Below are 72,089 nucleotides of genomic sequence, written 5' to 3'. Positions count from 1 at the left end.
AACTGATTGTCTTCTTTTGCTGGTAGATAACCTTTTCTACATTCTTGCAAAGTGGGACTCTTTCTGGAATATCTTGAAAGATTTGTTTTTAGAAGAAAAGGTCATTATGCATAAACCAAGGAGATATCTTTTGCAGAAATAATGTTCTCCAAAGATTTATTCTAATTGTTTGCTTTAACTTTAAAAAAAAAAAAAGTCAGATATCTGCAATATATTTTCAACCTCAAATTCAATAACTACATCATTTTCTATTAAAAAACCCAAACAAACCACAAATTCCAGCAACCAAAAAACATTTTGTAACAGACACATTTTGTAATATGTGATCACTGTCAAAAAAAGAAGTCAAACCACAAAGCCCTACACTGATATTGAGGGGAAAAAAGTGGTAAAGAATGCATTTTCCATTTTATAAAGGGTTGATGAACAAGGCATTATAATCTGGAAGATCTGATGTTCTTCAGTGACACAAAATAAGAAAGTTCTTGGGAATTTCTTCAGTTGTCCTAAAAATCCTTTTTAGACAAACAGACACACATATTTATGTCTGTATTTGCATGTGTATATGTACATATATGTGCATGTCTATTTGTGCACACATAACATTTTGATTTATTTAACTGCTAAGGCTGTATTAATGTAAAAATACTTGTAACCATCTGTTAAAAAAAAATCAATGAAAAAGAAGGAAATTTTCTCATGGCTTGACCACAGCAGGTGTTACAATATTCTTGAGTGTGGGTACACGCAGAGCATCTCCCACTGTCTGCAAGCTCACGTAGGACTTATTCAGCACCACCAATGCCACTCAAACCACTCAAAAATAAGCCAAGTCCAGTCTTTATAATATTCTGGCTTATACTGAGCTGGGTCATCTCCAAAGAACGCATGCAGAATTAATGATTCACTGATGGCTATTTTATGTCCGTAGTTTCAATTACCTGATAAAAGTTTTTCTTCCCAGGTGAATCTATGACTTATAAGGGAAAGCACCTGTGTAAGCATGTGGAGGTGCAAAAGGAAACCAATTAGGGCCGTTCTTGTCTTAAAACTAGTCGCACAGCAGAACTGGTGTGTGAGCCAGGAGGAAAGGCAAGAAGGACACCAGGACTCAGGATTGCTCCCTCTGACATTTCCTCTCTCTGACATGCAGCTGCCACTTATAAGTATTAACCTGGCAAAGTCAGCATCTGTAAACCAGTCCCAAGTCAGAAACAGATTTCTCAGTCGGCATTATCTAGCCTCTGACTGATGCAGGTTTTTATTGGCATAAAAGTGGCTGCTCTCCTCCCTGGCGACAGCACATGTTTTGCAGGTGGTTGGGTTTCTGCCCATGGACATGGTTCTTTCAGATGTCACTTCTAGTCTCTTCACCTCAAGATATCATGAAATGGATCCGGTTATACGTAAATAAGATTCTCACATAGATGCCACATATCAGTTTCTTCTAGTCTCCACAGATCTGATATGCCTGTCATTTTCACACATTAAAAAATCAGTTTGGAAAAGGAAGCACAGGCTGACTTCTAAGGAACTCAAATGAAAACTGATTTACTTCTTCCTGCTCAGCTTTAAATCTTAAGTCTGTGTACAATACTACTGGAGACCAAATTGAGCTAGACATAGTCCCTTAAGAAAATATAAGTTCCAAGAAGACATGCAGATTTCATATAGCCATTTTGAATCTGTGGTGTTCTTTTAATATATTTATATGAATATATTAATATATTTTAATTATTAAATAACTCGTGTTTATTTCTTACAGTTTTCTTTACAATGAAATGCATGCTACCTTCCAGTGAGCTGTATAGTCTTCTCTATTGGCTGAGATGCTGTGGAGTGGAGATGAACCCATCTCTGAGAAATGACAATACCTAGCAAAACCCACAGTCTTTAACTGTGGATTCAAGGATCCAAGAATTAAATTAAGGATCCAACTTCCCTACTAAGCCAGCATGTTAATCTGTCTCACTCACCAACAGAATGTGTCAAAAAAAGCTGATGAGGCTTTTTCTGGCATTTTGTGGAAGATATCAAATGAAACATTAAAATATGGTTCATTAAAAAAAAATGTGTATTTATCAGGTTTTATCAAATCCAAGACAAGCTTCATAAAAAATAAGATAGTATGAAATGAAGATATTGTTTCCATCCTTTTGCTTCCCCCCTCCCCTCCTGGCTCCCCTTGAGAATTTTATTAGGAGTCAGGGAAGAGCAGGGTGTATACATGTAAATTCAGTAGCTGTTTAAGACATTGTGTAAGATCAACAGTATATAGGGAAGATGCTAAAAGCATTAGCAACCCTGAGTATCACTTTGTTCTGCATGTAACGCCAGTAAGGACAGAGGATGGAGAAGACTGTGTTGTTGAGACATGATTATGTTGATCTAAGAGCTTGCACGTGCCCGATGCCATCAGGCAGGTTTCCCCGCACCAGGCAAAGCAGGCTTATCTCCCACTGAAACCTCCAGCCCCTGGCATACCAAAAAGGGTGCTCCCATTTTCCACCTGCAGGGTAGGGATAACACTGCTGATTTTTTTATGTTGTATTTTAGAAAGCCCTCTTGGCTGGTTGCAGTCTTTTTTCTATATACGTGTGCAATGCCCAGTGACGCAGGGCCATGAAGTGCTACTGCAATGCAAATAAAGCAGGAAGGCAGCATTAAATATCAGCACTGTTGAACGAGCACACAAGCATCAGAGTGAATCTCTGTTATTATCTAGCATGTACTTACTGCGTTATAATGATGTACTGAAATAAAAATGACAGTAAGGCATTGCTGTAACAATAACAGTATTTCAGGTTAATTTTGGTCTGTGAAAAAAATGCTGGTAATTAGATATTCATAGTGGCAACTATTAGAATTATCAACTTGAAACTTGAATGACAGCATCAAGTGTCAGTCTCTTTTACACAGAGCAATACAGCCTTGTCATTTAGCTCTTTTATATATAAAAGAAACACAGACTGGTACAATTGTCTTAATGTTTGAACCGACTTCATCCTACAAAGTGATCATGATCAAATGTTTCCAGACAACAGGAATATTTTGTGTTCATTTTTTTCCATTAGCAGACATTTTCACATTTTCTCAGTCAAACAAATCTCAGTTCTCCGTTCTAACATCTACCTTTACATGTTGTAAAGCTAATGAAAATGATACTAAGGATACCGTAGTCTATACATCCCTTCTTTCTTTTATGTACTTCAGCAAGGTATTTTAAAAACCATCTGCTGTTGCCAGCATGGGATGGGATGTCCTTTAATGGCATCTCCAGAAGATTAATGGCTTCCTGAGACTCTGATGTCAAGCCAAACAAATCCTCATGTACATCCCCATCAGTCAGAAATACTTTGGGGTGTCTCATCTTCTGAAATTAATTTAGCCCCACAATTTCGATTTCAGAAGGGAGCTGAATTCCCTGCCTTGTTGCAGACCTTGAAAATATACTTACCTTTTCCTGTGACTCAGCTCTTTGTCTGTAAAATGGCATTTTTACAATTTAAGTGAAGAGTAGGAGCCTATGGACAAATGGAAGAGAATTCATCTACACTGACTTATTCGAGTGAGAACCACAGTGAACTGGGGTGTTTTTACAGAGATATAGCACAACAGGGAGCTGTGAAGTGCATGAGATCCTGCTTTAAGATTTTCAAAAATTTTACGTGCGCAACCCAGTATAACGATTTCTAATGCTGTTAAATCTTAACAAGTTTTAAGTGATCAATTTTTTTTTTTTTTTTTTTTTAAACTAGAAGAGTAATAACTTCTGGCATATACTAAAGTTCATAAAGAAACACTAAGGATGGAGAGTCAGTCTACGGTTTGACAGTTACTTCAAAGTTTTGCTGCTGAAGGTGGGAGTGAAAGCAGCCAGAATGTAATTAGGGTGTTGTAGACTAAAATTGTCTCTCCCCTGTCCAGTGATAAATGGCCATGTATTAGAAATGGCCTTTCAGATAAGTTGAAGGCAGTGTCAGTCGGGTGAATACTGTGAGGCAAGACCACAGTCCTGCTGAAGGTCTGGTGTCTCAAATTTGGTACTTTAAAAATTGAAACATTCATTTGCTGATCAGCATTGAAGAAGGTCACATGTGCTACATTTCTGGATGATGAGAGATGGAATTACTTTAAAAAATTCCTAAGGGAAACAAATTTTATTGGAAATAATGGAATCTCCTTAGTTACTCAGGTTCAGTGCCCAAAAATTGCTTGACAACTAATCTTATTGAAATCAAAGGGACCTGGTATCTCCATATCTTTGAGGAAATTTTGTTGTCTATGAAATTCTGCATATAAGTTAAATATTTTGTGATTACTATTTCGTAGTAACATTGACTTTAATCCCACTGTTATCATATTCAGACTGATCTGTTAATTTATAGCCAGTCTTGCAAAGTGAAAATGTGATTGTTGTTGCTGTTATTTATTTTAATAAGTAAAAAAAGTGGAAAAATTATGTAAAATGGTATTTCAGGGAAAAAACCTGAACAACTAATCAATATCTTTATTTGTCCAATTATTCCCGCTGAGATAGTAATCCTTCTCACAACAGAAATCTCTTTGAGGCAACGCAGCCTTTTAGATGTTTTCCTGTGTTGTTGTGATGGGAATTGATCAGTAATTCCAAAAGAACACCTTTATTTAAAAATCACTTAGAATAAAGGAATCTGTGGGGAGCTGGATTCATCAGCCCCCATGAGCCTTTGAGATCCAGTGAGGGAATGTAGACTTGCATGCTTGGATTATTTCCTATCCTTCTTAAGATAGATTAGTGTTTTGGGAGAAAAATATGCAAATGCATACTTGCATATGTGAATGCAAATCTTAACATGTATCTAGTTAAACTTAGCCACCACTAGACAAAATCCAATTGCCACCAATAGACTCTGACTGTGTTTAAAAAGATTTGGCCATGCCTTTAAAAAGAAGCAATTTCTAGAACTCTCTTATAGCTTGAGCAGATGTTGCTTAGGGCAACAATGCCTAAGTAAAGGGCAATGTTTGATTTTTTTCTGTAATGAAGAATGTCAGACCAGATTATTGGTATTGTCCCTTCCAGCTCTCACACCTCAGAAATGACACATTTGCATGACCAGACACTGAAACATGTGCCCTGTTTCTTTGCTGCTCACTGGGGGCATCCAGTTACTGATGCAGCTCCAGCTGAGTAGTTGTATGAGCAAGGAAGCGTGCAAAGAGTAAGCATGTAAATGATGCTCATTCCTGAGGGTTTGGTGTTAACGGAAGATAATAAGCTCCCACCATGACCTTCTTTGTACCATTTTGGTCCTGACACAGCTTCTAGGGCAGGGAAAATGGAAAAAGGTGGTTTGGATTCTTAGTTTTGCTGGATAATTGGTGGGATGTAGAATAAATCATACATGCCAGGTGTGCAATTATTTTTTAATCCTCCTAAATTGACTTGAACACATAATTTAAAGGTACGCTTATACTAATAAATACAGGTCAAGGAAGAGGGTTGAACACTCTCTGAAAGCCATCCATCCTGTTTGATTGCAAACAAACCTGCAGCATGGTATTGACTCAAGGCAACTTTCATTTTATCCCAAAACTAGCCAAAATCTTGCCCAGTTTGGAGAAGAGCACAATTCAGGCACTGTTTTCAACAGATAGCCTGGACTTTTTTCTGGGAGAAAGACTGTTTAGGTACTTGGATGCTACTCCTGCAATGTCAATTCGCCCTGAGGCCATGGAAAACTCACAGGCCTGTTTAGTTTAGTAGCATAGACATACCATATGAGTATCATGGATGAGGGGATCTGGATGAGGGGATTGAGTGCACCCTCAGTAAGTTTGCAGACGATACCAAGTTGGGTGGGAGTGTTGATGTGCTTGAGGGTAGGAAGGCTCCACAGAGGGATCTGGACAAGCTGGATTGATGGGCTGAGGACAACTCTATGAGGTTCAAGAAGGCTCAGTGCTGGGTCCCGCACCAGGGTCACAACAACCCCATACAACACTACAGGCTTGGGGAAGAGTGGCTGGAAAACTCTGAAAAGGAGCTGGGGGTGATGGTCAACAGCTGGCTGAACATGAGCCAACAGTGTGCCCAGGTAGCCAAGAAGGCCAAGAGCATCCTGGCTTGTGTCAGAAACAGTGTGGCCAGCAGGACCAGGGCAGTGATCGTCCCCCTGTACTCAGCTCTGGTGAGGCTGCACCTCGAGTTCTGTGTTCAGTTTTGGGCCCCTCACTACAAGAAAGACATTGAGGTGCTGGAGCGTGTCCAGAGAAGGGCAACGAAGCTGGTGAAGGGTCTGGAGCACAAGTCTGATGAGGAGCGGCTGAGGGAACTGGGGGTGTTTAGTCTGGAGAACAGGAGGCTGAGGGGAGACCTGATGGCTCTCTACAACTACCTGAAAGGAGGGTGTAGCCAGGTGGGTGTTGGTCTCTTCTCCCAAGTAACAAGTGATAGGGCAAGAGGAAATGGCCTCAAGTTGTGCCAGGGAAGGTTTATATTGGATATTGGGAAAAATTTCCTCACCAAAAGGGTTGTCAATCACTGGAACAGGCTGCCCAGAGAAGTGGTTGAGTGACCATCCCTGGAGGTATTTAAAAGAGGTGTAGATGTGGTGCTTAGGGACATGGTTTAGTGGTGGCCTTGGCAGTGCTAAGTTAACGGTTGGACTCAATGATCTTAAAGGTCCCTTCCAACCTAAATGATTCTATGATTCTATGATCATCCTAGCAGTGAGTGGAAAGTTAAGTGTATGTAAGACCATGGGCTTCCTTGGTTGATTGGTCTCTGCACTAGTTATCCTCTTTGCTAACATGTTCTGCAATAAAATGAACTTGATATTGTGGTAAGCACTGGTGCATACCAGATGCTCTGGTACTGTTGATATTCTCATCGTCATTGTTTTGTCCCATATTCTCTTTCAATTGGGAAACAGTATCATTCTTTGAGGTATGTCAGCTGGCAACTTTAGCTCTCGCATGTTCCGCCTGGTCACTCAGCAGGGAGCTGGAAGGTTGCTGTCTGCTCCAGCCAGGTCAAGTTGCCAGAAGGTGTTGCGAAGGGATAAGTGTCCATCTGGACTAATATTAAGCTGAAAAAACGTGTGAAGTTTCATAAAAAAAATTAAGGAAAAGAGAATGGATCCCGCAGGTTTTCCCAAATTATATATGCATGTGGATTTCCTATAAACTTGTGCACTAAGACAAAGAGATTCCTCTCTAGTAGTTGTCAATAAAACAGTAAAGGAGATAAAAGTAGTTAAAAAAATCACTTCCTCAAGGGCAAAATTGATTTTGAAGATGGTCTTCCCACTCTTCTGAAAGAAGACTACCAAAAAAATGAATGCATGTAATTCAGCTTGAAAACCACGTTATGACCTTTGAGATGTCACATTCCAGAAGGAGTTATCATTCTGGAATCCCAGGCTGCAAAAAGGATGATATAGGAGAAACTGCTAGATTGTATTCTTTTCCTAAACACTATTAGATACATTGTACAAAATTCTAGTTCAATTTGGTGTGTTTGTATCTGATTTTTGAATTTAACCACAGTGTTACTTCACAATATCTTGGCATTTTGGTAAAGCCTGCTGAAGGATTTTTAAGTCTTTGACTTAGTTTACCTTCTGACCTTTTTCTGGTGGGGGTCAAAAAATAAGTGGATTTAAAATAATCATAATCATCATCATCATCATCATCATCATCATCATCATCTATCTGATGGAATTTTAGACCCTCCATGTGTTTACAGAACTGATGTCACACACTGCAGACCTCTCTCTCTGTATGTACATACAGATACAGTTGTAGATGTAGACATAGATATTGTCCAAGCTACAGAGGCTGTCACGTTTTCAGGAGGAGAGTGACAAGATCTTTAGCAGTTGGAGGGCAGGAAGAATCAGGGTCCCTGTGCTGTGGTCTTTTATTGCATGACTGTACACATCTGTGCAATTTGCTTAACCTTACAGAGATCTGCTTTAGCTGTTTGTATTTTGTTTTCCATAACCACAGTTTTTACAGCACTGGAAGGTTTAAACGATATTTGTGAAGGAAACCATTGAGAGTGTGTAACATTATATCAGAACTCATGGTTATTTTCAGAGCTGTTAGTTGCAAGGTGGGGATGAGATGATGTCCCAGAAGGACTCTTTAGGTGTATGTGGCATGTATTAAATTCTTTTGATTTGCTGGAGGAGCATCACTGATTTCTCACATCTGCAGAGGTAGTTGGCTACAAGAATTTAGTCTTAAGTCAGATCAAAAGCCTGCAAATGTTTGGACATATATATTGTATGAGTGTTTTAATTTATCTTGTCCTTTAGCATTCTATGTGACATGTTTTGCACTTCTTTAGGTTTTGGTTTTGGGTTTTGTTTGTTGGTTGGTTGGTTTTGGGTTTTTTGTTGTTGGTGGTGGTTTTGGGTTTTGGGGTTTTGTTTTTGTTTTTGTTTTTGTTTTTTCATTTATACATTTCTTTTGCTTTTACTCTCTCCTTATTCATGACCCAAGAATTTTTCTGTTATTTGGGAGAATTCAGAAGGCAACAAACAACTTAGATTATCATTGGCAGAAATCTTTAACCCTGAATTTCAGATGCTCATAAAACACAGCAGCAAAACAGCATAATAGGAACCTAGAGAGAAACCTAATGTGACACTAGGTGGCTGTTTTTAAAGCATGAATGCAGAAGTGGAAACATGTCCCACTGAAAGCAATAGCACAGATATTTTCATGATGAAAAACAGCAGCTGCAGTAACACTAGCTGCAATGAAAAATTACCATGATTGTCAATTCTCATATTTCAGATAATGACCTGATCGTCAGCTGAAGTCAGTTAGAAATTTCCCCCCATAGTGTATTATTGTCCAATTAGATGTATTATAGTGTTTTATATGCCCTCTTGAAGCATTTGGTGTTGGGATTATGAGGATGCACTGGATGGACCATTGCTCTGTTCTGAAATGGCAATTCTGTGTTCTTGTGTTCAAAGGAGGGAAATCATGGGTAATGCTTAATGAGGCAGAAGGAAAGAATTTGTGCCCTTGAAAATTATTTGTTCAGGGTCATACTTTCCTCCTTGTCGTCCATCTCCTGCCTGCCTGAAATTCTCAATGATTGGTTTCTGGTAGAGCAAAGTGAGGTCTTGTTATGTCTAGGCAGAGTGGAGGGAAGAGCCACTCTAGACTAAATGCAGACCACATTAAAAAAGCCCATCTGTTTAAAAGTGGACTATCTTCCTCTGGCAAGAGAGACATCAGAAGAGTGACAAGACTGCTGAACAACTAGATAATACTAAGCCTTCACTGTCTTTCATTATTAGTTATAGGAAAGGGATGTTTAGATGGCTGAAACATAAAATTTGAGAGCATGTCAGTGTAGCACATACCCTTCCATTCTCTCAGCTGAATGACTGATGAAATGAGTAGTCTGGCTGATCTGGAGGAGCAAAACATGAAGCTCATGATGCCAGCCAAGTCTGAGTTACCTGGAACTGCTCCCTACTGTTTACAAATCTTTCTTTGACGTAATTATATCAAAGTTTGCAGACAGTGAGCCAAATCTGCTCCAGTGAAGTCAAGGAGCATATATGGATGCCAAGTATTACAACTATGATGTCACTGCTGTTGTTTCTATGCCTCATCTGTGGAGATGCTCAACACCTCCCAGAAAAGAAAAGCTCATCTCAGATAGTCCTATTGTCAGCAGTCCATAACATGACCACTAAGAAAAGGGCAGGCTTATTTTAACAAAGGGAAATCAAGCTAGTATTTTCATAGTTACTCAGAGTTTGCTTGGGCTGTCATCCAAACCACTTAGATGTGAGCCAGCTCTGGAACAGCTCAATAGTTAGTGTGACACAGAGCCCAAGCCAATAAATTGGACATGCAGAGAGGAACTTATGTTTAACACTGAATCTGCAGTGCACCTTGATTTTCACCACAACTGCTTTGCTACTCATCCCAGACCAGTGGAGATCTCATAGTCTTAGAACAGGACAGGACAGAATAGAATATTTCAGTTGGAAGGGACCTACAATGATCACCTAGTCCTGATAACTTCAGAATGGACCAAAAGTTAAAGCATGTTATTAAGGACATCATCCAAACGCCTCTTAATCACTGACAGGCTAGGGGCATCAACCACCTCACTAGGAAGCCTATTCCAGTGTTTGACCACCCTCTTGGTAAAGAAATGTTTCCTAATGTCCAGCCTAAACATCCCCTGGCGCAGCTTTGAAGCACTCCCACACATCCTATCACCGGATACCAGGGGGAAGAGATCAGCACCTCCCTCTCCACTTCTGCTCCTCCTCAGGAAGCTGTAGAGAGAAATGAGGTCACCCCTCAGCCTCCTTTTCTCCAAATTAGACAAACAGTTCCAGCTGTGGAACTGGGTCATGCTTCCTTCCTTTTCCTGCAACCAGCAGCACTGCTCACCATCCTCAGCTATATGTTGAGGCATATAAAATCTGCTGCAGGTGTGAGATAATGTGTCCTGTGAGATTAAATCAGTGAGGGCAATGTGCAGCTGAAGGGGACTGTAAGAGGAAAAAAGATGATCAGTAGCCTCAGTGCCACCTTCCGATACAGCTTTTTTCACAGGAGTGAATTCCATTTGGAAAGACCAAATCAGTTGGAGAGGGGGAAATCAGTGACAGCAGAGAACATCCTTTCATAACCCCAACCCCTTCTGAAACCTCACTGACCCTTATATGAAAAGTTTAGCAGCATTACAATACTTGGTAGTCTCATATCACTACTTTTGGCATGAAAAATTCCAGTAACACCTCTCTACAGTAGCATAGGTGGACTCAAAGTTTATCCTGTGGCAACCAGCATTTTGCAGGTGCAACCTAAAGCTGAGCGTCTCAGTTTGTACTGATCTCCCTATCTACTTGGTGAAAATAAGTGTACCATAGGTAGATGAAAAAAAAAAAAAAGGAAAAAAAAAACCAAAACAACAAAACCCCAAAAAGTTGGTTAGAAATTGAGAGTTGCACTGAGGTTTTTGTCCTCTTAAGATCATTTTCTGGTCATTTTGGTTGGAAGGATCTTGAAGAATGACTTGGGGGAAAAAAAAAAATGCAACAGGAACAGATGGTGTAGGTTTTGTTCCATACCAAACCTGAGTCCATACTGAGGGTAGAGGTGAGGGGCTGTGTCATGATTGCCTCTGGGACTGACGTACAGACTGATATTAGTTTTTATAAGCCCTATGGTTTATTATTAAATCCAACTCCTGTATTTAAATGAGAGAGCAAAACGTAGTGCATGGTGAGGGAGGATTGCATCTCCACTAAAAAGCTTTGGTGCAAGATTATTTTGAAAAAGGTAGAAGGAATTTCCTTTTGTTTTGTAAGAAACCTGGAACTGAACAAATCTGTTAGTCTTTTACATTGCCTGCAGTAATGAGACTATCTGTCTAAAATAAGGTCCAGTTCTGTTTCTCATGAAATAATTGTTCCTGATTTCCATCTTCTGTATACTTAAATGCTAAGTATATATTTATGGCACACTGACATATTTAGCTGTTTTGAGTAAAATAGATGCTATTGTCAGCAATGCCTTATTTCAGCTTCTTTATTGCATGCCCCTCTTTTTAGCAAATAGGTGGTATAATAAAGTTCTGATCCTACATAATCAGTGTGGTTTTTAATATGATCCACTTGTATCTCCAGGGAAAACTAGCTTCTCCTCAACAAACAATGTCACCACTATGCAGAAGGACTGAAACGTTTGGAACGAAAAAGAAATTTTGCAATTCAGATTGGGTGGTGGTAAGGGAAGGTAATTTTGTTGATTTTCATCAGGGAACAGAAGAACCTCAAACAGTGAAGACTGGGTTGTTAAATTAGTTCTGAAAATCATCAGCAGCTTTGTTTCGTTCTTTCCAGAAGTACTCATTTCACTCTATTATAGCACAGTCCCAGACACATGCATCAGGTGGTTCAGAAAAAGACAAAAAACTTTGCTCTACAAATATTTGTAATCCATAATTACATATAAATTATGGGAAGTAGGAGCATTTTGCAGCTCCTTTGTCCGAGCTTCTTCAGATGGAAAATCTGCTTATATGCCTGTATCTTGGTGCCCATGAGAAGAAATAAAAGACTATGGGTCAGAAGGGAGTTAAATCACATCTCTCACTTCTAAGCCCATCATCAGCCAGATCTGGGGACTTGCCAAAGTTCAGGAATCTGGAATGTAACTCATTTCACCTAAAAATACTTGATGTGATCTTACACCTAGTGCAGTGCTAGTTTGGGGTACTGGCTGCTACTGAAAGGAGTAGCTTCATTTTCTTTTAGCTATTCTTACAGCTGTATGGTTGTTGTTTTTTCTTGTATGGGACCTTGCGATTGAGCCATCTGCATCAAACTTAGCTGTCGCATTGCTGCAGAATGCAGTAAATTTTCAGGACTGCGAGCTGCGCTTTAGTGAGGCCATCTCATGAGGGAAAAACTATTTTGGGGGGAATGGTTTAATTTTCCATTGCACGAGCTTCCTGAGTTGATTCATCCCGAGGCTCTATGACCCTTAATTTCAATGCAAGGGAAGTAACCGGGACAGGTAGAAGAGAGACTAGAACATTTCTTTTGAGCAGCAACCTGAAATCGTACCGTATTGGGACTCTAGCCAACTTGGTCAGCAGTGGACATCTATACTTTACACATCTGAAATAAATTAACTACCCCTGCCTCTCTGGATTAGGTGACTTGATGGACTAAGCACCTTAAATTCAGCTCAGTCTGAAGACTATATTAAGTCTTCAGGAAGCCATGCTATCCTGTGAATAAATTGTTAGTGTAGTGACTAAGATACTGGTTTAATTGTTGCAAACCTGGAAATTCATCCTGGCTTTATTGTTAACACTGCTGTATGGTTTTTGCAAGCTTCTCTCATGAGAACTAGTTCTGTGTATCAGTAAAAGTTTTGGGGTAATATAGTTTTGTGCACACTTGCTGGTCATTTAATTATTTTATTTTTACCTTGCAGCTAAAAGATGGAAAAATGACCATTTGAAAAAATTAATTACTTTGTTACTCTAATGAACAGTATCATGATCCTATGTAATTTTATGCATATCTCTGTACAGATATGCAGATCTACTGAAGACATTGGCTGCTTTGTTTTCTTTCAGTTAGAATTGCTGGATATTACGGTAACTTAAAGTTCAAGATAAATTAATAAAACCTAAGTAGTTTTCTGTCTATTAGCAAATACTGACTTGAACTTACCTGTGCAAGCACTTCTTTTATTCCAGCAGCTTGTCCGTGACCCCTTAAGAATTACTCAGATGGCATGGATCTTGAGGAAATAAAAAAAAAAACCCACACAGAAAAAGAGCCTCATAGGTATTTTTATTTAATAAAAATAGATGTTCTTCTCCACTTTATTTAATTCAGATACATTCTCTGTTTCATAGTCCTAAGAGTATATTACAAAGATGAACAGATGTACTAGTGGATTCTTATATAGAAGAGTAAAAAGTCTAGGATGCAAATGGGACATCTTAGTCTTTATAGAAACTTAGGCAGTCTCATATCACCTGGCATTTTCCATTCGGTTCAGCTTGCCTGGCCAGAAGAGTTTGTGGATTGATTATACAAGTCCTCTGGCTTGCAAAATAACAGCTGCAATATCCAGAGGTTCTTCCCTGATTAATTTATTAATGTTAGAAACGGTGCCCCACAGAGGCTTCCTAAATACTGCTGGTTTGATCGACAAGTCTGGGGAACTCTAAAACACTAAGGGTACTTTTCTGTGGACTCCAGTGTGTCGTGGTTTTGGGAGGGGGTGTCTCTGACATCGACTTAACTTTCAGCTATGATTGGGAAAGAGTGAAAAAGCTTTCAGAGTATGTTGCACACTTTTTTTGCAGGCTTTTCTCCTATACCTTTAATTTCTGTAGAATCAAGTCGTTAGTTACCCACTTTCTCATCAAAACAGATCAGGCTGTTGGGACTGTTGTCTCCTGTTGCTATGTTCCATCAGTTCCTACAAAGAATGCACCCCCTCTGCTCCATCCTGAAGAAACATACAAAGAGAAATAGCCAAATAGCAGTGTAACCATGGCTCTCATTTTCTAACTTTCCTTTTCCTGCTACGAAACAAATTATTTGAGTGTAATATTTTGGTTTCCATCAGTAAATTAAACTGCACCTGCAAATTCTATGTATTTTGTCTTGTAAATTCCATGGATTTTGTGTGGCTCTTCACTCAACTCTTTATAAGCTAAATATGAACAATAACCATTATATCCCCCAAAGGAGAGTGCTACATATTTTTTGTTTGCACAAGTGTCTGCATCCTATGAGGCAATTTCCAAAGAATTAAAAGATGTAGATCTGTCTAGGGGTGGTCAGGAATGGTCTGAGTCTGGAGACAGAGGAAAGGTATCATTTTACAGTTTATACCTCCACTAAAGCAGAGTGTGATAAAAAGACCTTTGAACTGATATTTCACTATCTACTGCCATCATGCATTACAGCAAAGCACTGTGCAGAAGTAGCAACATCATGTTAAATGCGCTGTAGATGCATGACCACATAACTGCCTCAGCTAAGAAATCATGGAAATCATCACGGAATCTTAGAGATGCTGGTTGGAAGAGACTTTCAGAGGTCATTTAGTCCAGCTTCCTGCCTGAAGCAGGACCAGCACCACCAGCAGATCGGGTCAGCCATGGCTTTGTCTGAATTAGTCCAGAAATCTCCAAGAATGGAGATGAACGGCCTCTCCGGGAAAACTGTTCAGTGCTGCAACACCCACCTGGTAGAAAGGCTTTTCCCAAAATCCAAGCTGAATTTCACAAAATTCAGCCTGGAGCCATTGCCAGTGCTAGTAATGAGAAAAGTTTGGGTTTTTTTTCTTTGCCACTACCCTCCAGCTTAGGTTGATATTAGATCACCTCCTTAGTATCCTCTTCACCAGATGACAAGGACCCAGCTTATCCACCCTCTCCAGGTAGGTCATATGCACAAGCCCCCTCACCAGCTGCTTGAACCTCCCCCTCCACATCCCTCTTGAACTGATGAGGCCAAAACTGGATCTGTATTTCAGGTGCACTTTCACTGGCATCAATAGGCATAAAAAATACCCCTGATCTGAAGGCCCTACTCCTCCTAAGGTAGATGAGGGTGCAGTTTGCCTTATTCACCATAAGACCACTCTGGAAAACTGACTGCTGATAGCACTGTAAAGTAGAAGTTTAAATCTAAAATTCTATGTACTCCAGCATACATTTTTTCCTGCAAATCTTTGTGGCACTTCACCTGTACAACCTTGCCAAGGTAAGGTTTATTGTGCACTTACAAAAATGATTTGTAGACTTGCTGCTTGCCTAATATATGCAATATTTATTTATTAGTCTTCTGATTTATAATACTTGTATAAGAAAGTACATTTTTCAAGCTCTAGGAGATTTTGCTGTAAATTAAAAATATAGTCACGTAAAAATAGACAAGTTATTGCTCCTCCCAGAAAAAAAAAAAAAAAGAAAGAAGACACCCAAAATTGCATGAAAGTTTGATTAATGTGTCTCACTTTACATAAAATACAATTAGGATGTTCAGTATCTCCCACAATTGTGGGAAATAGATAAGCCATTCTGCAAACTGCTCTGACTATTGCAAAATTGAGGTTGCAGTGGGTAATGAGAAAAGCGCAAATTTTAATGACGCATGACTTTTATGGAATGTCTTGTCTAGGAAGGGGCTAAGGTTTAGCTGGTCTTGCTGAATACAGCTATGGAAGTGAGGTACAGGGGCAGGGAACAGGTCCAAAGCCACCTTTGTATTTCTGACTGACACCTCCAGTTCCTGGCACGGATGTAGGTCTCATCAGTCACAACTTGGTTGGTTGGGTTGACTCTAAAGGCTAAACCCTGGCTTCTCAACGGAAAGGCATAAACTATAACTGCAGTGACCTGAAAGTCATGGGTAGTTAACACAGGTTTCTGCAGCCACTTCACAAGCTACTACATGTGTGGTACTACGTGTGTGAAGGAAGCTGGGAACATGGGTTGAACATCAAGAAAAAGAGGAGAGTTAACAAAGGCCACCTGAAGTGGTAGAGAAGCTGCTTCTGCACATGACGTGATTACTGTGGAAGTCTCTGTCACAAAATGCTATGCATAATAATAACGTCTGTGTGTCTAGAGATGATTGGACAATTTAATGGAAGAAAAATAGCTAAGGGATATTTCCATAATAAAAAAAGTGATTTTATAGTTAATGATTACAAAGAACTACACTAGTTGCTCAGGGTGTTCCTAAAAGGAGGACGGCTGGACGCTAAGAGGGTGTTTTGGGGAAGCAATCTTGTGCACACACCCAATAGTTAGTTTTTGCCTAGGCATTTGCTACAGGTCCCTGCTGGAAAGAGGTTTTTGGGATGCACAGACCTTGCTCTGATCCAGTGTGCCTTTCCCTGTGCCCCATTTCTGGTGCTGCCTCTGGAGTCAAGGCAGAGTGCAAAGCTCCTCTGGAATAGGATCCAGAGCAAGTCTGGGAATTACCCTTTAAAGGATCTTCTAGAGTCTGGGCACCAAAAGCTGAAGGGATGTTGGACTACCTAAAGCAAACGTTTGTGAATGTCTCCTTACATACTGGATGATGAACGGACTGTTACGATCATCTGCTCTCACCACATGGCAATACCAGATAGACCACACTATCTTGATTTTTAAATTCTGACTTTTTAAAGCAGTCAGCTACTGAAGATGACAGCTGACTTTTAAAATTCAGTAGCTCAAGTATGGTGCTTTTCTCTGTAATTTAATAGTTTGCTTTTTAAATAAATTTCAGATTGATTTAAAAGTGCTCACAGACAGAAATGCATCAAAAGAATGGAGAAAGTCAGAAAAGGTAATGCAAAAACTTCACTTCAGAGTTTTATAAGTTCTAGGGCCTGAAACATCATTCAGCCTATTCTGGAAGAAGGGATCTTTTAAATTTTCTCTATGACAAACTGTTTTTTTCAATCCCCAACTGTTCTGCATATAGAGCTCTTCAGAACAAGTTCTAATGACTTTATTTTTAGACAGGAAAGATTTCCCTCTTTCACTTCTTCTTCCTCAAGGAGAGAGGAATAATTTTGTTTGCTCAAAAATTATAAGAAAAACCTAAGGCAGAGAGTGAACTTGGAAAAATTTAGAAAAGTGAATGTTTCAGAAAGAACCTGGTGACACCAACCTAAAGATTATTATTAGAAACCTTTATGAATTCTTAACAATTGCACTTCACAACCTATAACCTCAGTGGGATGAACACATCCTCCAGAGCACAGAGAAGAGGTTCAGGTAACATCTTGCCTGAAATGCCTTAGGAAAACATAAGTAAATAAAGACATGTCAGGTGCAAAAAGAAGTGTCACTCAGCTTTTGTGACACTGGTATTGGTAAATCCTACCAGTTAAATAATTTAAAAACAAACAAACAAACAAAAAACCACAAACCCAAAAGCTAAAAACGTGGAAAGGATTCAAGGAAGAAGGGCAGAATTTGGAAAAATCACCAAAAATGGAATATATATATATATATATACACACACATACATGCCCCCCCCCTTTTTTTTCCTTTCTTTTCCTTCTATTTCATTAAATTCAATATATATATATCATTTATCTAAGAGAAGATAAAGAGGTGATCAATTCATGGTCTATCAGTGGCTCCATCACGAAGAGAGATTTTTAATCTAGCAAAACAACCCAGCACATAAAATAGAATAAACCGATCATTACATCAAGTAACTGGAAGCAAAAGCTACAGATACGTATTAGAAATATGGGACAAAGGCTAAATGGAGATAAAAATTCACCAGGGAAACAGTTTGCCTTTGAATATGGTGAATTTTTAAAATGAAGATAGACTGATTTTCTAGAAGGGATGAGTTGGCCTTTTTTAGACAAACAGAAGTCTAGAAAATGGATCTGCTAAGACAACTGGCCCCACTGGGTGAGTACCCAGTGAAACCTCCTGAGGGTTTGGAGACCTTTATGTGCAGCTTAGCGGCTGTAAGCCAGGACTAACCTGAAGTGACACAGTAATGTGACTGATGGATAAAAGCAAAGCTCTGTGAAGGCTTGACAGAAAAACAAAACAAAAGAAAAAAAAATCTCCAGGGAAGGGGTGGGTTTAATTATCACTCAAAACACAAAGATAGGAAGCTCATGATATTAAATGCTGGCTGCCTGTGTGAGATGTAACACATGAAGAGTGTAAGGCTGACCCACTTACATAATTTGGTACAAGCATCTCTGACCTTGAGAGTCTACCAGACCTAATGCGTGGGGCAAGATGGTGTGACAAGTGTGTGGTTAAAATGTACCACCACTTAGGGGGTGTTTAATAAATACATGATGAAAATCAAATGATGAACCAAACCAGGCCATAAGAACAGATTTATTGTATATGAGGAGAATCATTACTTACCATAGATGACTGTTGGGTGCGGGAAGGTGGAGACTCGTGTGGCGGGATCACCAACAGACCACCATTTCACCTGTTACTTTCTGTGTTTCCAAAGACATGAGTATTTGAGCTACTTGAATAAGATTGTCCAGAGATGTTTGTGACTGCTGGGGGGAAGTGGACCTTAGAGGAGCAGGCAGCATGGGTTTGTTCAGGACCACAGGATCACAGAGCAGTGCAGCCAAAAGGCATGGGATCGGGGGAGAAGTTTCTGGGAGAGCTTCCTCTGTCTTTAAGATCAATTAATTTGTCAGACAACTGTGAAGACTTTAATTGTTAGTTGCCACAGAACTTCCAGTTCATGGAGACAAGAGAGAAGTGACACTAGATGAAATCTGTCCAGGATGGAAATTAAGTCATAACATTAATGATAATAAAATACTAATTATACCTGGAGCAGCATTTTAATAATGATAATTCAGATTATGTTAATGTACCATTCTCTTTAAACATGCTAACTACCTGTTCAAAGTGTAGAAAGTCAATGCCATGTAAGGCTGGCTCTCATTAATTTTTTCCTTATATGCTGGAATTCTTCACTTTTTTGGCTGAAGTCCATTTTCCTTTTTCAATCAGCAGTTTACATTTTAAATTCATTCATTAGGTAGTAAAAAATCTTTAATTAAAAAAGTAATTTATTCTTAATGGCTTCAGGTCCTGTCAACTGACAAAAAGTATTGCTTTAACCCATTTATTAAAGTCTGAGTGACACATTATCTCCCAAGAATGTTGAAGACGATATGATCGTTATCAGATTTGTTTACTCAGCGCACACAGAGGATTCATGGCTGCGTGGTGATGCTGGTGTCTTTTATTACTTAAACACTGATTAAGAGACCTGCTTGGTGACTGTAAAATTATATTTCATAGCACTTTGATTAACACCCTTTTCAGCTCTGATAAGAAATGGCCAGGGTAAGAGTTAATACTTTAAAGAGCTTCTTTTGGTGCATTAGCTGAGTTTCAAGATGCTGTTTGACAGGAGCTGAGGGAAAGGGGAGAGCAAGAGAAGGTGCTTTGGCTACACGGGTCTGTCTTTTGCCAGATCTAAAGGAAGAAAGAATTGCCGTGAAAGATGTACTGTAAGTATACTAAAATTAGCTGGATTTTTATACAGCATGGTCTTGTCTTATTCCTTTCATGCCCAGGGTTAATGCTTTCAGTGCCAAGTGAATAATGCACTAGTCTTGCATAGCAGGGTGGGGAGGAGATGGGGAAGGGAAAGGAGGAAATAAATTTGGTTTACAGCCATATTTTCCCCATGGGCTTGATCCAAAGGTCAGTCAATGGAAGATGTTCTATTAGTTTGGCAGGACATTGCATTGGGCCCTATATCATCCTGGGATACAGTGTTTTGTGAAATGCAGAATAGATATTCTATGGATTCTGCTGAATTAGGCTTTATTTCTACTTGAATAGACCACAAACTAGCTGGGCAGAATTGCTAATTCTACATTCAGAGAATGAATTCTTGTACTGGTGTCTCAGGAGTGGAAACAAGAAAGTAAACAGAGAAACCCTACACACAGCTTTGTCTAGCTCTGTGGTCTGTAAGAGGTAATAAGTATTTTCAGATTTTCTTGCAACTGAAATGAACCAGGCATATGTGTACACAACTTATATTCTGAAGAAAAGGTAGACACTTAACTGGTCTGTCTTGGAAGGAAATTAAGGTGTGAACGTCTGAATCTTGCTCTATAAGAGGACAAGAACCCCTTCCTCAGTGCTGTCTGTAAAGGTACAACCAATCCAAATTTAGTATTTTTGCTGATATTCTTCTCTGAGAAGGGGAAAATTGATCATTTTTGATGGTTGCTGTTGATTTTAAATTCCCAATCACTCTTTGAAAGTGTGATTTGTCTATTTTCAGGTTTAGAGAAAGGATTCCAATGACACTCACAGAAGTTCGCATTTATAGAAAATCAGTGGGTATGTAGATCACATCACAAGTGAATACTTAGGAAACAGCAGTTCATGATGAATGTAAAAAATCAGAGATCAGCTCTAGAACTGCTCGTCTGAATTCAAAAGTAAAATGTTGTAAATAACCATTACAACTGCCATGCATTTAGCAAAGCTTCAACAATTATCTATTTCATGAATTGGGCCTTGTCAGCGTTTAGAAGAAAAAGAGATGGAGAAAAAGAGAGAGAGCGAGCGGGGAAGCGCAATAGTGATTTGCCAGGAATTTTCCTTCATTGACAGAGGGCTGAAAAATATAGAGGAAGTTATGAGCAAGTGTAATGATAATTTGTGATGCCATAAAATCAACTTCATCGCCTGTTGTGTTTTGAAGATCAAGATTTTGCACTGTCTGTCCAGGTTGTCCTGGTTGAAATATCCCAGCAAGTTCTGGGACTGGCGTGCTTCAAGTGATGTAGGATGGAACACTAGAAACCTGGTAACAAAATGTTCTGCACAATTACCTAATTGCTGTGGAAACTGCTTTCTGAATTTAAAATGTCCTTTTCCCTGCACAGTTTGTACATTATCAAATAGTTGCACTTTCAGGGAATATTTACAGGACCTCGCTCAGAGGAGGGCTTCCCAAGGGAAAGGTTTTTCTGACATAGTAGTTTGTATGAAATTAATCTGACTCTCAAGATCTGGTCAAAAATGAATAAGCACTAAGCAGAGAAAAGAGAATTTTTCTAATGTATTTTAACTCTATATTCATTGGGTTTCATGCCTTTCTTGAAATTAAATTTACATATAAAAGAACTTCATTCCCTTAGTATATAGGAAACTGAGATGTGTAAATATACAGCTTCATTTTCAATAGACCTGACCCAAAATCTCTCAGTTCAAAAAAGGAACAATTTCAGCTGAAAACTGGAAATGGAAGCTGCTTCTTGAACAATGAATGTCTGATTTTCTGTAACATTCCTCCCACTCTTATCTCATGGTGTCTCTTGCAGCACCTTAGGACGCAGCTGCATCTGTCCCTCTGGCAGTTGGCCCTGACACCTTAATTCAGCATTAGTTTTTTATAAAAGATGTTTTTTCTAGTTCTTACCCCACCTTCTCTTCCCTCTTACATATTTCAAAACTTCAAGAGCATAACTGACTTTTCAGTATACATGCATGCTATCTGGTTTTGATGGTGATGTTACCAAAGATACCATGGTATGTTTTACTGAAGATGTTAAAAACATTTATTTTTTTCTTTTCTGGACCAAAATATTTTTTTTGCTTTCCTATCAAGAGCTGATCAAATGATAGTACAACTTCAAGTTGCTATGGAAACCAGCCTACCAGAAAGTAAAGCTACTTTAGAGATTAAATTTTCAATTTTTAGGTTTATGATGTCTATATATGCCTTCATAGTTTCAAACCCTGGATAACATACTTAATGCCCACTGATTGCAAAACATGCTTAATGCGTACAGGCATACTTAGCTCAAAGAGTCAGTTGTCAGTGAGGTCTATAAAGATAAAAATACAATATTTATTATTATCATTTGAAATTTAAAAAATATTTTATTTGCAAAAGAATATTTATGCTCTATATGCATTCTCTCAAAATGATATCTTAAGCAGGTATCATCAGTTCATAAACTGAATCCAATACTAACTGTAGCAAAATATATAAGGAGAAATAAAACACTTTTATTACAATAACCCCCAAAGACTTCACATGGTCATCAAATAGTAAAATTTAATATATAAATAGTAAAGAAAACAGTTACTTTCTTCTCTGCCAGTGTTTGAAATCCATTTTACAAAGAACTTTATGGAATATTGTCTTAGAAGAACTGCAACTGTTTTTGCAATCATGCCTTTTCAGATGAAATACTTTTCCAATTGGTCCTGCAACCACCAGAAATGATCATAGAGGAAAAAAAACCAAAAACAACAACTCACAAAAATCACATACTGGACATTACTTTTAAGGGCAAATTACAGAAAAATACTGGATATAAAGGTTTCTCAGACAACAAGCAAATTTTCCACACAGGTCCTGAGGTCTGCCATTGTGAATTAGTTCAGCGCAGCAATTTGCACACATCATTTGGACTGGACAAGAAGACTTCCTCTTTCTGCACATCAAGCAGGGGAAAAAGCTGATTATACTTAGGGTTACATCTGTGATTGTCTACCTATGTCCAGTTAAATTATGTTGAAGTCTTTCTTTTGTGTTTGTTTTTTGTTTTCTGAAACGTGCAATACAGTCAAAGCTTGTTGGCAGGAGAAGGTGACAAGAGAGAAACCCCTTAGCAGAGAGATTACTCTGAGCTACTGTTCTCCTTTGAACTTCTCAGCTCCATTGACTTGAGCATGGTTTCACGGAGATGAACAACGGGAATATTTTGTCACATAGATATGAAATAGCCCGCCTAACTTTTGCCATCTACAGGCTGAGTGTTCAGACTATGCCAGTAATCAAGTGCTAGTTAACTGAGACAAAAATCTGCAGAGATTGACTTATCACATCCCCAAAATAATGTCCAAGATAGGTGAGCTTAACCATGTCCTGAATAGCTCTCTATTAAATGCAGAGGGAACCCAGGCAATAACTAAAATGAGATGCTAGCTTTTAGGCACACAAATTTGCTGAGATGAATCCCATTTCTTCTAGCAGACAAATCCCAACCAATCTCAAGCAAATGGAGAGAAGAGCATCCCAGAGACTGTGGGATGTGCAGAAAACTTGTGCTGTCACAGGAGCTGGATCCCAAATATGCATCTGGCAAGCAGAGACACCTAAGCATACAGGTGGAGGCTCTGGGATGCTTCAGGAAAGGGGACACACAAATTCAAATCAGTTAGAGGCAACATTTAGGGAGATGATGCTCCTTGGCTGCTCCTGATTCCTGTGCTTGAACACGTAGCTCAGTGGAGGAAGATTTACCGTCTCAGACCATGCTGTGTGCCAGGCTGAACACTAAGCAGTGGCATACACGCTGCCTAGTTTAAAACCAGCGGGAGTGCCTTTACACAGCAGTGTACTCTGCAGGGTAGGTGTACTCTGTGGCACTCCATGCATTAATGTTCTTCAAGGAAACAGGATCATCAGACTTCCCTGCTGAGGAGCAATCAAGCATACAACAGTCAAGGTGGGACCAAAAGGGGAAATATGTAAGATCTGCAGCTATTTCACTGGTTGAATCTGGTAATACACCTCTCATCTATCCCACAGGAGGTAAACCAGCAATGTTTTGCTGGGGTATGAAAATAAAACAAATATTTCAGAGCTGGAATTGGTTTTAAGGTTATCAGCAAAGCTATTCAGGTTTACAGTGTCGTGGAGCTTGAATCCTTGTTCACTTACTTCCCTTCCTAAACTTAGTGGCACTGTCTTTCCACAGGGTGAGATCTCTAGTGTGATGCAAGTGTCCCACTGATTCAAACCATATAACTCCAGGCAGATCTTCATCCTGCCAAAATTAGATTTCTGCTTCTTCTCTCCCTATCACAACTCTGTGATTGCCTTTTTCTTCCCACAGCATTTACCTCCTAACCTCATGGCCTGTTCTATATTTTCCTTTGTGAGGTTTCATCTTCCTTCTCTTCATGGATAGCTTTTGCGCTCGTTATGTGCAAAGACTAGGGACTGCCTTGGGGTGAGATAAGAGGCGACACTCTTTATTGCAAGCACTGAATCCAACAAAAGGTAAATTACCAAAACATGACAGATTCACCAGTGTATCTAAGATGAATTCTGAACAATTATCAAGGGCCTTGCAATTAATTTCTTCATGTCTCCACCTGCAGCTTGTTAGCAATGCACCTGGTTCCAACATTAGAGGGATATGGATTCATATTAGAGGTTGTCATGCGTAGGCACATGAATTTTTCACACAGATGCTTCTATGGTTGGGTGATTATTTCAGCAGAAATACTTGCTTCATCACTAGTATATTAAATAGGCTGCAGACATTATGAAAATCTTGCTCAACAGAGGGAAAAAAGCAAGCACATCTAGATGACAGCCATGTAATAATTATTGTCATGTAATAATATAGCTCAGATGCGGTCTCAGCAGCCTAGCTGAAACGATCACACTGTAGCTCCCATTGTCGGTGGTAAAAATAAACTGAAGGAGGGACAGGGAATATGTGAGGCATGGTTTTGAAGATGCTTGCTGACTCTATACTAAATATATAATTCTGAACTGTGGACTGTATTTATTATGGTTTTATGCAGCACATAGACCATGGTCCATTCCCATGTGGTATCCCAGTGTGAATAATAGGGTCAGAAAATCGATAGCTGAGAAAAAGGACATGAGTTGGAGCTAAACAGTCAAAGGGGTAGAGGCGGTGAGAGGAAGTCTTGTTCCTCAGATGTGTAGAGGCAGTAAAGAAATGGAGAGTCTGGATATACAGGTTGCTTAGGTGTTATGTTGGAGATATTTGACATTTCTACAGTCTGAGCCCGCTTTTCCTTCTCTTCTGTTATTTTCCAAATATAAAATGATGAATTACTGCAACTACCAGCCCCTGTGTTTGCATTGTGTTATATTCACTTGTCAATGAGAAAATTGCTACCAGCTAAATCATGAATTCATTCTTTTCTTTATTTCCTGATAAAAATCAAGACTGATCCATGATTCAAGGTCAGAATTGACACTGCACTTCCAGAAGGCATAGTCATTGATCACTGGAGGATGTTTTTCGAAAACAAACCTTAGTAGATCAAATCAATATCTACTTCAGTCTTTTCACACACTAACGTTGTTTTTGTCAGAATTAGAACTGAGTTGAAAAAAAGACAAAAAAGGCTCCTTTCTATCTGGTTATAAAGGAAACGTGTTGGGTGGTTTTTGTCTTTCCGAAACAAGCCCGGAATTTAGCATTGTTGCTTTGTCGTGGTTGTTTTTCTTTGTTCGCTTTTGCAAAAACCAGCTTTCTCCTATTTGTATTTACCTAATTTTGGAGAGTCGCATGCCTAAACTCTCTGCTTTAGACTCACCATATGGACAACAGAGAAAAGCAGGCAGAACCAGGGTGTGATTCAGCCCATCTCAAATCAGAGTCATTCTCTACAACTACCTGCCTTCACTGACAGTATAAAGAGCATGAGTTCTACAGCTCCTCTGTGGAACAAGGGATCTCTTAGTTTTCAAGACTGGCATTTCTGAAGTAAAGATCATATTGCTCCTTTCTGCTGTCAAGAAAATTATCTGTTAACGGGAAAGTGAAGACCACTGCTGGCATTTGATAGAGCAGACTTAGTACAAAAGACAACGCCTGAGATGGAGAATGTGGGTGAGTCTCAAGATTCTTATTTTAAAGCTGATTTCTCTCTAGCTTCAACTTACCAAGTGCAACTCTTTTACATACAGTCTACATTTTTTCCCCAACAGTTTTCGTATTTCACAGAAGACTGGCTGCCTTTTTAATCTAAAAGGAACTTTATTACCTTTTAATTAAAATAAGGCTTGGGCTATATTTTAAAAGGAAGTTGGTTGTATTTTATCTGGATACATAATAACACATACAGTCATGACAGCTTACAGGACTTCTGGCGTGGTCAGACAAACTACCACCACCGTGTGTCAAACGTGTTCTATGTTTATGCTGACATAGCTGGCATAGATTTCAGTTTCGGTAACCTGCTCACATTGCACGTGGGAGTAGCTGGCACACAAATATACCTTCATGTGGCTGTACTTATATCAAGACAGAAGCTGGATGCCCTTCTGGTTAGGCTCCAATTAATTCCTGGCACTAGAGCTCAAACTTAGCTGTCCCAAGCAGATGCAGTTAAAACTTGGGTTTTGTTATGTCTCAGCAACAGTAGTCACAGATTTACCAGACAGGACCACAGGGCTGTACTCCTCCTCCTCTCCTGTTATATGACAGGGAAGGAACTATAGTGCCTTGTTATCACTGTGTTTCCATCCAAACGCAGACAATTGAACTGGAAAACACATGTTGCTTGGCAATTGGTACAAATCTGATGCTGAGCTTGTTTCATGGTAATTAGTCTGGGCATGGCAGTTATTGAAATATTCAGAAAGTCATGACTTGTGTTCATCCATCCTAAATGTTTCACAGATTTTTCTCCACCAGCATCGTTTGACTAAGTATTTGTTTAAGATGACTATTCTCCAAAAGGATTTCCATGAGAATGTCTAAACTGCCAACCAAAAAGTTTCCATTGGTTTGTTGGCCAGCAAAAATGAGTGACAACAGACTGAAAAGACATCAATGAACAGCAAAATAAAACATGTAAAACCTCCCAATGCAACAGATTAAAAAACTCTATGCCAGTCAATCATCCCAATTATTAAATGAATATTTAGAAACAATCCATTTCTTTAAAGACATTCAGGATCAGTTCAGAAAGGGATCAAATAAAATGAATCCATTTATACATAAATGACATTCAAAATAAATATTTTGACTGGTGAAGTCAATGCATAATTGATTAAGCAGCTTGGTGTGTAGGGGTTGCAGCTTACTAGGTCTAGCTTCTGTGAAAATAAGATGTTTCTCATGCTACTAATCCTTCTGTTGCATCAGCTTTTCTCCAGTATGATAAAGTAGATTTATTTGCTGTTTTCAATGCTGTACTAAAACAAGACCACAGCTTGAGCTGATTCTGCACATATGTGCTATGCTCTGGAAATCTCTATTTGAAATGTGGACAAAACAGTGTATGTATAATTTAGGGGTGGTGGGGTCAAAGCAACCATATTTATGATGTCTCACATGGCTATACTTAAGGTGAATTAAAGAAAATCACGTGACCAATTGCAGGATTTGACTTGGAGAATATAAAAGAAAAAGAAAAAAAGTTAAATTAATGTAAATCAAGACTACCGGCTCTGAGATAGAAATATAGAATATCTGCTGGTTTTTAAAGGCCACAAATGTGAGAAGTTCAAGCAGACCGAAGACACTTTCTAGGAATGTATACACTGCTATATCCTTAGAGAAGCATGATAGCAGGTGATTATAAGGCAAAAGAGGGGAATTGCTGGGAGGAAGGAAAGCTTTTTTTCAAAAGAAGTGTGTCTGAACTCAGGAGGAGGCTTACCTTTGTTGAGAAGGTGAACACAAATCTAAAGCAAACTTTAAAAAATAGAAATAGGTGTGAGGTTAAATTAAAGAAGAAAAAAAAACCAAACCAAAACACCAACAACCACAAAGGCAAGCTGAAGTTTCAAATGGCAGTTTCAGCAGCTACCAGTTGCCAAATGTCCAACTAAATTCTAATCTGGGCACATGAAGAAGATCCAGAAAGCAAAATGTGATCAGTAGCAGATTTATGGAGGCTGTAACTGGGCTGAATAGAATGGATTAATGGATCACGACTCCTCTGACTCACCATGGTGCAAAGACAGGGCCAAAAGTGGTCTTCGTTGTGTGCAAATAACCCCTCAGGTATTAGGTAAAGGCTGGGTATAGATAGAGTGGGAAACAAGAGACTGTGAGACAATAGATACTAAGCAGATGAGGATATAGTCCCAAGCCAGCAATTGCCTCCCCTTTCTAGATCTGTTCTTGTTCTGTCTGACCAGGTGGCAAAGCAACTTTTCAAGCAGTGCTGTACTCAGTGGTGAATACAAGTGAACAGCCCTGACTTACTGCTGGTGTGCTCTGTATGACGTGCTTCCACTTGTCACTGCTGAACCTCAGTGGGACACAAAGTACGCAGAGTTAGCCTTTTTCTGGTTATTGAACAGATATATTTATCCACTATTTTTATCTATTCATTTTTACATCACTAATTTTAAGGAAGGGTTTGAAGCAGGATAATGAAATTATTCTTCTATTTCCTCCTATTGTTGATTCCAGGAAGCTCCTCTTAAGCATGAGTGGGCAGCTGGGCTAGTTTTTCAGAAGAGGGTGGCATTTATTATAAATGACCAATATGAACAAGCTCTTTGGAAAATGTGATTACTTATTTTGCAGTTCTAAAAGTAAACACTTTTCAAAATCTGTCCTGATTGTAAATGTCAAAAACTTGTTAATGAATACAAGTGTTTTCTTTGTGAGGAGGAAGGAGAAACGTGGAAGGGTGTTTTCTATGCATATTCACAGGGCTGAATTTCACCCTAAAAAAGCAAATAAGGATGGTTTTACTAAGTTTGATTGTTATTACTTTATTTCTGATTCTTAAAAGAGCAATATGTCTAGAAGAAATGGAAAACTAATTGGCTATATTTGATTGCCGTACCATCAATCATTCACCCACCCATCCATCCATCCATCCATGCATTTAATGAGAGCCACTGAAATTTCCCTCGGAAGTAATAAACAAAAATACATCCTGCAATTAATTCAGGCATTGCAAGATGTCCACTTAACTTTTCTGGGTATACTAAATCAATTCTATGCTTTATTCAGTGCGTTTCAAGGAGCTGGCTGGCAAGAACTTCCTCTGTTATTAACTTGTAATGCAAATGAAGATAATGCTTTTATGCTATGAATTGTCCTCTGCTGTTAAACCTGAAAGTCAATGAGCTAGTGGAATAGCCGATTCCTTTTAAAATACAATAGCTATATTCCATTTGTCACATGCAATCAAAAACTAGTAAAAGCTCTGACTTCCAGCATTCTTTACTGTGTTTTACCTCATGTAAGAAAAACCTTCTCTCTCTGTTTCAGGCAAAACTCATTCTTTAAGTTATCTCCAAGAAATGGCACTGTACTTCAGATAATAATTTCTCTAGATACAAATTATGTGCAATATATTTAACAAATTTAATTTTTATTTGTATGGATGACAGCACTGCACTCATCAAAATCTGTTCTAAAGATGGACTTTCCTCAGTCTCCTTTAGTTTCTTTTTAGGCTACATTTCCTGTGTTGGTAAAAGTGGTTTGGAATATTCTGGGGGGCAAATTTTGGGTTTTTTCATGGCACTTTGGATTCCAATTTTTTCGCTTTTGTCAAGATTCATTGTTGAATGACATTAGGTTTCAGGTTATGTCAATTCTTTTTGGTTTCAGACCTTTCAGTATAGCAATGATGAGCAGATAACATAAACTGGACAGTAATAAACACCTTCAACAAATAAGACATCTCAAGTTCATTGAGGAGTGAACAATAATGCAATTAATGAAAAAAATTATGACTTCTCTATGTCCCATAATGATTAAATTGAACATTTCACCTGAGGTTTAAACACTAAAGTCCTGGCTCATCCTTGGTCACTTGACTGATAAAGCCTATGGTTGAGATCCATTTCACCGTACCTCAACTATATAACATTTAGGCATGTAAGTTTTACTTAGTCAAAGGCTCCCTGTGTACAACATGCAGAAGTATTAACAACTTATTTTAACACTTATTTAAGCTAAGATGAGCCGTTTTCTGGATTAGCCATAGAAGTGTTGGCAGATTTTCTATCATCTGGTATATCTCTGCAGGCTTCTGGTTCTTATTTTAGAGAGTCATCAATTACTTGAAATGATTCCACTCATTAGCCACAAAACTTTCTAGTGACTTACTGATGACACGGAAATACCTTCTGCTACTGTCAGAGGAGAATATCAGACCTGTTATAGTCCTGTCTTTCTTACCACTTCACAGGTGCTTGTGCTCCCAACACCTCTCCAAGAAAGGATTTCTAATATCTCCTGAGTACAGAAATACAGGGACTTAGTCCATGAAAGAACAAGGAGTTTTGCTACAGACAAGACTGTTCACTCTCATTTCGAACAGCTAACCCCGGAATCTAGAGTCCTACCTCAAGTGCCAGAACTCCTTGTACAGCCTGCTTTGGGATCAGCTGAATGCCTTCCTAGACTCCATTAACGGTATTGACTTGGTCTACATTGACCAAGTCCTTAGATACCTCACTCTCATGTAGAAAACCACCTGTAAGCGTCTTAATCCTGGTGCTGAATCCACATTTCAAATGACTACACATACTTCACATACTTCAAATCAAAAGAAACAATTCCGAAAAAAAAGAAAAAAATTGCTGTTTGCTTGCTTTCTGATTTGCTTTCCCATCGCTACCATATCAGTCATTGCTTCATAACTTTAAATCTTGTCATAAGTCTTTTGGTAGGGAAATTAGCTGACAGGACAAAATCATAACAATTATACATTTAAAAAAAAAAAAAAGTAACACCACACTATCAATATTTGTTACATATTAATGATCAGTTGCATCAGTAAAAGACAAACTGGGCCTTGAATGCAATTTGGGACACAAAGATTGCTCCAGCTTACATGTATAAAAGATAAATATTTTTGTTCGAACTAGTCATTGTAAACTCCCCTAACAGTTAATGGAAGGGAACAAGTACCTCCAGAGGGTAGTTCATGATGGTGTGGTGAATAATATCTTTGTTCATGGACAAAAGGATGAACAGAGAATATCTAGATATTTAACTTTTAAATGCCTAAAATTTGTTGAGATTAATTCTAACCAACATGCCAATGTCACCTCTTTTTATAGGAATAGTATTTTTTACCCATTTAATTAGTGTGATATTGGAAAAGTGGTATGCTAGAAGTTACTAAAGAAGTGCAATTTAATATATTTGGTGTTAAGGCTGGGAAGGGAAATAGATATTAGAACATGGGGAAAATGTTACATAATTTTGAAAATATTGAATTGGCATATGACTATGTATGTCTATATTTTATTTATGCTTTAAATGCAACCGAACCTAACCAAAATGTGCAAAACCTCCTATTTAACTTATTTCATGTTAGATGATAAAGTTTTCATACCATCAGTAACACGGCATGACTCAGCCCAGATGACTTGTTTTCAGATATGGTATATGGTAAAACCTAGGTTTTCTAGAAACTTATATTCAGGTAACTGCAAACCTGTCAGTGAACATGGTCTGTGTTTTGCGTTTGTAATAAAACCTGAAAACAGGTGAATGTTACATGGTTTCTTGATGTATGTGTGTGGTGCAGATATGTATACATGTAACATATGTCTTCCACATCTCCACAAAGTATTAAGAAAACATCATACATGTCATCTTCATCACAGTCTTTGACTCTGCTAAAATCAGTGGCCAAAGTGCCATCACCTTCACTGGAAATGAGATTTATTTCCACAGACGGAGGTTCGCACTGTTTCCAACAAGTTCTGCATTATGGTTTCTACAGACCTATGCATGGGATATTTTTCATAACTTTTGTCTGGATGGACAAAAAAACCCATGAAGCTTTGCAGAGGGTTTTTTGGAAGTTCAGCAGACCAGTTAGAGCATTCCCAATGAATGGCTTGCCTAGTGCTCTGAACAAATAAAGACAAGTTTAACGCAGGGCATGAAATTTTTTATCTAACTGTACATGCAAGACAAAATGCATATTGTGCACATACTACCTATCTTTGCAGCATAAGTACAACAGAACTGAGGTCTGACAAAGATCCTAATTTCCAGGATTTTTTGAGGTAGAAATGTAGGAGCCCTGTGTAGAAAGGGCAAACACGAACAGGAGAGTAGGTGTTTATCAGGAAGGCACTCTGAGACTGCCCAGTCTTGCTTTTGTGTCCCTTAGTATTCCTGGTGCTCAGCTCAGGTCTGTGTTGCAGAGCTGGGAGCGGAGTCTTTTATCTTAGTGCTAGAAATAACAGCCTAGGTTTTTCTGCAGTCATAAAGTTGGATTAAGAAATGTAAAATCGTTGGAAATGCAGCGAAGAAACAACGATGACTTGTCATCTACATTTTTAAACTTGACTGATTTTTTCCCTCCTCCAGGAAAATGGGATTGAAAATTAATGGGCGTGGTTCAGTTCCCGAAGTACAAGTGTGTACTACTATCTCAAATACCATAAATTAACAGATGTACTCCAAAAGTGCTTGGATCTTCCATGAGCCCTCTGTCATGTCTGTCAGCCCTTTCAGCATATTTTAGATACCCTGCAGTTTACCAGATGTCCATAGTTCCCTGTGTTTACAGAACTGACTATTATTGATGATGGAAAAAACAACATCACAAACACATAAAAAACAATCCCATCTTTTTGTTCAAGTTCTGTATATTTAACTGAAAGAGACAGAGCTGCCAAAATCTGTTGCCTGACCTAATATGCAAATAATCCCTTGGACGATGAAGGGCTATTGGGATTTCTCCCAGTGAGGATAGTTATACACAGCCTTCAAAAAGTGGCCCTGGTTATTAAATATGATCAAAAAGTTGTATGAACAACTCAGAAAGGTTTTGTGTTACCTTTAGGGAAAGTAGTGGAAAAGTAGGTCAACCAAGCAAATCGGCCAGGGGAGAGAGGAAAGTATAACTGTTACATAGACAAGCTTTGGAGCTTGTTAGAAGGTAGGACACTCAGGTCTTCAAAGTGTTTGTAACTGTTTACGTTTTTCAGTTTTTAAATAGACAGATGGAATGGGCCTTATTTTCAGGAGACATAAGCTGGATCCCTCTGATTTAATCTAGTTTACACCAGCTTTGACCTCCAGGACATGTGAAAAGTGTGGGCATAGTAGATTTATCCCTGTGGCAGCAAAAAGGTCTCCATCAGTTTTACCTGAGCTGGAGCTGGAAGCTGCCTACAACAAGTCTTCCTCAGGTTGCTCAGCCTTTCTGCAAATCGAGCTATTTTTGCTCAGCAACTGAAACCTGTACTTGAGTGCCCAACTAAAATAATCTGGTTTTTGACTTTGTCTTTTCACAACTGTAACACAGGGAGAGTCATACTTACCAGTTTTACAAAGTGCTTTGAAATCTACAGAAGATAGTTTGCCACACGGTACAGAAATCTCAAATTAAGGGTTGAAATCCCAAGCTCAGAATTTTTTGGGAGTTCTAGTACAATAATTTCCAGCGAAACTTTTCTATTTCAGTGAAAGCGCATTTTTTTTTTCCTAGGAAAGTGTATTTTGGAAGATTTTCAGTCATCTCTGTTGCCTGACAATGGGATCAAAAACATGTGACCATGTAACATCAAGTTTTTAGGCCAATATAAACATTACAATGCTGTACAGAAGTGACAAAGAAGCCAAATTAGATGATGAAAGCCTGCGATTAATACATCATCTGGATGTAACACCGTCTATCAGTTGGACAGATATAAGTTGTACTCACTGACATTTCCAAATGCTCATGAGAAACACTGTCCTTAAGAGTGCTCTGCCTAGCTTTTAAACAACTCATAGTGCACACGGTGACAGCCCACCCGAACTGGCTTCTCCAGTTCCAAAGAAAAGACAGGACAAGGACCTCAGCAACCTGCTTTCATTGACCCTCCCTTCAGCAGAGCTGACTTTTGGTTGGATTGGTTGATCTCCAGTGGTCCCTTCCAGCCTCAACTAGTCCTTGATTCTGTGAAAATCAAACTCACAACTATTTACACTCTAGGAAATTGTATTATCTTCTTATGTAAATCTATTTTTTGACTGAAAGTAAGTAAAAAAAATACAATGACCTCAGAGAGCATCATAACCGTTTTGCCAATAACTACCCTTAAAGACAGAAGGTGTTGACGAAGCACATGTTGAGTCTGTAAAAGTTTATTTCATGTTTTTTTGAAAGTTACCAAGGACACAGCCAGCATTAGGGGTTGTTTCTTGAATGATGATATTTCTATGTCTTTTCCCCTTGTCTTTCTCCTGGTAAAAACTTCTTTCAAGAGTACACCACTGAACAGCTATGTTTTCCAAAGCTGGGCTCATGGAATGAGGTGAAACCAGACATGGTTAAGCATGTCCAAAACCAAAAGATGTTGCTAGTTTATAATACCAGTATTTGGGCATTTAATCAGTGGTCTTTAAAAGATTTTTTTTAATACTTGATTAGGATGTATACATGCCTTCATATTTGAAAAAGCCTGATTTATTAAAAAGGAACCTTTTTTTTTTTTTCAAGAGTCCTGCCTTTTTAAGTTATAGGTGTGACCTAACAGGAGACATCGAAAGTCCTATTTGCTTCTGAATATGTCAGCATCTTAGATGGACAGTTTGCTCTGTCACTAACAGTTAATTTAAAAGCTTTTAATTCCAAATATACTGTGGCCAATCAGTAATCAAGAAGTGCAAAAAAGCTGTTATGGAGAACAGATAAATGCGCAAGTATTAAAAGTCAAAGAAAATACATTTCTTTGAAGCTGTTTCTAGGGAGACATTGCAGGTAGAACATCTGTTTCACTTACTGTGATTGAGTGCCAGGGCTGATGGATTGGTTTAATGTAGTCCTTATTAACAACTTGCAGAGACCAGCAAACTTTGCAACCTTCTAACAGGAAAAGATTTTGAAAATTCAGGAGAATACTAAAGGCAGCAAAAATGTCATTTGAAATAAATGGTAAGCTCTTAATTTAAAAAAAAAAAAATTTAAAAATCAGATTGTCATGTTCATTTGAACTACAGAATCTTCAGGCTCCTAGGTAAGCTGAAAAACATCCAAGTGATGACTAGAGGAACACCTTCAGGTTTTTCTTTTATAAATGCAGAAAAAGGAGTACGGAACAGTACCACAGAAACAATCTGACATGGTATGTATTCAGTCAACCATTGGAACTTATGATAACGCTGAAAATTTTCAAAATAATCCCTTGTTCTTCAGAGTCATTGGGAGGTTTCCAATAATATATTTTTCCCTCCTTTTTTCTTTTCTCTTCCCCTAACTATTCTGTCAGGAACGATACCTCTAAATTCTGTTCTTTGGTGGGAATTGCACATCTTTCAGCCAAATTTAGACTCTGTTTGCACAGCCTGAGCCTGTGGTCAGTTAATGCGCTTTTACTCGATATTCCCTCATTGCTGGGGGGGGTCCTCGGATCGTTTCAGCTCTTATGTTCCCCAGTACAGTATCAATCCTTTAAAATCCTTCTGGCCTGAAAGCTGAGGGGTTGCCCCAATGCTTGGTCATGCTGCTCTTTTTATCTTCACAGCAGAGCAGCTACATTCCCCTCGTTGCAGCTTTCCTTTCGGTTGCAATTCTGAGTGAGCAGCTGAGAAAATTTGCTTGTTACAGGTTTCCATTAACTATCCTTCTTTTAGTGATGATCTGCTTAGGACTGCTCCTCACCTGTTGTGCAGGAATAAAAATCGTAGTGGTTAAAATGGGCTTCAAGGTTTTCTGAAATTCCCTAAGCAAGGGACAAAAATGATGCCCGAACACAAAGAATTCTGAAAGGAGCCTTAACCAGTTAAAATAGTTAAAAAGGCCTTGTAAGAGTGCCTAAGCATGGACACAGTGGTGAGTTTCACCTTAGGCAAGCTTTTTGTTTATTTTTGTCTTCAAGTCAGTGAAATCTCAGAAAAATTGGAATGGTAGACTTTAAAAAAAAGTTTAATCACACCAGGAAACATATAGGCAATGAAAGCTATCAGATTTCTTCTTTAGCTTATTTGGAAGAATTTATGCATGTTCTGAAATAACCTACATTTCAGTATGCAAGCAAATACAAATTATGATTAAAAAAATATCTAGCCAATATTAAATTGAATCTCCCATGTACATAAATAAACATTACATTTCTACCACTGTGCTATCAGTCAGGTTGGTCTACGGGTGTGGTATTTATGCCCAAAGGAATTACTATTGCTTCTCTGAGATGAGACTTTATAAATCACTCCCAGGAGAGAGGCTGAAGAAAATTAAACCACAAAGTAATCAGTGCCTTGCATGTGACTTTGGTAGAAATACATACAATACTCATATTGATCTAATTTCTATTTAAGTAAATATGTAATTTCTTTGAAGTGGGATACCTATGCAAATTCTCCTCAGGACCACAATGACAGATATTTTATTGAAGAACGTCCTCAAAGGGAACTTAAATGAACTATAATGGTTTAGAACTATAGTTCATAACTATAGTTATGAACTATAACTGTTAAGTGTCAGCTTCCCCATGTGCTGGGGTGGACCTATGGATGTCACACCATATCATCACCACTTTTTCCCATCTATTCTGTTTAGGAACAACAGCTCCGAATGCCACTGGATCTGTCTTAATTTCCATTTTTTTCTTCTTTTTTTGTTTTGTTTTGTTTTGGTTTTGTTTCTTTTTGTTTCTTTCTCCCCCCTCCCTCCCCAAGTTTAATTTCTAATAGAAGCACTCCTCATACACTTTTAACAGCACAACACAGTCTGCTCTTCTAGTGCCTCGGTCCAGTGCTGAGAGCTCCCTGTACAGAGATGTACACACATGGTTAAGACAAAATAGTTTACAGTCAATACACAGCAAGGGGACCACATCTCCATCTTATGGTTCAAAACTGCTCTACAAAGAAATTAAATTAGGTCTAGGATGAAGGGAAGTTTTTAAAACATACTATTATTTCAAAAGTCGTATCAGATTACTAGACTAAAAGATTTAAGAAAGTTTAATTTCTGTAGCCAATAGAAGACAAAAGCATGATGTTGTCAGTACCTCACAGCCCATGTCTAACTGCCTCATATATAGCTGGATAGATACGAAACACATCTGTGTCAAAAGTCTGTTATGAGGTTCAGGCTGACACTTCTTTATTACAAAATTTCTCAGTAACTCCATCCTTCAGCCCTATCCTGTCCCCATTCCTGCACTTCTATGCCAATATGCTAATAATTACACCATCCCTTTTCACGTAGCTCATCACTTACAATGGACAATTTTCTCTGTAATGAGTATAAATATGGTTCCTTTAATATGAATTAGAGAAGTATAGTAATATGGATACATTAAGGTTCTATTAGCAATAAATGTTTTCCTTCTCTGTTGGCAGGCAATATATTCCCCTGCTCCCAAATGAATATGTATAGCGTGCACAAATTGGGAAAAAGCAGCTTAGAAAACAAAATGTTTCTGTCTTCCTCTCTAAACCTTTTCAGTTCTAACAATCTCAGGAAACACTCATTGCATTTTTAGATGATCTCATAACTGCACATGGTGGGGATAAATTAGTACAAAATACCTTTACAGGAATCATCTGATGGATGTGGAAAAAAACCCAAAGACAAAGGTAGAAAGCTAAATAGGGATGTGAATATTAATCATCCAACAGCTGTAAGATAGATATCTGTGCAGAGACCCAACTTCTCAGCTGGTATAAATCAACAGACACCTGTCAGAGCTTTGTTGATTTATGTCAGCTGGGGATCCAGCTTCATGTTGTTCTTAAAGCAGGAGACAAGATGTCTGTTCAAGTCTGCTCAGATCGCTAATGGAAGTATTTTCAAGTATAAGAGGACAATCAAGACTCAATTTCCATTTGTACTCAATGGCAATTTAATATTCAGTCCTCATTACTGGCTTTGGGAAATCTCTGTACAAAGCTACTACTTTATATTACCATATTTCTGTGTTCCTAAGGATGGATATCTTTCCTAGAATGAGTGTCCAGTTAAACAATCATCAGATTTTGTTGGGAAAAAAATAAGTTCTAATTATACGTGTAATAAACCACTGCCTTCAAATGCTTTTGTTTTTTAATTTGGCTTGTGAAACATAAAGGAATAAGTTTCATGTTTTTATTTGTAGACTGGCAGCAGGTTTAGTAACAAAACTATAAGAACAATGATGGGAGTGAGAAATTCATCATGAAGTTAATTTGATACAACCCAGGAAGACTGCAGTGAAATACATCATTCCATAAGCAGTAAGGTAATATGGAAACATCGGCCAACAAAACAAAGTAATTTTACATTATGAAGAAATGTTAATATGAACTATAAAAAGTGGCTGAGAAAATAGCTGTTATTCCCATATTTGAGCCCTGATTATGCATGAGTAATCTGTGCTTTAAGGCATGTAGATGAATACACGTCTGGATGAAGCAGTCCCCCTTCGAAGATTTGCCCTGTGCTCAGGAGAATACATTTCCACCAGGTAAATGGATTGCTTTTCATTTGGATTGTAATCCTTTCAATTGGATTGTAACCTTTCATCCAGAAGTGATTATGGATTGGGAGCAAATCCAAGTCAGTGAAACTGTTCCGTAAGGAAACAGCAAAAGCTTAGCTGAGACAATTTTGGTAGTCTCTGGCAGGCAGGGAGAAGTAGACACAGCAAATGTGAAGAAAACAAAATTGAACATGTCTGCAGAAATTATGTGTGAGGCAACCTGATATGATTCGGTTATGTGGAAGTTGTGGTGAAGGGCAATGTTGAGAGGAAAAGCTCTAGGTCTCTAGTACAACTTTCTTTTTTAATCAATCAGGACTAACATCAAAGCTAGGGCAGGTTTATAAGGACCTTGTCCAGTCAAGTTCTTAAAACCTTAGAGGATGGAGACGGGCCCGCCTCTCCATGCACATGTTCCTGTATTTTTGCAGCAGTACTGTGAGTAAATCTTCTTTTTATCTAGCCAGAATGTTCCTTTTTGCAACTCGTACCCGTTTCCTCCCTTCACAGCACATATCTGAGAAGAGCCTGCCTTTGTTGTCATGAGGTCACAGTGCTGGGTCAGATACAATCTGCTGTCCACCCTGGCCCCAGGTGGTTTTATTCAGAGCTGTGTCACCTGGCCTGTTGTTCCCCAACCTGTACTGACTCATGGGGTTGTACCATTTTGGGTGTGGGATTTCACATTTGTCTTATTTTTATGTGTGTTTGTGTGTAATTTATTTATTTATTTATAATGGGAAGGGATGAATTATTAATGCTTTTTCCATGTAATATATATGAGGTATTAAGTTCTGCAGAGATTGTCCAGCAGGACTCTAACAGAGTAAGGGAACAGAACACAAACTTGAGCTTTAAACTTTAATAGACTGGCATTGTAATAATAGACAATATTATGGTAGCAGAGTTCTAGGTTGCAAGATTTTCTGGGACAGGGATATTCTGTTTGTCCAGCTGCTGGAGCAGTGTGACTCCAAGAGTACTAGAGCAATGCAAGTAAATACATGGTTGTTCTTAGTGTTGATGATATTGGTGCTGTATCATTGAGAGAAGGGAAAATCTGCTGCCACTCATTCCATCTGCTAAAAGCTACGTGTTTTGTCATAACTCAGATCAAGATGGTGAGCTTACTGAAGCTAGAATTTTTCTTTGTGTCTGGTATGAAACATCCTACAAGTACTTTAAATCAATGCATCTCAGAGACACCCAAAAAAGTGATTCTCATCATCTTAGAAATTTCATTTTACTATCCTCTTCTTCCCCAAAATAAGAGTGAAAAGTTAAATGTAATTTTCCAGTAACAATGTATTTTTAGTCCTTGTACTATCTGGAATATGATGTCACCACTTCCATTTACTTCAGTGGTATGAGAATTCCTTTCTTATAATGTTTATTATATTTCCTTTCTTATAATGTTTCTCGATATTACTCAGAAGAATTTCTCACTGTATGTATATTGGTATAGATCCATTGAAATAACCAATCCTAGAGTCCATGTATATGATGATTTATATCAACTGAATTTAATTCAATAGTAAAATACGTAATTTAATTCAGCAGTAAAAGTCCTAACATTAACTAGATATTCTTACTCAAATCTCCTTCTAAATTTTTAACTGACTTTGTTTTCTTTGATAACTCTGTGGACCTTGTGGCTTACCTTTTCCAAACTTAAATTTATGATATTGTTTTAAGATATAGATCAATGCTTAATACTTTTTAAAAATCCACCACAGTATTTGATTTTACATTATTCCTTAAGCAAATTTTGAAAATCTTATTGTTAATGATATTTTACTGATTTGTTCTTCCTGGTTTTAACCTGATTCCTTCCCCTTTCCCTTCCTTCTAGCTCTAGAGCTCTGGGGATTTGCATGAATTTACTATTATCGTACGCTGTACAACTGCAAAGTATTTCTGTACTATTCAAAGGTAAATAAATCAGTTGTGTAAAATGAATAAAAGCTATGAAACATCCAGATGGAGCTTTCTAACCATCAAAACGGTAATCAGCATTTTGCTTAGCAACCAAACTTTAATTATGCTAGTTAATCTTGGAGGTGGAAACAGAAGTGGAGGATCTGATGCTTAACTAAAATTGATTGACTCCATAAAATGTCCTTGAATAAAAGGAGGGAAATAACCTGACCTTTGGAAAACATTACACAAATAAAGTATACTTAAAATGATTTTGTCATCTCAAAGGTGTTTGATTGATCGCTTGTAAGTATGTTGTCAGCAAGGTGTTACAATTTTCTAATAGTTTTGATAGCCATCTTTTGAAAGGAAACAGTTTTTGGGAAGGGAATAATAAGGTTGCTGCTACTTCAGGTGAAGGAAGGACATGATTTCCGATACATATGCAAAACAACAACATAGTGCAAACATCAAGCTGTTAACCAACCACTCTCCCTAGTAAAATTAGTTTTGCTAGAAATGCAGACTGACCTGGTGATAACAATGACTACCAGAACAAATCTGGGCTGGAAATAATCTGATCAAAAATAAACCAATGGAGTCATCTATTGTCCTGCTACAATTAGTTGCAACAGGGGCACCTTCAGAGAACAAGTCATATCATCCCCGAAAGATGTTTAATGTAGGATGGCTGAATCACCTGTCCATGTGCCTTCTTTATATATGATGGAAGGAGGAAGGAGATTCATCTGAACAAAATGTAGATATCTACATTGGTATTAAACCAATACGATTTATCACAATCTGAAGTATTCTAGAGGAATCTCTACTTAACAATCTCTATTTTCTTCCACTGACTTCATGAACTTTGACTCTATAGCTCAGCTGTAGAGACCTCAGTGTAGGTGAGATTTTTTGCAGCCTTGGTGTTTCAGATGTGATCAACCCTATGGCTAGTTTGATCAGATTGGGTCAGTGCTTCTAATATAAAAAGATAACACTTTTTTTTGCATTTTTTGGACTTCATATGAGAACAACTGGCATAAGCATAGTAAATATATATATATTAATTAAGTTAGTACATGAAATCATCTTCTAAAATTAAGTCCACAGGATTCGAAGGAATGAAAATTAGGAAAAGCTTCTGTCATCATGTATAATGACATGCTAATATGATTCTTTTTCGTGTTTGCTGTTGTTTCCATGGAAAATATATGTGTATACATATAAATCCCTCCAAATATTTGAGTTATGAAAGCTCAAGAAATTCATAGTGACATATGTACACAATATGGTTATTAAGAGTCCTCATCCCTGAGTGACCAGAGCGACCAGAGAGGAGAAAAGTCAGACAGATTGACTCCTACCAACATTATGCTGAACATCCAGCAGTTAAGAAAACGTGCCAGTTTAATTTTCAAAAAAGTGATTCCTATGCATTTGATTGAAAGAACCTGTATGATACCAAGATCATCTTCAACTGCACCATCTGGTAGCAGCTCATAATCTTACAGTAGCTAAGTGTGATGAAAGCCAATTTAACAATTAATGCAGATGTCTCTTTAGGGGATTCCTTGTATATCTTCGATGATATCCACCAGCAAGATATGATGCAAAAGGCTCTTTTGGCCTGATTTTTATCCCATTCTTATAAATTTTGAACCAGGAAGTGCACAAATGACAGAAAATCTGTATGTTACTAGTAAAGTCATATTAGCAGTGAATCATAACCTCCCCTCTTCTGTCTAAGAAAAATAATCATAAGTTTTCCATCCCTTGCTGAAACTTAACAGTCTGCCAGGTGGCAACCACCATTTCAGAGACATATGCTTGAAAGGTAAAATGTCTATCCAGTCATCCTGAGACGATTGCCCTCACAAATATGATTCCAGTGATATCTATACTGGATTTGGAGCCATACAACAAAATTAAACTCGTGGTCTCAGAGGCTTTTAAAAACCACTTGGCCTGATGGTAGAATCACTCTGTGCCAGCAAATGCTTTTTTTTCCCTCCCCCCCCCCCCCCCCCCATCTAAAGTGTCCCCAAAGTAGATGGGGCATTGTTTCTTCTTTTTTAAATATGCAATTGGTAGCATGGTGAGTGAAGATGCAGACATCTGGACTAGTTCTGAGCCAAAATTATTGATGTCTTTTCTAACACACTGCTTATCCTTTGCATCTGCTGGAGGGTAAAAAGCAAGAAAAAACAAACCAAAATAAAACTCCCCACGCGCACACACTCACAAAATCTTGCATCTACAGGATCTGCTTTTCCAGTTGGCCTTCGCAGGCCTGAACCAAAGCAATGAAGAAGATCATCTGGATTTAGCTGTTATATTTAGACACAATGCATCGCTCCCTTCCAAACTTCTCTCATAACACCCAAAGATGAGCTGGATAGACTTAATAAATACATGTGGCAGGTAAAAGTATGACAGGGGCCATGCCTTGCTTCATGATCTTCAGTCAGTGGGTAGCCCCTACATAACTGCAGACTTGTGGTAGCCAAGAGTGGCCTTGCAAACCAAGTTTGGGATGGGAAGCTCTGGGAATCCGTGCTGACCGATTTACTGCAGATGCAATATAGTTTCTCCATGTATACAAATGGGGTTTGGTTCTTCATTATTTATGCTGTGGTCTCAAGCATTGAGTGCTCATGCCTTGTAACAGAACTTTTTTCCCCCTTGAATTCTCTCTCCGAATGGGTCCATGATGCTACAGTCACCACAGGTTTCAACTTTCCTTTGGATTAACATTTTGCTTAGCTCTAAAAAAACGCAAGTTCAAAGGCTAGAAACTGTCCCCTAGTCAGTTATACAAATTAGCAGGAAACAAACAGAATGACAGGTTTCTCCTTCAAAAAAAGCATAAAGATGAGAAAATCTTGAAGGAGTTACTCAACAGAAGTGTGGGAAAACAGAATATGCAGAGCTTTCCCTTTAGAGATTCTTTAGTGTGAGATGACCCTGTCTCTGGGTTCACCTCTACCTTCACTCTTTGACTTCAGTAATTCCCCACATTTTTCGCAGCACACAAAGAGGTTAGTTGATCTTATTTGGGTTACCTCCTCCAAGCTAGTCACCTACTCTGCTTTTCAGATGAAGCTTATCTAGCTTTCTTGGGCTAACTAAGGCTACATAGATGCTCTTTTCTGTGGCCAATTGCTTCAGTAATCCATTGGTTTCAGGAAAGGGAGCAAGAAATTAAAAAATGTTTTTACATAAAACAGAATCAATTGAAAACAATTCTTTTTACTGTCATTCATATCATATTGTCTAATTTTCGTGACACACAGCACTCCTTACAGCCAAAATCAGACCACCATCTTACACAGTGGTTCTTTTAGTAGTAAATTTTATTCACTGCGGCTTTAAAAGAAAAAGGAGATAAAAAAGTAAGAGCAGGTGTTCCTGACTCCAACAGGTATTCCCAGTAGAGGTACTTCATACTTTTGATGCACCCATCTGTGTGGCCTTACCTCAGGTGATTAGTGACTCTAAAAGATGTGACATTTGCAGCTTCCTGATATTATATACTGGCCAGCACTATATCAATCACTGCTGCCACATGCAAATGTAGCCTGTCACCAAAAGACATCCCTTTTCCCAAAGCAGTTTTATGTCAAGATGAGAGCACTGTGTTCCTGCTTGAGCTAACACAGACCAACTCTACTGAAGTCAATGGAATTATAGAAAAGTTAAACTAGGTTACATCGACCTATATATGGTCCTTCTTGCCTCTATTCCCTTGTAAGCTCTGCATGACTACAGCGGTCTCAGTGATGCCACTGCAGTGTTACACCACTGCACCATGGGGCTGTGTGCAAATTTAGCCCCATGTGTTACTACTGGAACTAACTGGATTTTTTTCCCATGGACTGTTATTACAATTGGGAGGCATTGACTATGGGAATGTGATATAAGACTGCAGTAATTTAAACAGTATCTACAGAGACTTCCCTAGAGCAGCATCTGAAAGATGTTAAGAAGCCTCCTGGCTCGCTTTAACCCTTGGATATCCATTTTCTAAAAGCTTAGACTCCTGAGACAGCTGGCTAACTATCCTGGAAATTTTAGTGGTATTGGCTCCTAGATTCCTGCATCTTTGGACTGCCCCATGACTGAATCAGGAATCCCAAACTTCTGGATTTCTTCATTTGTGCACTAGGTCTATTAATATCCCTAGGATTTAAAAATAGGATATCAGACAGAGCTCCTAAGGGTTTCTACTCCTAGATTTTTTTTTCTTTTCAGGTGGAATTTCACTTAGTTTATTTATTAATATAAAACTCCAGAATTTAACAAATTCCCATTTCTACTGCCAGATTGCAGATGCTTAGAAAACTTGACTTGGAAATATATACCAGAATGTTGAAATTTTCTGTATACCAGCAGTGTCAATCAAATTCTAGTCACTGAATTTTTGAGATCCTGTTATTACTACTAGATAGTTGTTTGTTGACAGTCATGTCCTCCTAAGTAGTTTGGGCCCAGAGTCATGCTAACATGATGTTTTCCAGGAGTTAATTTTCCCAGGCCAGCTCAGAACATGGGTGAAGTGGATGTGTGACTGACAGGGTTTGAGTCTGTAAATATATTTTTACTATGCTATCAGGCATTTCAGACCTTTATGCTATCTACTTTAAGATGCTTACCTGAATCACCTGAGTCTCCAATGCTTAAATTGCAGAATCCAAGGAGCAGAGTTCTTGGGTGCATCCTGACACGATGTAGCATAATTCTTCCTCTCCCCTGTCCCAGATCTTGACTTCTGTGCTATGAAACTTAAGTCATGAAGACAGGAAGGGGATGCAGAACACTTGGATCAGTATACTGACCTGGAAAAAGGGGAATTCAAGATAATTCAGACACAGTGATGTGCATCAGTAATACAGCATGGAGGACTTCAAATGTCTATATGCTCCCTTGATATGCAGTGGACAGAGATCAGCAGTTCCAGATGGTGGTCTAATCAGCCAAAGTCCAAGTGATTCCTTGGGAGTGCCTCACAGGAGAAGAAACCTAGGGAGACTGGACGTATATAGCTAGGAAATTCAGGTAAGTGACTTTATGGTGGATGAATAGTAACTGTGGAATGCTAAATGCTAGAGCAGATTTACAACAGTTTCAGTGGGTATAGTCCTACCGCAGTGTTTTATCAACCATGGCCACAGTTAGTCCCATTAACTTCTGTGGGGGTCTTTACAATAGCTTGTGGGATACTGCTTCAGAGAAACATGGTGCTTGTTCATCAATTGCATGCATTTCTCCTAGAGTTTTAAAGCTTTCTACTCTTGCAGCTTTGAAATATTTATAGATGCTTGTAATTACTGAAATGCCTTCTTGGGAAACATTCAAGCTGTTGCTTTAAAAATGTATAAGTCTGTCTTGCTTTAACAGCTACTTCTGAATTTAGATGCAAAATATCCCTTCCTTTCAATACTTACTCACTCAACCTCTGGTTTGGGGGTGGGGAGCAGAAGAGAGTAAGTCTAGGCATTAGAGTTTATCAATTTGCCTTTAAGACCATTAATACTGCAGCAGTGATTATAGCTCGTTTTTGTTAGCAGCAGGAGATGGGCAGAGGATTCATTGACAAAGACTGTAATCCTTGCAAAAGCTTTTTTGTGGCCATTGCATTTTGCAGTACATGAAATTCTCTTTCAGACAAAAGTGGCTATCCTTCTCTCTGCCCCTGCCCTTTCTGGGCCCATCAGTCTGAAATACTTTGTCATTTGAAAATCAGTGGAAGAGGATGGTGGGAAAAGAAAAAGTGGAAATAATCATTGGTTGGCTGTTTTCACATAAGTGACAATCTTCCTAGCCTTGCATGTTAGTTTCAGTTCAGTTCCAGGTGATATATCAATATAATAATAATAATAATAATAATAATAATAGCAGCAATTTTCTGAAAATTATTATTATTATGACAGTATCAATAATATCACATTGTACTTAGCAACTTTACAACTTACAGTATTTTATAAAAGGTCACTATTATTATCCCTGTGGCTTTTTTTAATGGATAGTGAAACCAGGGAGTAAAGAAGAAATTAATTTGTTCAAGGTCACTCCACAGAGCAATGGAAAAGCTATGAATTGAAATCAGGTTTCCTGAGTCCCAAGCCAGCTCTTTAACGTATGGCGACAATGCTTCTTGCAAAGGATAGCAGGCACTTAAGAGAACGAAATACCACAGCATTAAATGAAAAGCATCCCATTAAAGATTTTTGCTTTGAACATTTTATAGTCTATTCCCTTTTATGAATTCCAGAAATTCACATTTATTTACAAGACACAAAGGAGAAAGAGATGATGCCCAGTGACTGTTACTATTAATAAACTTTTCAGACAGTATTTTTTTCTGAACAAAATGATGGGGATACTCTTACAGGTACGATGTATAATGAATAGTAGAGTATAATTACTATTGATGTTAATGTGTTCAGGTGAAGTAAAGATGTAGGCAGTATACGCATAGATTGGCTAGTGGACCTAACCACTGGCTTCTTGCCTGCCTTTGTCACAAAATACAACACTGCCTTGAGGCAAAATCTCAGGTTCTCATTTCCTGATATGATCTGAGCAAAACCACGATACTCCCATCTTGCTTTTCTACTGGGGAATTCAGGTATCACCTAACACCACAAACTATTCAACGTTAAAGGGTCAGCAGTTATCACTCATCAGTATTTGAATTTCTGAAGGTATTTCCTATTCCAGCTTTGTGCATGCACTTTCTTGGTATCACTTTGAGCTAGAGGGAAGATCTGAAAACAAACAAACCAAAAAGCAAAATCAGGATAGATATCAAGAAGGTGGGAAAACCTACTTTTGCTGATGGCCTCAGAAGTTAGCAAACACCAATTTGTGTGCAATGTTCTTTGTCCAGAGGCAGTCCCAGTTTTCCAATTATTAACATTACTTTTGATTAGTTCAGCAAATCTCGAAGGGTAAATGCTGCATTAATAATGAGCTGTAGGCATTAGCAGGACATGTGAAGATCTTGCTGTACTGACTGTGGGTATTCCCACAGAGAATATTTGTAGAAAAGCAGTACAAAGATGGGAAGCTATAAAAATGCTCTAGATTCTCAATGACTTGGAGTATTTGGGGCACTTAAATTTTTTAAGATCTTTGTATTTTTTCTAGGATGGGGAAAATAAGTGGATTTGGAGCAGTTTTAAAAAAAAACAACCAAGCAAACAAAACAAAACAAAAGAACAAGATTAGCTTTTCAATTTTCCATTTAAATAATCTAACTTTGACACTAAGCTTGGTAAGTAAACACAGTGGGTCATGTTTTCCGCTGGTGTAAATTTTTCAAGATATGCTTTTTTTTTCTGAGACCTATTCCCATTTACCCCAAGGTTTCATAAAGGACTGTGGATCACTTTAACATAGAAGGGTGGCAGCTCCGTCCAGCTCTTAATTACTTCTTCATTGTGGGAAATGTGCATAGTTGGACTGCATGAATAATTGAACTATGTAGCCAAACAGTCAGAAAGAGATAGATTGGATGAAGCTGAAAATCCTAAATGTATGTGTGTGTGATATGAAATATTCCATTCAACTGAAGGTTATTTTTGAAAATTGCAAAATAATAAAAAGATGGTATTTAAAAGCAACTTCTTTGATTATAAGGTATTTAATAAGGTAAAAAACATTAAAAAAGACCAGTTACCATTATCGCTTTTGGATACTCACCTTAATTCAACTATTAGCTGCTTGCTTAGGCTGTGAGAGCCTTGGATTCAGTTCCCAATTATTTATGGCAGAGCTCCTGGATCGTAGATGAGATTGTAGAGTTTTATGGTCCTGAAGTCTTTTCAATTTCTTCTAGTTTGATTGTTTTATGTTGTATAACTAAACATTCAAGGAGACCAGAGCCCAGATTTTTCACCTACTCAGTGAATATCCCAGCCAAAACATTTTATTGCTGAGCAAAAGTACATCATATTGTGATAGAACTTGAACACAACAGTGCTTTGAAAACAAGACCTTGCTATAAGGTCTCAGTTCTCAGTCAGGAAGACAATAAATTTTTATTATGGATACAAATGGTACAGGTTATGCCTGCATGTTCTATAGCCATGTCAGAACATCGCCTGTGTGACGAGAAGACCACTTTCAACAGAGGTAATATGAACTTAAGTCATTTCTGATGGATGAAAAAAGGAAACTTGAGCCTTCCTCTATGTGGTCTTAACCACTGACATATTGTCTTTAGCAAGGATATCACCACCTGACTTTTTACTTCTGTGAAATTAAATAAAAACACACATTCAAGTTTTTGAGGAATTGATGTCTAGTTCATTACATTTTAGGATAAAAGAAAGCTGAGTCACATGATAAATTTACTATTTTACTACTACTAATAATAGTAGCAGCACCAGCACCAATACATACTGTTTTCACTATGACCAACATGAGACTTTTCATGGAATTCAGATGAGTGGGGGAAAATATATAGGTACTCTGGAGTGCCATGTACAATTCAATATATTTACATTCAGGTGTTGTTAAAAGTGTTATACTTATTTGACAGGTTAGATAACAGTATGAAGAATATCGGTTGAATGGGATTTGTCAATGAGAGGTCAAGGAAAGAGAAACATTTTTGTCATTAAACACATTTAAAAATGTTGTTAATTTTCCTTTTATTTAGATTTTGTTGTCCCCTTTGTGCTTGTGTTATTCTCATTTAGGTCATACAGGCCTGCCAGACTCTACTTAAATCATCTGTATACTCTTTACATTATAGTAAGCAAAGAAGCTGTCCTGTGACGAATGCGCAGCAAAATGACTGATGCTGATAGAACTTTTTCACTAGAACACCCCAAATGCCATTTATGGAGTAACTCCCAATATTCATCTTTGGTCAGTGGACATCTTCCCAGTTATCTCAACAGGCTCTGTTCAGGTCTTTGTGAGGAGAGGATAAAGTGAAACATGCCAAAAGATTTATGCAGCACTACAAAGTCTTGGTTAGTGGACTTGAGTCAAAATATGTCTGGATATCTAGTAGGCATAACAACAGTTCACAGAGAAATCGTGCTCAGGGATACAACTGAAAAGAGTACAAGATGAAGACTTATCACAATGTGTTTTCCAAGTTAATAAAAAAAGAGAGCTATTATTAAATAACTGACAATATTTCTCTCTCTTTTTTCTTTTTCTTTTTTTTTTTTCTTTTTTTCTTTTTTTCCTGTCTGCCATGGAATACCAGACATTTTAATTGTCCTGAAAATATTTGTGTTCCAAATGATTTTCTTCCAAATTTCCTTATATCAAAATTACATTCTTATTTTTTTATATTTCTAAAGAACTTAAGAAGAAAAAGAAGAAGGTTTTTGGAGAAAAGTGAAAATTGTAGGTAAAATGAAATATTTGATTATTTTCAGTTAGATAAAAACTATATGAAATTTCCTATGCAAAACAATTGAACTAGCCTTTCAGCATTTGGAAGAATGATTCCTGGGGAAAGGAGCAATTATATAAAAAGATTAGACCTGATTTTCTACTTTATAATAGGCAGCATAATTTAATCTAATTCATCAGTTTTCTTCTTATTCAATTTAGGATTAAATTAGGTTCTTCATTTCACAAATATATATCTGAATTAAATAAAAAGGTTTGGACTTCCCTATGTACTAAATTTGCTATCATATGAGGTAATGCAGAGATACAGAACACCAGTCAAGTACTGAGAAATGAACTAATACTTTTTAAGGTGAAAAGGCTGATTGCTTTCTCACTGTTTAATGTCTGTAAGTCCCAAAGTTTAAAATATAACAATAAGACAACTGTTTGGTATATGCGTGGATCATGTGTAGTGTGCCATGCTGAAACAACCCTTCTATCAAAAATATCCAAAATAAATTGATGATTAAATATAGAAAAAATATATTTTAGAAACTGTGGAAAACAGTATAAACAGCTTTAAGATCAGAATATTGCTAGAAAATGAACTAACAACATTTATGTCCATTACTTACAGTAGACATAAAAAATAACTTTTATTTCCTTTAATCATTAAATCTACTTTGATGTCATAGAAATGGATGGATGAACGAATGAATCAATGAGAGTACAAAATATTCCATTATAATAAGACTGCTATACACAGAATAAAATATACTTATTTCATCCAAATATGTATACATTTTAGAAGCACATTATATGGTACATTATAATAAAGCAACAACGATAAATCCATGGCTGCGGTTTTTCTGGTCAGTATTATTTGTCATTCTCTGAGGTCATTCTCCAAAGATTGTAAGATTCTCATTGCCTCTGCTACACATAAATCAAAATATATGTTTTTGCAGAGCTGTATATTTTCATTCTTTAAATAAGACAATGTGGACTTTGTGCTCTAAATAAAATAAAGCATATATACTTACTGATCCTCAACTGGGAAATAAATTAAATCTGTAAGGGACAGAACAGAGTCTCTCAGCAGCACTTAGGTTGGGGTGGTTAGTCTTGCAAAACATAGGTCTGCCTCTGAAACTGAACCCTAAGCCTTGAATCTTATTTTCCAAGAAAAGTTTTAAATCAAAATTTTTCACTGCCGTTCATAAGGATGTAAGAGAGATTTTTAAATCAGCTGAAGAAAACAATAGCTCAAAGAAATACAGATTCCTACTTATACATTGCTTACTAGGGTATAGACTCCTAGAACACTTACCATAGCAAATTCCATAGCGCGATTCCTAACCTGTCTGTGTTTTATCAAGCTGTAAAGGTGGAATTAGGAAATTTCCTATATTGGGATTTTTCAAAACCTCCAGGTTCCAATTAAATTCCTCTGCATTTTTAAACATCTAAATATCTGCTTCAGAACCCCTGGTCTTTGTGCCCATTGCATACAGTCGCCTTATTTATAATAGCTGAGCACTTCGCAGTCGTTAATGGATTTTATCCCTGTGAGACAGGGAAATGCTTTCTCAGCTTTGACAGCCTGAGAATTTCATACGTAATAGATTTAGAGGCTTTCCCAGACTCACACAGAGAGTCTGGGATGAAGCCAAGAAGTGAACTCATGATCCTCAATTTCAATCCACTGGTCTATCAGATCACCCCTTCTTTGTTCCTGGAAAGGGCTAGAGTGGGAGCAGACACGATGATGGCTTAAATACACTTTTGTCTCCTTTTCATTATTGTCTGACTCCTTCCCTAATTATTTTACTCCTTGTGCTAATACGCAACAGATTGTCTTGAACATGCCATGGTCCACTAGAATCTCACTTCAGTGCAACTTCATTACTTGGAAATTGTAATTGCAATGCTTCATTTGTCTTTGATATTACTTCATAAGTGACAATTTTGAGACTCTGCGGAGAATAGCCTAATGCTTCTGCAGTCCCTAACGTGTCAATGCTAATACTGCACTAAATGCTTAGAGTTGCTGTTCATGCTTTTTTTCACAGTGCTCTACAGTGAGAGATGAAGGCTACATAAACAAATATCCTTCTGAATGAGGATTCAGGCACTGAACTGGGACTCACCGTGGGAAAAAAAGCTCAAGCGAGGCAAAATGAGATTAAGGCAATGGGGGAAAATAGAAAAGAACTAAAAAAAAAATAAATTTTTTTTTTTTTGTTCTTTGGGAAATCTCAAGGCCATGGATTTACATTCTCTACTTAGGATCACTTTTTTGTAATTTCAGAATGAATCAAGGAGTGTGTAGGTAGATACATCATGGTGGGGGAAGCTGCACAAACAAGTTTAAAAACACATGGAATTGTTCTCATTATCATGTTCTGAATCATAGGAATGTACTATAGTAATCAAATTTAATATTGCAAAAATAGGGTTTTTTAAAAAGTGCTCAAGTTCTGCACATAAAAACCATTTTAAATCCCTTGCACATGTTTTATGATTATTTTGATGCCTCTTGTGGCTTTGAGCACATACAGTATCCCACACACACCTAGCACGCATCCCAAACATCATTAATTTAAGAAAGAGGCTTACGTCTGATTCTGCAGCTCCCCACTCCCGCTGCTTCTGCTTCAGCTGCAGTCATATTGAGGTTTGTGACATCTCACTTACAGGAACATCATTAGAGAGAATTATGACCTCAGGTGAGGGAGAAGCAGCAGGAGTAGATGAAATGATCAGAAGTGAGTCTCATGTTTGTGTAGAAACATTTGTGAGATCAAATTTAGAGATCAGAAAAACAGAGAGAAAAAAGATAAAGAGTAGTACATGGCTGGAACTTTCCCTGATAGATTGTTTTCCAAATTTTTCTGGAAGCATCTGGGACCAAGACTCCAAAGGCAGTGACATTTTACTTGCCAAAATATAACAGAGGAAAAATTAAAATGGGATCACAGCACATAAGTCTGAATTAATCTTTCTCTCCTCTTTATCTTCCTTTAACTTTCATATATGACCTCCATCACAATAAAGTCTAAGAGTCTGGGCAAACCTACACTGATGTAAACTGATATAGTTCTTCAGTGAAGCTTCATTAATTTGTAGTGCTGGCGATATGACCCTACTAACATCATTGGAATTACATTTGATGCCTACTACAAATTCAGAAAATGGCTTTGAAAGACATGACTGATTATGCTACATTTGCTTCTTTGAAAGAAAGTGGATATTTCTCTCTGGAACTTTTAATCCCCTATGACATTTCAAGTGTAACTAGTATAATCTTAATCAGAATCAAACCCAAAGGATCAAGAAATGAAAAAGAGTAATTATATTATCAGATTAGAGGAAAAATTACCACAGTCTTAAAGGGATGACAGAGGCTTCATTGCTATGTGAAAAATGTTTCATTTCTACAGAAAAAAAAGAAATCTTATCACGTACTTCAGTGTAACCTTCATGTTGTGTTTTGTGGGAGGTAAGCACGTGAGAGAGCATAACGCACTCTGGGTTTCCGAGCAGAGTAGGAAAACCAGAATTTTGTCAGTCTGAGGATGAGGGAGTGCAGGTGCAAGGAGAAGAGCTGGGGTAGAGGAAAGGGCTGGATGAGCTTCCCAGATCCTCTTGCTGGGGAGGGATGGAAGGAGTATGGAGAATGACCAGTAACTTTTTTCCTTTTTTTTTCCCCAGTAATAGCCATTACTCCATTCTCCTGTCTGGAGTGGCAGAAGTGGCCAGCACACCAATGGCGTAGGCACAGCAGCAAAGAAACTGTGGCCATGTTGTCTCTGATGGTCTATGGTTAGAGGTAACCACCTCCTCTGTCCTCTGTAAAGCTAGAAATGGCTTTGTCCCTACAAAGATTATTGATCTAAAGTATAATAGTTTCATCCAGGAAATCTATAGATTTATTAACTTCTCAAAGTTATGAAAAATTATTCTGGATTAAATTCCACAGGCCCTCACAGCAATGTCTACAAAATGTTATTAATATTTGAAGACTCTCTTTAGTGTTTTGCTATGTTTGCCTTGCATTTCTCGGTCTACGCTAATCGATGAAGCAAGGTCACAACATGGTCTTGTAACTCTCTTGCAATCACCCACAAGCATTCAGCCCTTGCCATTTGTCACTCAGAAGCTAGTACAAGCCAGGAAATATTCCCACAAGGCAGTTTTTTCCATCACCACCCTGGGATTTTTGGGAAATAAGAAAGTTTAGCTGTTTAGAAAAAAGTGTTTCTGTACCAAGTTGACCTCGCAGAGAGGAATGTGCTTTAATTGGTTTCCTAGGCATAATCCAACACTTTATCGGGTGCAGACTTCTAAGGACCCTCTCAATCCTTTCTCGGACTTCGATATGATAGACTGGGCATCTTCCAAGCTAGATGTTAGACACATGAGCATGAATTGATTGCATTCATAACTCGTATTTAGAAGCAGAACTTATTAACTAGGGTTCGGTGCTGTGTTTACTCAGTTTCTGACTATTTTCTTGTACAGACATGTAGCCATGAAGCTCTCGACAGGTGACTTTCATGACATAACCAAAAATGTATTTTCCAAAAAGGATTTGTCACTTTGGATTGTAAATTCAAGATGCCAGTGATTTAGCTGTTTAATTGAAGAAACTAGTAGAAGTTGAAATTTCAGTACCATTATATTATTCTGCTACAATCAATAATAAAAAATACAAATTTGATCAGTTGCCCTGACTTCTAGCTTTGTTTTGCCAACACATATCAGACTCCCAGTCATGCTGTCATCTGAATTGGACTGCTACTTTCTTTGGATTCTCTGCTAGCAGTATGGGGTCTTTTGCTGAACTGTTGGCTTGCTACTTTTCTAATGAAGTGAACAGGACGGGATATCAGGAAAATTGAAAATGGGAGCACAGGGAAAGAGTATTGATTATACAACTCAGAATGGACTTGACAATAACAACTTCTTCCTACCTGTCCTTGAAAACTCAGCAAAAAACTTCAGGTACTTACGTATTACTTTTTGTCAATTTATTTCAAGGTATTTCACAACATTTATTTTTCTTAACTTAATGTGGGATACAAAAATATGGTTCTTCCATCCATCTGCGTATTTCATAATCTTTAGTTCCTGTTTTTCTGACTTGCTGCATTTATGAGTTGGTCCTGGGAAAATCGTAACCTCATGAATATGTAGTCTGCTTCAAGTATAACCAGCAGACTTTTAATTGCTGATGTTCTCATGGCAGAATAAATCTCTATGTTTTTAAAAATTTAAAGTTTTAAGTGTTTCATTCAATGTAATATATTACCTATTGAGTTACATTACATTTGGGATTCTGTTTCAAATAAATTCAAAAATCCTTAGTTTTTATAGTCTTCCAGGCCTCGTGATGGACTTTTAAAATCTTAATTAATTCTTAGAGTCTTTAAATATGGCCATTAAAGAGACTGCTGTTCTTTCTCCTTCACAAACTTTGGAAAGTTGGTTGTAAAGAGGAGAGTAAAGAACATTTAACCAAGATGAAAATCCAAAGAGCTGTATTTCAGAGTGAGTGTAAACATATATTTCTGTTCACAGCTCAGTGTATTTCAGACTTGTCCTTTATGACAGCAATCAGAAAATTACTGATGTGCCTTTAGCTGAAATAACTCATTTAACAAAATAAGGAATAAAAATTATAAACACTTGTTACTTTGTTTTCAAGTATGAACAAGAAAGAGGATTGCAGTATTCTCTGAAAATTTATAAAAAATTCAAACAAGTTGGTAATGCTCTAATAAAAAAAGGATTAATTTTAACAGTTCTAGCAATAGCCCCATTTCAGTAATGCTATTTTTCTTGAGTGTAAGTTATTAATAATGATTATGCTCGTAACTGTTTTGCCATTGCCATAAGCTTTGTACTGTGTTTGCAAGGCCTTGGAACTGATGCTTGTCAGGCTTGCTCTGTCTGAACTCTTCCTGACATGCCAAAATTTTTTTTTTTTATTGTTATTATTTGATTTAGTTGTGATAGCAATTTCTCTAATTGACCAGGTGTCTGTATCTAATTTGTTTTACTTTTACTTTGGTTTATGTCTGTAGTGGTAGAACCATAGTTTTACACAGATAGCAGTAACAAACCATGGTCCTAGGGAGAATGAGATTGTTACGGCTCTACCATGATGAGAATCTCAGACCTGGGGTGACAGCAGAGACTTTGAGAAGTGGAGACATGCAAAGTGGTGTAGAAAAGGTGCAAACAAGGATGTTAAGAGGTGGAGCACAGGCTGGCACTGGAGATTCCATGGCTGTAAAGAGTTCTCCAGTGGTCAGTTAAAGAACTGCAGACCTGGAGGTGGACAAAAGTGGTTTTAGGGGCAACAAAGTGAATAAAAGGAATAGTATCTGACATATGTAATGGAAACCATATATATTGTAAATTTGGATGTAAACTGGAGCTGCAGATGAAGGAAGGAAGGAAGATGTGAATGCATGCTAGCAAGCTTATAAAGATGACCCCAAGTGGACCCTGGGAGGAGGAAGAAGAAACCATCATGAACCATCATTTGTCTTACCAAAGGACTCCAGAAATGATGACTTGGTGTAATACCCCTCCACCATCAGCACCACAGTGAAAACACCAGTGTTAGGACTCAGAGGAGCAGGAGCAGGGTGAGAATAACCCAAGAAGCAAGAGTAGAAGCGAAGAAGTGTGTGTTGTAATTTTAACTGTGTTACTGTCACTGTGATTTTTTCTCTTAATAAGTACTCTATCTGCATTACTGTTTTTTTTTCTTTTTCTGTAATAATTGGATCTAGATTTATGATAATTCTTGAATAAGACTGTAGAGACTTTCATTACACTAACAATCAATTCTTAGCTTTACATATATATATATAAAAATAAGGTTTGTTTCTTTTTTGCCCATAAACAAGACCTCAAGCATAACATACTAATGAAAGTTCTCACCCTATCCCAGTAACTATATATTTTAAAATTGCCCTAAATCTTAAAGTAAGATTTTACACTTTTACCAACTATAGCCTAAATATTAAGATTACAGAAACCTTGTTTTTCCAGATATGTAGCCAAAATTATTATCATGCACCCCATGTTAAGTCAGCAGAATGCATGCATGTGATCACAGAGAGAAAGAGGGGGAAGGAAGAAAAGCCCTTGCAACCATAAATGAAAAGCCACTGTCTTTCTGCCAAATTCCGTAGATCTAAATTCAATTGAACTTGGTAACCTCTAGGATAACTCCATCATTAGCAGAGTTATACAAGTTGGATAAATTGCAAAAATGCCATTGGGTTTCAAATCTGAGATATTTCAATATTGCAGTGAGCTCTGAGTTTGAGCTTTTGAAAGCACACGTCTGAACACGTCAGTGATACGCAGTTGAATTGAGAAAGAACTGATGAAAGTATTGGCATTGTTTGTAACCTTATTAGGTACTGTGACTACAGACCAGGTTTTATTCCCACCAAACACATTACCCCCACCTTGAAAATGTTGTTTTGTGCTTAGAACTGGAGGAACACAGGACAAAAAGACTAGAAAACACTCTCATACCTTCCTGTCAAGTCACACATGAGCATGACATAGTGCCTCACTCATAAACAGGCAGTCTTCACTATCAATTACTCTCCTGAAAATTTTGCTGGCTTCATAAGTATGAAGTGGGCTAAATAGTTTAAATTGAAACTGGATATATATTAGTTCACCTACTAATGGAAAGCTACTGAGACTGAAGATTTTTTCGACATGGTGGAAAGAGAGAAACACAGAGTAGTTGTTCCCATCTGTTTTTTTGATACTGAGGGAGGTGGTGCAAGTGCTCACCAAGCCACTTTCCATCATTTATCAGCAGTCCTGGCTAACCAGGGAGGTCCCAGTTATGTGGAGGTTAGCAAATGTGATGCCCATCTACAGGAAGGGCCAAAAGAAGGATCCGGGGAACTACAGGCCTGTCAGTCTGACGTCGATGCCAGGGAAGGTTATGGAGCAGATCATCTTGAATGACATCACATTGCACACACAAGGAAACCAGGTGATCAGACCCATGGGTTCATGAAAGGCATGCTCTGCTTGACTAACCTGATCTCCTTCTATGACAAGGTGACTCACTTAGTGGATGATGGAAAGACTATGGATGTTGTCTACCTGGACTTTAGTAAAGTCTTTGACAGCGTTTTCCCACAGCATTCTCCTGGACAAACTGGCTGTTCATGACTTGGACAGGCATAGTCTTTGCTGGGTAAAAAACTGGCTGGATGTCCAGGCCCAAAGAGTTGTGGTGAATAAAATTAAACCCAGCTGGTGTTCCCCAGGGGTCAGTATTGGGGCCAGTTCTCTTTAATATCTTTATCAATGATCTGGACGAGGAGATCGAGTGCACCCTCAGTAAGTTTGCAGATGACACCAAGCTGGGTGGGAGTGTTGATCTGCTTGAGCATAGGAAGGCTTGACAGAGGGATCTGGACAGGCTGGATCAATGGGCTAAGGACAATTGTATGAGGTTCAACAAGGCTCAGTGCTGGGTCCTGCACTGGGGTCACAACAACCCCATACAATGCTACAGGCTTGGGGAAGAGTGGCTGGAAAGCTGCCCAGCAGAAAAGGACCTAGGGGTGGTGGTTGACAGCCGGCTGAACATGAGCCAGCAGTGTACCCAGGTAGCCAAGAAGGCCAACAGCATCCTGGCTTGTATCAGAAATGGTGTGGCCAGCAGGACTAGGGAAGTGATCATCCCCCTGTATTTGGCACTGGTGAGGCTGCACTTCGAGTGCTGCATTCAGTTTTGGGCCCCTCACTACAAGAAGGACATTGAGGTGCTGGAGAGTGTCCAGAGAAGGGCAATGAAGCTGGTGAAGGGTCTGGAGCACAAGTATTATGAGGAGTGGCTGAGGGAACTGGGGTTGTTTAGCCTGGAGAAAAGGAGACTGAAGGAGACCTGATCGCTCTCTACAACTACCTGAAAGGAGGTTGTAGCCAGGTGGGTGTTGGTCTCTTCTCCCAAGCAACAAGTGATAGGACAAGAGGAAATGGCCTCAAGTTGTGCCAGGGGAGGTTTAGATTGGATATTAGGAAAAATTTCTTCACCGAAAGGGTTCTCAATCACTGGAACAGGCTGCCCAGAGAAGTGGTGGAGTGACCATCCCTGGAGGTATTTAAAAGAGGTGTAGATGTGGTGCTTAGGGACATGGTTTAGTGGTGGCCTTGGCAGTGCTAGGTTAATGGCTGGACTCGAAGACCTTAAAGGTCTTTTCCAACCTAAACGGTTCTATGATTCTATGATTCTCCCACAGCTGGACAGATTAATCCAATAGAAAGTGATTTGTAATTGGTAGCACAGTAGAAATCAATAAGTGGCATCTCAGTTATTATTGTTGTGATTACACAGTGGGTTTTGCTAATTTGTAACTGGTTAGCTGGTTCTATGTAAGTAAATTTTTTTATTAAAGAGTGTATTCAGAAATTAAAAAAAAAAAGAAACAGGGAAATGGCAACTTAGACATTTTAGTTCAGTTTAAGAAATAATAATTTTCTTTATCTGGAGTCAGAATGCTAATAAAGATGGAAGCAAAAATTACTCTAGAAGTCTTCGGTATTTTCTCTTCACCAAGAAAAAAAAATAAATAATTAGAATTAGAACAAATGCTCAAAGATTGCTGTTGGATCAAGAGTACTGAATGTTCAAGGGGTGAATGGAAGTAGTAAGACTGGGAACATCTTTGGTGCTGCAGCCAAGTTACACAGCCAGACAAAGCTGCCTAGCAGTCAGAAATCTCTCCCTTGTTACACTATGTGAGGTATCCAGAATGCATCTGTATAAGTAGTTTTTCTCTAAGAATAACTTGCTTAGAGAAAAGAACAATTTATGCCATATCTGTCTCATTTAAAACATAAACCAGAAAATCTGTGTGGTTGAGGCATGGAACACTGCCAGGAAAATATCAACAATACAAGGGGAAAAAAATTCTACGTTATATACCCGCTTTGCATTTTTACTGCTAGCACAATTGTTGACATTGTAAATTGACTCTTAACATCATAAATGGCTTCCCACACATTGTAAAGTAAATCCCGTAGACTTTTATTAGTATCATAAATGGCTTCTTAACATGTAAATGGCTTTCTTCACATGGCAATGTAAATCCCACAGGCTTTTATTGACAACATAAGTCATATAGTGTATTGCAGTTTGCTATCATTGTTGGTTTTCATTTAAAAACTAAATAAAAGTTTGGGGAAATAAAACAGAGATTTGGACATTTCCAATTGTGGTCACCCTTGTTTTTCTGCTCCTTTGATGTATGTGAATTGTCAAAAAGACTTGATAGTCTTTTCTTATGTTTAACTCCCCTTTGCAAAATCGAATAGCTGAACAAGAGTTCACCAGACTTGATATTTCAGTAGGGGCTGACAAAGCTGACAAAGTGGATGTAAGAAACTATAAAATGGTAACTACAGTCACTCCCATTTCTTTGGCACCTTTCACTCGCAGAGATCCCAGAGCACTTCAGAAAATACACAAAATGCAGGTCAGGAAGCAATAAAAAGAAGCATTTTTCATATTAAAATTATGATATAGTTCAAATTCTTAACTGGAATACTGAGTGTTGCTTGGCTTTACCCTGAAATATCTGCATACGTTAACCTGAACAGCAATAGCTGTTTAATAGTAAAACTCCAGTATGTTTTCAGACATAAAGCATAAAAGCAAATATTTTGTAAATCTGGATGAACCTGTGGGCCATACCCTAAATATTTAACTAATTGATTAGCTTCCTACAATGAGATCAAGGGTGACAACTTGTCTGTGTGACCAAACACATAATTTCAAACATTTTAGGGACAATAATTTAACAAGGTATTGCTCAGAAGCTGCCGGAGTGGGATATTGTTGTTATAGTTCTAGTATGTTATGATTCCTGTAGCTCTGTTGACATTTGTGATTATCCGAACAGACCTAAAATGCAGAAATGAGTAGAGTTCATCAAGATCCCGAAATGCACATCACTCACTGCACATCAGCGAATTCACTCCACCCACCTAGGATTTCCAGACAACCGGCAGATGAGGAAATACATAGTAGACAAGTTCACAAAACAGTTGGTGTGCTGTCAGGACAGAACACAGATCAGTTTTCATTGGATCCCCTGGTGAACTCCATCCAAATTATTACATCTTGAATAATACATATCTAAAAAGGTAATGCATATCTTCTTTTCTGTAACAGAGATTAAATAAATAGCTTTCATATATGCGTGAATCTCTATATATTTCTATAGATAGTAATTAAAGTATTAGAGCATTCACTGACATCCCAGTATATTTGGGTTAATTTCTTATGTTACCCCAAGAACATTGCGTGTGAGAGGACCCTGAAGTGTATTTGCTTGGATGACTACACATTAGGTGAGGACAATCGTGTTCTAATCACTATTACGAGAACAGCTCATGTATTTTATCCAGTGACAGTTTAATGCAAAGTGCTATAAACCAGTAACTGTTTAACACAATGGCTATTCAATTCAGATTTCTCAGGGAGAGCTAGACGCTTGAATAGTTTTGAGGAGCTACATCAAAGTGTCAAAAGTCACATCTGAAAATGGCATTATAAGCCCTAAACCAATAACATGACTGACCCTTTATCATCAGGCCATTTTGACATTAAGCTACATGAGCTCAGCTAACCTCGTGGTCCTGGCTCGTAAGTAAGAAACCCGACATTTTAACCTGCTCTGGTAGGATAGCAACTTCTTCTGCATTCATGAGCAGTGCAGTTCCTTCCAGTTTTGTTTGATCTTTGAACCATGCCTTAATCACGAGGTCAGTAATCCTGTTTTAAAGGAATGCAGTTAATGACACTCTCTCTTTTTTTGCCAGTAGAAAAGTGAACAACAGCCTAAAATTTCCTCAGATATAGATCAGCTCAAATATAGTTAACAAAATCATGACTGTTTTTACCAAACCTGAGTTATTCCAATATGCAATTACATTAACATACATATTACATTTCTGTTCACATAACGTAACTGGACAACTAGATCTTATTTTTTCAATTTAGGTCTAAAAAGCAATTGCCAAACACATTCAGACAGCACCAGCTTCAGAAGGCTGCTTAACTATTTAAATATTTAAAAGTTTCTTTAAAAATTGCCTTAGAGGAGAAAAGATTATATTGTGGAGTTGGTCTGACTTTCAAAGTCAGCTCATTAATCATAGTTAATGCTCCTTGTTATAGCAGATAGTAATCTGTACTTCTTATAAACCGACACTGCCCACAGCATGAAAATATTTCTGATCCTTCTAATAAAAATTTATGGTGCCATTCCCTTCTAAGGCTGGTGTCTTATATCCTTTGTAGCAGGTATTTATGAAGTAAGAAAGTTTCAAAATGTACTTGAAATTTTATATATATGTATATATTTATTTTCTGCATTAGTATGTTTATACGTAAACATACAGGTATGATAAACATAAGTGGACATCAAATTGTTCAGGATTTTGTCTAGACAAGTTATGAAAAGCTGCAAGGAAGGAGATTCATCCACATTGTTCATCCCCTGTTCTTTTGTTTAACCAATCTTATAATGAAGAACTTTTCTCTTACAGGAAATCAAGATCCTCAAAAATATGATGTTCTAATTAGTTACATTACAAAGAAAGTGAAGCAGTTCAGTAAATTGAACACTCTGGATTCAGATGATGTGAACATCTAAATCTCGCTCCTGAAAAGCTCTCAGACATCAACAGGTTGTTTTACAATGAAGTGGAATTTAATCTTTCTGTCATGAGCTCTCTGACACATGATCACTATGGTGAGGATGGGTGAATCAAAGAGAGTTATTCACTGTAAATCACTGTAGTTTCCTTTGTGGTCCAGTTCAGAATGTCTCTTAATGAATTAGCTTACTAATTGCTGCTGCAGTTGGAAGCTTTTGATATTTCCTTCACCTTGAACACTATCTTGTCCCTAGGTGATGCTCCTAGTGACTTCTTAAATTCCGGACCCAAGGGAGACTCCAATCTGAAAAGGCTCCAGAATTTCATTACTTAACAACTGTAATGAACTACAACTGTAATGAACTAAATTTCTTGCATGTTAACTAAGTGGCTGGTTCACTTATCTTCGTCATAGTCATGCGTAAGTAAGCATTCCATGACAGAGAGACTCTGCACAGAACGCTCAGAGAGACTGAAAGGTACACTGTATTTTTAAGGTGACCCTGAGTGTTGTTTCTGTTCAGCATTATGTTTTCTTCTTTTGGCTAATAATGACTATTTTAAACTCCTAGTTTAAAATCATTAGCTAGAAATCAGTACTCTCAAGGGTATCTCTGAGATGCCTTCTACCATGTTTCCTTTTTTAACAAACTAATTCACAGCATTCCTGCTGTATCTACTTGAATAAACAACCTGCCTTATCATGACTAAGCTTTCATTATAAATTCCTTCCTGAATATGTAGAAAACATCTTGCACAATTTCAGTGTTAGTGTATTAGTCAGCTTGTAAGCCAAGAAGACTCATGACTTCTGTGGAACTTCTCCAGGAGATGGATGTGGTTTTCTGCCTCCCATCTCTGGAAAAATGTGGTAGCATCTTTGCGTATGTCTTGATTTGTGAAAAGCTTGTGTAAAAGCTAGTGAAAGTACATTCCCTGTTCTCCCTCTTTATCACTGTGTCTGCCTGAGAAGTCTATGAGTCATGAGAACCATCTGGTAGTGAACGCTGGCTCCTCATGTGAAGAAATAGCAGTCTGCCATACATTGAGCAGAGCACTCAAGTACCTGAGATGCCCTTTTGGTAAAGCACAGAAGTCTAAGCTAAAAGAATGGTTCAGGAAATTCCTACCTAACGTCCAACACATCATTAACACCTACAGTTTCAGGTGATGTTTTTTGGACTTCCTAAATTGCCACTCTTACTAAACTGGGTATCTAAGTATCTTTATCCTTCCAGTTTCTGTTAATGATGCAAAAAGACGAGTTACTGTTTGCCTACACATCCAAAGGAAGCCTAATGTGCTGGGAATATTTAGACCATGCCTTACTCACGCGCACTAAATAATATCGAGTTAAAATACTGCTGCTAGAAGAAACTAGTGTCAAGAAAATTGGCTCTAAGGCTGGGATGCCTTTGTGTGGTATGAATCTAAAACACCTTCATTTGAAATTGAGGGGCTAATCTCATGGGAACCACGTTCCTCCTGCTAATGCTGGGAGAAGGCAGGAATAGTCACTGCATAGCCCAGTGTTCAGATTCAGGAATCCAGAAGAAAAGCAAAGATCAACCCAATTTCTAGTGTGGTAATGTCAGCAGTTAGCTGCAGAAAAAGGGACTGCAATTCTCATTCTTAGTTTACTTCTATTTTTTAGCTAATGACTATTTCAATATAAATTGCTTAAAAAGCCAAGGGAACAGAATCTAGGATTCATATTTCAAGAAAAGTCCCTTTTTGCTCTTGTGCTTGCAGTCAAGGTCAGAGTCCCTTTTAATATCTTTTTGCCAAAGTTTTTCAGTTTTTTATTTCTTGATACATAGTGGCCCAGCTTCAGCAGAAGAGGAAGAAAAAACTGGAAATAGTTCATAGTAGGGACAGAAGAGGGGGCTTCTTTGATTGTGATAATGATTAGTTAAAATCTATTCAGCTGAAGTATTTAAATGTCTTCAGCAATTTCAGGCTCCAAGACCCCATATCATATTAAATGATTGACTTTAAAGAATCTGAGGTCCTGAAAACTCCATTAAACTGTTTTATATATAAATTTTAGGCATTGGTGTGCTATAGATTGTAATATCTAAGGACTTCTGCTGAAAAGTTGCCCTCTTGCTTGGAGGCTAATAATCATGGCTCAGTACTAATGAGTGCAGACAAAAAGATGACTCTCACAGTGGAATAAAAAAGAGCAGATTAGCACTGGAAACTTTTCAAATACTAGGACCTCAAGGTCAGATTTGTTGTATCTTAAATGCCTCATTGGTTTTGTACAGTGCCATTTGCTGTGGTCTGAGGATTGCTCCTCACAAGCCACGCTGACAAGATGTCTCTTAGAATAATTTTTGGAATAGATGAAGGCACTATTACAGGATAGGCATAGAGGAGGAGAACTCCCACAAGCTTTCAGTTAGATATGCTTCCAGGAAAAGAAAAACTCTTCCTGGGCACTGTATGCAGTTGCTTAATGCCTCTGACAGAATGTCACATCACTGGACTGGGAACACACGTTTGTATATGTTGATTGGAGTGAATTGCTCCCCACTGCAGCATACGACCAGTGGATTACATCTCCTTTTTTATGGGGATCTGTCATTTCCTCTTGAATAGCATAAAACACCCTTTATTTTACTAGTAGCCGATATAAAAGAATGTGGGTTACATGAGAGGCCAGCCAGGGTCACCAGCAGGAGTGTGGCCACTGAATTTAGAGGGAACCCGAGCAGATTGAGTTTCTGATGCTGTACGAGATGCTGTGGACAGCTGGGAAGCACTGGTTTCCAGAATGGTAGTCTGAGAGATCATCATAGAGATGACTTGACTTTTTTCACGTAACTTTTTCCCTCTTTTGGCTGTAGAGGAAGCCAAGACTCACAGGCAATACAAGTTAATTAAAATAAATGCCAGTAAGCAATAAGAAATTACAGATGTTTTTCTACCCTTTCATGGAAGCTGTCTAAGGGCACATCACAATAACTGCTTCATGTGTGTAAGGTCTAATTCTTTGATGTTATGACAGATATATAAAAGGAATCGTAGACTGAATTAAATAGAAGCCCTCTTGTCAAGAGAAGTAAATTTTCTGGCTTATTTCACTTCCAGGAAAGGTATACTTTCTTGCAAACATCTCCTGTCTCTTCAGCAGTCAGGGTGATGGTAGTCTTTGGTCAGACTTTGGTGACTCTATGTGTTCTTAGACTCTGTTTTATGAAAGTTGTGTCTACCACTGAGGGTCAAATGTAAAAGCAAAGCACTGGGGGGTTATTGTTTCAAAAAGACATCTTTTGTTTTCCCTCAAATAGTAGAGGAAATATACTGTTCATGGTTTTGTTTGTTTTTCTCTTATTGTCTTTAAGTTTACAGTACTAAAGCCAAAGGCTACCCAGGCCATCTCCCACAAGAAGGTGAGAGAGTTTTAATGCAGAACTGATCATCCCCAAATCTGAGAACTTAGAAGATCAGAATTCTCAGAGGAACTATTTTTTCTGTAAATTATTATAAAACAGACTGAGCTTAAATACTGGATTTGAATTTGGAGTCCAACAAGTACCAGAACTTGTACTTATAGATGAACCCAAAATCCAACACAATGCATTAATGATTTCGATATTCAGCATCTGGAACTTAATCTAAAATTTTGCATAATGATCACATCCTCCCAAAATTTACAACCAACCAACTACAAACATTCTGATTAGTTCCATGTTTATAATACAATGATCTTATTCCTGCAGAGCAACTGAATTTCACAGGAGAGCGAAACATAGGAACAAAATGTATTGGAACTCAAAGGTCAAAACTTCAGCAGCAAATTATATTTCTGTGTAAAATGATGAATCACAGTTTTTTGATTTAATGAAAGTTTTATAAAAAATAGAGCCTGAGACTTCTCCATCTTATTAGAGAGTAAAAGAAGAATAACCCTTTTGATCTAGTTTAATGTAAGCTATAATCTAATCCTCCCTTTTCTTTAGGAGTTTATTATCTGAAGGTGATTGGTGTTCTGCAGCTTTTAATAAAACATTGTATTATCTATCATCAGTTTTCCTCCCTGAAACCAGTACATCATTTAGCTTAAATATGCTTTAGGAGTGTAGCGGGCTGTTTAGAACAAGGTCCCCTTCTTTATGTGAACTTTGCACCACAGTAGACACATAGCTCTACATCTCCTTCTGCTAAGTGGAAGGATATTTTTGCTCAGCTTGGAGAAGAAATTGTTGATTTTGACAGCTATACTAAGATATGCACTTTCCTTTTCACCTTCACCTTGCTACAACCCTGATGGCTGGTTATTGCCAAGCAGGATACTATAGATATCTTTTGTACAAGTCCAAGTGTGAGATGTGAATGGAATTCACATGAGGTAAATCACATCTGGAAACCCTAAGGAAAGCACAGTCTGCAGAGATACAGAACCAGTTGAGGCATTAGTTAAGCCTTTTTCCCTTTCAAATTAAATATTTATTTGGATAAAATGAGCAGCTGAAGAAAGTACTAGCTTCTCCAAAGAAGTTTTAGGTTCTTTTTTTACCTCAAAAGTAGAACAACCACCAAGAGTATAAGAAGCAGTATACCACAACTGGTTCCAGTGTAATGCTAGTAGAAAATAAGTTTCTTTTTTTTTTTTTCCCTAATCTAATGAGAATGCTAACCTACAACATTTTTTTTTTTTTAGAAAACTTCTCTCCTTTTTTTTTTTTTTTTTCCCCAGAAAAATATGTCTCAGGACAAAAAGAACAGAACAGAACTAGTTTCTTGCTCAACTTCTTGCAATCCGACTTCTGGGAACAGGCACAAAAGAACAAGGTGTAGGTTCAACCATGAGATGCAATGAAATTCTTTGGCTTATATAGTACAGCAGACTCTGAGGTGAACACCTGGATAGCTGCAAGATTTGAAATAAATGGATGTAGGATAAGCATTTTTCCTTTTATAGAAATAAGGGCCTGGAAGAATCTGGCTGAGCTGCTCAACCTGATCTCCTGGGGTCACCAGCAAGTACGCAAACAGCCAGGTCAAAAGGGAGAAATGAGGAGCATCACCAACACTGTCACAGCACTGACATAGCATTGCTGGAAAGCTGCAGTGCTTAAAAAAAGTGAAGTCTGAAAGAAGTATGCTATAGTGACATTTCAAATGGGCACATCCTCTCTTTTCTTCTTTCAAAAGTCAGAACAATAGGTTGCATGCTCTCATACTTTTATTTTTGTTCATAGGTTAGGTGAAATGGTTTCCCTTTTTATCTATAAATAAGTTAGGATCAGCAGTGAACAAGTTTTTGATGTGAGAACTCACGCTATGAGCTCAACACAATTTTTCTTAGACAGTGTAGAAGCAGTGCAAAGGTAATTAAAAGATAGCACAAACTAACCATAACCTGAAGACAGGACTCCAACTTGGACAGAGACGTATGTCTGGATGAAGAAAGGTATTACATTACTTGTTAAAATAATGATATAATGAAATAGTTACTTGTTAAACTTTAATGTATAAAACCAAACAATAGACTTTCAGATGAACTTGTACCTCCACTTAGTAATTTAAGCCAGATCAGAATGAAATGCTTATTTAAAGTGCATGATAGCTGCAATAGATAAAGGGAACCATGTTAGGTCTTACCACCACCTTCATAATTCCCCAGGGAAGAAAAGGATCTGAGACGTCTGCAGCCTCAATCTATCACCTCCTGGTTTTATGCATTATTTGTCTATAGAACAGAGAAACCACCTATGTCGCTGTGCTCTCTTCTCTCATGTGATCATCACATATGCACTCATCTCTGAAATTCATAATGAACATGCAGGAAATTATTTCCACTTGATATTAAGTTTTCCAGCATCCACCTCAGACAATTAAGCTTCTGCAAAGTTCAGATCAAAATGATTTCACTGCATGTGAGAACAAACTTAGTGAATTGTATTCATTAATATAAAGGCATACATTTTTTAAATCTTGCAATCAGAAATGAAAATTCATCTGAGCTGCCCCTTTTTCTTTGTAAATTTATTCTACAGTGATGTAAAAGCACTGACTAAAATTCTAAATGTACATGGGTAAAAGATTCTTTGTTTTCTTTTTTCGCTCTCCTCACTGCTATCCCAAATCATCGTTGTATCCATATCCATATCCTCCATCATTTCACTCCCTGAAAATTATTAAATGTTGAACACTTGAAACATTTACATATCTTTCATTATTAACCATGATAATTATGGGGTAAGATTAAAGCATAGTGGTGTGAAAGAGGAACAAAATCCTGATAATATTTATCTCAAAGCATACACACTTGAATGGATTAAATCTGCAAACATAAAATGTTCTTTGTCTGAGGTTCTACCCTTGGCCAAACATCCTGAATGTGAAAAATCTAATATAAATTATGATCAGGTTCAAAGTGAATGGAAATAAAAAGTAAATGTGAGATATACAACAAATCCAAATTTGATTAACCAACTTCCCTTTCTTTGCCTTTTCATGGTTCTTTGCTCAGATAGTTCTTGTTCAAAATTTGCAGAAGTGATTGCTCTTCATTGTGGAGGCTTAGGATATCAGAAAAGCTGAGGCTATGGGGAGCTGTATAAAAAATTAGTCACTGCTTCATGTGATCTGCCATATTCTTCCTGTGTTCATCACTGTTCTGTGCCACAAACAATGAAAAGTCTATGGTAGCAAAAAACCCAAACCCGAAACAACAACTTCAAATGCTGGAAACGTACGTTAGGAAGATCACAAGGGTACCTAAGTGAAAATTTAGTTTATTGTATGCAACTAGAGATATTCAGAGATATATTTCACTTGTCGCTTCGAGGAAACAGGTTTTTTTTCACTGACACTGTTAGGATCACAATTATGCTATGCATGTAATTAAACTCTCTTTCCCTGATTCCCTAATCCAAAGTTTTTCAGAGAAGTGACAGCAAAAAAAAAAAAAAAAAAAAAAAAAGTAAAAGAAGTTGAACAACAGGCAATATGAAAAGACATAAGATTCTTTCTGGTTTGTTTTTTTTTTCCTTCCTAGACATAGGGGAATATTTGTGTTCAGGGATGGCTTAGTGTGTGTCTAGCCTCACTATCTTCAGATAGTAAAGTAGGTCCCTATTAAAATGGGAGTAATTTTTCTCTCTCTGTCTCTTTTAAAAACCTTAAAAGTTTCACCAGCAAACTTCTGGCTGATTGTGTATGTCATCTTCATTTCAGCTGTATGCTCCTCTTTAAGATGTTATGTCTTTGCCCACACTACCCTGATTATATTGTGTGCTTTTGTTTGAACTCCTGTGGGACTTATTTTTTTTTTCCCTTCATAGATGCCAGTCTAAATTGCATTGACTGATTGTGTGTGACCATCTAGGCTGACAAACTGTGACTTAAATGGGACAGTGTCAATTTTTCTCAGACAGGGAAAGGTCATTTCAAATTCAGAAGCCTGTACCAAAATGATCCATTGAATCTGAGTTATTGGTTTGAAGGTTAACATTTCAGTGATGTACGCTGTCATTAATATGATTAATATTTGCTTTGTGATTGTCCAGTAATAACTGCAAAAACAATGCAACTGAAGCTGGTTGTTCTTTTCTAAGACAAAACAATGTTATAAAAAAGAAGCTTTGAAAATAATTGTAAAATGGGGTTGTCATAGAATCAGAGCGTCCCTAGTCCAGAACAGGATTTGAGAAAGACACTTGATATTAAATGCAGAATCACAGAATCATAGACTCGGGACTGTAGGTCTGAGAAGTCAGCAACAGGAGACACCAGGTGTGCATATGTTTCCCTATGCAACTTCCAATACTTTGTGTGCATGCACAGATAATTCATTAGCAAACACCAAGCTGGAGTAGCTATCACATAGGCTAACGAGTCTGGGAGTCAGCTGCTGGAGACACCGTGGGTCTTGGGCCAAATAGTGTAAAGACCAGAATTTCAAAGTGTGGCTGCTTCAGAGACCATAGGTCTGGACCAGCTACCAAAGATCATAGAATCATAGAACCGTTTAGGTTGGAAAACACCTTTAAGATCGTTGAGTTCAACTGTTAACCTAACACTGCCAAGCCCACCACTAAACCACGTCCCTAAGCACCACATCTACACCTCTTTTAAATACCTCCAGGGATGGTCACTCAACCACTTCCCTGGGCAGCCCGTTCCAGTGATTGAGAACCCTTTCGGTGAAGAAATTTTTCCTAATATCCAATCTAAACCTTCCCTGGCACAACTTGAGGCCATTTCCTCTTGTCCTATCACTTGTTACTTGGGAGAAGAGACCAACACCCACCTGGCTACAACCTCCTTTCAGGTAGCTGTAGAGAGCCATAAAGTCTCCTTCAGTCTCCTTTTCTCCAGGCTAAACAACCCCAGTTCCCTCAGCCACTCCTCATAACACTTGTGCTCCAGACCCTTCACCAGCTTCATTGCCCTTCTCTGGACACTCTCCAGCACCTCAATGTCTTTCTTGTAGTGAGGGGCCCAAAACTGAACACAGAACTTGAGGTGCGGCCTCACCAGAGTTGAGTATGGGGGGGACGATCACTTCCCTAGTCCTGCTGGCCACACCGTTTCTGATACAAGCCAGGATGCTCTTGGCCTTCTTGGCCACCTGGGCACACTGCTGGCTCATGTTCAGCCGGCTGTCAACCACCACCCCTAGGTCCTTTTCTGCTGGGCAGCTTTCCAGCCACTCTTCCCCAAGCCTGTAGCATTGTATGGGGTTGTTGTGACCCCAGTGCAGGACCCAGCACTGAGCCTTGTTGAACCTCATACAATTGGCCTTGGCCCATTGATCCAGCCTGTCCAGATCCCTCTGTCAAGCCTTTCTACGCTCAAGCAGATCAACACTCCCACCCAGCTTGGTGTCATCTGCAAACTTACTGAGGGTGCACTCGATCTCCTCGTCCAGATCATTGATAAAGATATTAAAGAGAACTGGCCCCAGTACTGACCCCTGGGGAACATCACTTGTGACCAGCCACCAACTGGATTTAACTCCATTCACCACAATTCAGAAGGTGGAAGAAAGGGCAGGTAACCTGGCATGAATATAGAGCAATTTTCCAAGCAGCCAGGGATCAAGTTAGGCTGGAGCACCTCTCCTATGAGGACAGGCTGAGAGAGTTGGGATTGTTCAGCCTGGACAAAAGGCGGCTCCGGGGACATCTAATTGCAGTCTTCCAGTACCTGAAGGGGCTACAGGAAAGATGGTGAGGGACTGTTTATCAGGGAGTGTAGTGATAGGAAAAGGGGTAATGGGTTTAAGCTGAAGGAGGGTCAATTTAGATTAGATGTTAGAAAGAAATTCCTTACTGTGAGGGTGGTGAGGCCCTGGCCCAGGTTGCCCAGAAAAGCTGTGGCTGCCCCTGGCTCCCTGGCAGTGTTCAAGGCCAGGCTGGATGGGGCTTTGGGCAACCTGGGCTAGTGGAGGGGTTGGAACTAGATGGGCTTTAAAGTCCCTTCCAATTCAAACCATTCTGTGATTCTATGATTCTGTGATTCTAACTGAATCCTGGATTCCAAGCTTGTAGTCTGAAATTAATAATAATATAAACATTAGAACAACTAAAGCATAATAAGATATTGAGTAATAAAATATTTTAATTGAAACATATCCAAACATTTATTGCTGTGTATTTCTTACCTCTGTAAAATGAAAATTTTCAGTAACCACAGAACTATATTAACAGAAGATGACATAAAATTGTACTGGAGTGGTCTTATCACAGATGATCCTCCTGCTTGGGAGGAGAGTTGAGTTTCTGTCAGTCTGCAGACAAGCAAACCAGCAGAGAAACACAGCATGATCTGTAGCAGTTGTCACGTTGATAAAGGTTTGAAAAATCATGACAGTGATATAAAGTCAACATCATTAGATCACAAGAGACTGGCAATTTTAAATCTCTCTGATTAGTCAGTCATTTCTCTGTC

General features: G+C 38.2%; 1 long non-coding RNA gene across 3 annotated transcripts; it reads left to right on the top strand.

Moving 5' to 3' along the window:
* The first annotated feature begins 19,269 nt into the window (after positions 1-19,269).
* On the top strand, positions 19,270-59,707 carry LOC129206393 (uncharacterized). 3 transcript variants are annotated; one of them, XR_008577113.1, is made up of 4 exons: positions 25,458-25,668; positions 40,030-40,182; positions 44,856-45,152; positions 51,530-59,707. It is a non-coding gene; the product is annotated as an uncharacterized LOC129206393 (long non-coding RNA). The 3 variants fall into 3 exon arrangements; XR_008577112.1 differs by lacking the exons at positions 25,458-25,668; positions 40,030-40,182 and adding an exon at positions 19,270-19,539; XR_008577111.1 differs by lacking the exon at positions 40,030-40,182.
* Positions 59,708-72,089: the final 12,382 nt, after the last annotated feature.

The sequence above is a fragment of the Grus americana genome, chromosome 4, assembly GCF_028858705.1.
Source record: "Grus americana isolate bGruAme1 chromosome 4, bGruAme1.mat, whole genome shotgun sequence".
Taxonomy (NCBI): Eukaryota; Metazoa; Chordata; class Aves; order Gruiformes; family Gruidae; genus Grus; species Grus americana.
This window is presented reverse-complemented; position numbering and strand designations above follow the sequence as displayed.